Source organism: Mixophyes fleayi, chromosome 4 (assembly GCF_038048845.1).
Source record: "Mixophyes fleayi isolate aMixFle1 chromosome 4, aMixFle1.hap1, whole genome shotgun sequence".
Taxonomy (NCBI): Eukaryota; Metazoa; Chordata; class Amphibia; order Anura; family Limnodynastidae; genus Mixophyes; species Mixophyes fleayi.
Genome location: NC_134405.1, coordinates 42,098,968 through 42,171,056, shown reverse-complemented (window position 1 = coordinate 42,171,056; position 72,089 = coordinate 42,098,968). Strand labels below are relative to the sequence as shown.

At 42.1% G+C, this 72,089-nt stretch overlaps 1 protein-coding gene across 1 annotated transcript; it reads left to right on the top strand.

The window, feature by feature from the left end:
• Positions 1 to 26,025: 26,025 nt before the first annotated feature.
• On the top strand, positions 26,026 to 61,596 carry LOC142149757 (beta-1,3-galactosyltransferase 2-like). Its single transcript, XM_075205059.1, has 2 exons — positions 26,026 to 26,089; positions 59,767 to 61,596. The coding sequence occupies exon 2, from the start codon at positions 59,796 to 59,798 to the stop codon at positions 60,780 to 60,782; it is 987 nt and encodes a 328-aa protein (XP_075061160.1). The 5' UTR covers positions 26,026 to 26,089; positions 59,767 to 59,795; the 3' UTR covers positions 60,783 to 61,596.
• The last annotated feature ends 10,493 nt before the right edge of the window (positions 61,597 to 72,089 follow it).

Below are 72,089 nucleotides of genomic sequence, written 5' to 3'. Positions count from 1 at the left end.
GAATAGTTAACTGCCGATAAAAAAAAAATTGCCAACATGCCATTCTACACATGCAGTGGCAAAGAAAGAATGAGGCCTTTGCCTTTCTCTATTAGTGCGAGATCTAAAAATGTTGCAGAGCCTTCTTCTTGTAAGGTCACTGGTGACCAAGCAAGACCAAGTAATTCGGAGTCCAAAAGTGGTGCACAACTACTGTTACGTGTGAAAGCCGAGCTGCAAGAAAACAGTAAGGCATTAGAGGAAAATGTATGCTCAGAACCAGAAATGACACCAATCCCTGAGGAGAGTCCATCCACCAGTGGTATGTGTAATCGTGACCATTTTGATAGTGTACCCATAAAGAAAGGCCCATTCGGGCATTTCTGCTGATGTGTGCCTGAACAGCCCAAGTGTAGCCGGTGATACACCAAGTGAGGATGAAACTTTGGAATTAGAAGAGGATGAGGGGGAGATTTGTGTAGCCGATGAGGGCGCTAATGAGAATATTGATGAGGATGAAGTTGTTTGTGTAAGGCCAGCACCAGTGGCAGCAGTGTGGCAGCAGTTCTGGCATGTGAGGTTCTGGCACCAAATTGCACTTTCCAAACAGGAGCAGGGATGACGCAGGTGGCAGACCACAACAATTTGACATCTGGGGGTAAATGTATCATACCCCGGTTTTTTCATTTTGCGGGAGATCGGTGTCTTCACAGCTAAATTTTAAAGGGGCGACGGCTTGTAAAGGCATATTTGCCTTTACAAGCCATCGCCCCTTTAAATTTTAGCTGTGAAGACGCCGATCTACCGCAAGATGAAAAAACCGGGGTATGATACATTTACCCCCTGGGCTGGTTTGAAAGATTTTACCAAAAAATGTGTGACCATGCCCATAACTCCAAGCAATCCTACTATTAACATGCAAAGGATGGTGGAGGATTATTTTCAAGAGTTAATTCAAGCGTTCTCTGAAAACCTACCTCTTCAGACAAGCTTATAATATTCCTCAGCCACCCTCTTAACCTCGCTACCTTAAGCCTGTTACATAATTTCACACAAGACAACTACCCCCTGACCAACATTGTTGTGTGACGGGATCATTTAGCTTATGAGTCACTTTTACCTTTGCAGTCTGGCTGGGCCAAAATGCAAAATGTAGACTTAACCTCATGTGTCAATCTCCCATTGTCCCATAGATTGTAAGCTTGCGAGCAGGGTCTTCTCACCTCTTTGTCTGTTTTACCCAGTTTGTTTATTATGTTTGTCCCCAATTGTAAAGCGCTACGGAATATGTTGGCGCTATATAAACAAATGATGATGATTATGATGAATGTCAGACAGTCCCTTTCCATACTGGGTCATTTCTATTTAACGTACATTCTTTGCAGGCTGCTGTTCTGTCAATTTCACTATAAGTGTAGGGTGTAATGTAAACCCAAACAGACAATCTGCTTTGTGCATTTCTATTTTATTGTACAGTCTTTGCAGGCTGCTTCTTTCTCTATTTAACTATAAATGTAGGGTGTAAAATACAGACACCCAATTGCCTGTTTTGCTATGAATGTCAATAGCTCTTTTTAGAATATTGACTGCCACCCTGGATTGGTGTGTGTAGCTGTAGAATTAAGGAGGACCTAGCAGGGATTAAACTGAATTTTTCCTAATTTGCACTAATAAGGTTTGGGTGTGATATACACTCAAAGATGAGTGCTCATTTGCTAAGAATCATTGATTAAGAGGAAGACAAACAGGCTTGTCTGTAGAATTTGCAGGCAAATTCTACTGCGTTATATAGGTAACACCCAAAGAGAAGAGCTCCATTGCTCCATTGTTAATTGTAATTACTGAAATAGAAATAATAGGGCTGGCAATATTTGTCTAAATCTGCAGTTACATATTATTGTACCATAGCTCACTCAGAAACAGGAGAGGTGGCAGGGTTCAGTGCTAATCTTCCTCAAACAATACTAATTCATCCCCGCTGGAATCCACCATCAAAGAAGTCTGTGTACTATGATGTAATTGCTGATAAAGGCCTTCCAAATGGAATTAGTAGTTCATTTTATGGCATAGCTGTAACAATTTTTGGACAATTCTTTTAGAGCAGAGCAAATATCAAAATGTTGTGCCGACTCATCTGCATCACCACTGGGTGTCTTGGGAAAGCAAAGTTTTTTCCAACAAGCAGTTGCCAGAGAAACTGAAGGAGTAGACGCCATTACAAGATGTTGATAGCTCATGGATCCTGGTGAAGCGAATTAAGTATTTAATCTACAATTACAATATAGTTAGCAGATTTACTTTGTTTTATTTCATCCATTAAATTTCTGTAGCTCCTTCTCAAAAACTATAATTAAGGCAATCACTTGACTCAAGCTAACCGTGTCTGCACTCTCTTCACAGGTGACTACTTCACTGGACTAAAGTACATTCTTCTCAAATGCTAGTCTTCTTGCAGCTGCTGCATTCTCCTACATGCTGTTGCAGAATCCCAAAAATGACCTTAAATTTTTCGGGACACAAACAGCATCTCCTGCATGTCATTGTCATTTTTTAAAAGTTTTGTAACACCAAGTTGATTGTGTGAGCAAAACAGGAAATGTGATGGAATTCCCCCACACTGTAATGCTCTAACAATATTGGTGTCGTTATCAGAAATCACATATCCTCAGGAGAGTCCAAGCAGGATTAGCCATGTTGCAATGACATCCCTTAGTTTTTGTAACAGATTGTCAGCTATATGCCTCTTACTGAAGCCACTGATACACAGAGTAGCCTACTTCTGAAAAATGTTACGTACTTGGGTACATGCTGCTGCTGCTGTTCCTGCTGGTGAAGGTGAATCACCAACCCAGTGGTCTGTCACAGTCATGTAATCTTTAGTTTGCCCAGTTCCGCTTGTCCACATATCTGTGATTAAGTGTACAGTGGGTAGATTGGCATTTTGTTTCCCAATAACTCAATTTTTATGAACCTTCTGGTAGAGGTGAAGAATAGCTTTTCTAGTAAAATGGTGTTGAGATGGAATTTGGAAACGGGGGCAGAAGACCTCAAGTAACTGTCTAAAACTAGCTGCATTACTAGTGGACATTGGACTCAGATCTAATACTAGCATAGTCCCCATGGCGTCTGTGATCCACTTTGCGACTGGGTGACAGCTTTCATACTTGCTTCCTCTTGCAAACAATTATTTAACAGTCAATTGTTGCTTCTGGGGATATTGATGATGAAGGTGTTGGGGGTGTGGATTGCAGGTGCTGGATCTAGATGAGAGAAGGGAGATAGCTGATGCTGGACTGCTTGTTGTTATTTTTTTAACATAAGTTTCTGATTTTCCCAACAGCTTTCCATGAACTCACTTCAAATGCCGTAACATGGATGAGTTTCCTAGATGGTTAACCTCTGCTGAGTGTGGCTTTAAAAACACTACAAATGGCTAGACAACTGTTGTCAGGATTTGTGTAAAAATAATTCCACACTTAAGAGGTGGATTATTGGTCTTATACCCAGGCATGACAATGGCCTTTTTCTTATCACTGGCAAGAACTGCTGCAATCTTTGTTTGAAAGTGTATGAAAATAATATTGTGACCTATGAGGTGGTCAAAATTGAATGGAAATGACTGGAAATTAGTGTTAGTGAGGTTAATAATAATGTAGGTACAAAATAATACCTTAATTATGTTATTTTAGCCCAAAAAATGGAATAACCAAAACCAAAACACAAAGGTAATCCAGATCCAAAACCAAAACCAAAACACGGGGGTCAGTGAGCATCTCTAGTTTAGACCCTTCACTATATGGTACACATTCTTTCCGAATTTTGGCAGCTAGCGCTGCAGCAGCCAGAGGCGTCTCTGGTTTGGAGATTCACGCCCTTGGTAGGTGGAAGTTGGGGACTTACAAGAAATATATTAGACCTGATACTTATGTACTCTGTTTCATCTCCTTTTTCCTGCTCTCTTCTTCTCATTTCATTTTGTGGCGGTGGACACAGGGCTCTACTGCTAGCCGCTTTTAGCGGGGGCGTGAAGAGATTTTTTCCTGTATATCCCACGGTTCAAAGCCTGATTAGTGGTATGCCTTCGGGGTTCTTTGGGTTTTTTACCTTCACCTGTGTTGCCGTCTCTCTCTCTTTCCCTTCCTATGGTTCTTATGTTGTTACACTTATCTACTTGTATGTCTTATTACGTATGTATGTGGTAGTACTTGATTTATTCTGTGTCAGCCTCAGTACATAGCATAGGTGGGTTGTTCTGGCGTTAGGGCCCTAGGCATTGCTAATGCATACACTACAGTGAGACGCAAAGACTAATAGAGCCTGTTTTGTTCAATTTAATTCAATTTTGTGGGGTAGACGTGTGTGATTTCTACACTAAGTGGGATTTTCTCAAAAAGTGGACGAAAATGCACAGTTAGACAACACAGTTGGACTGTCACGGGCACTAGGAGTCTTTACCCAGGGATCACCAGGTGGTAAGCTTACCAGAGCAATGTAGATGATAATAGTGTACTCTGGTAGCAGGGTGATCACGGAACAGGCAATAGTAGATGATGAGATGCTCAGGAAAGTCTATGACTAGCAGCACTGGTAATATGGAGATAATAATACACGAGGAACTGTATGGACAAGGGCAAGTGGAGGTAGTCAGTGGTCTGCGTTAGCAAGTTGTACCACTGCTATAGTGAGGAGGAATGTCCAACAGAAACGAGGAGGTGATGAGAGTCAGCGGTCTGCGGATAGCAAGTGGTACCGCTGTCTGAGTGAAGGAATGGAGTCCAAGTGGAGGTATCCGGGAAGTCAGTGGTCTGCGGTAGCAAGTTGTACCACTGCTATGTGAGAGGAATGGAACAGGTGATACCGGAACAGGAATCAGTGGTCTGCCTTCAGCAAGTTGTACCACTGAAAATATATGTGAGGAGGTGTACGGGGAGAGACTGCAACACAGGATGTACACAGGCACATTAAACACGATCCACAGTAATATGCACAATATATATAAATGACTGAACAGGTCTGCAATTATAGGAAGTCTCTTGAAGTAATCCAGCACAAGATAACACAGTCAATGATGGCAATAGACTCAGCGGATAGCAGACTCCAGAGGAGAACCAACACAGTCCAGCAAGATATGCAATACACCAGCATAGTCAATGAGAAGTATGCATACCGTGGTTCAGAAGGCAGTCAGATAGGAATGTAGTGATACCTGGGCGGCAGGAGGCCGACAGGATGAGAAGTCCCTGGATGCAAGAGGCAGGGGTCTAGTAGGTGCAGCGCACAGGTAAGTAGACCAACAGGGACACGAATCCACAGGAATCAGTAACACATGGAACTGGACTCATGGAGGACCCAGGAGAATGGAGATGATCTAGCAGAGGAGTAGCTGATGAGATACGAATCCAATGCTGACAGGAGGGTAGAGACCAGCGGGAAACAGGAAGGCGTGGAGAGCGGATCAGCAGTAGATGGACGATAGGACTGGCAGTGGCAGCAGGACTCTGCGGACCCACGGGAGAGATGAGATGAGGCTGACGAGCACAGGAGCAGCGGATAGGAATCAGCTAGCAGTCACGATGATGAACACAGGCGAGTAGCCAGCTGGAGGCTGTAGTGCACGGAGGCAGCGGATAGGAATCAGCTCACGGTCACGATGATGAACACAGGCGAGTTGCCAGCTGGAGGCTGTAGTGCACGGAGGCAGCGGATAGGAATCAGCTCTCAGTCACGATGATGAACACAGGCGAGTTGCCAGCTGGAGGCTGTAGTGCACGGAAGCAGCGGATAGGAATCAGCTCACAGTCACGATGATGAACACAGGCGAGTTGCAAGCTGGAGACTGCAGTGCACGGAGGCCGCGGCTAGGAATCAGCTCACAGACTTGATGATGAACAGGTGAGTGGATAAGGAGAGAAGGCTGTAGTGCACGGAGGCAGCGGATAGGAATCAGCAAACAGTCACAATGAAATATAATAGCGTTGAAGTGGTATAGGAGACTGTAGTGCACGGAGGCAGCGGATAGGAATCAGCAAACAGTCACAATGGAATATAATAGCGTTGAAGTGGTATAGAAGACTGTAGTGCACGGAGGCAGCGGATAGGAATCAGCAAACAGTCACAATGAAATATAATAGCGTTGAAGTGGTATAGAAGACTGTAGTGCACGGAGGCAGCGGATAGGAATCAGCTCACAGTCACGATGATACAGTTGATGGTAGAAGTGGCATGGGAACCACAGTAGTAGAAGTGGTTTGGAAACCACAGAGGTAGAAGTGGTTTGGAAACCACAGGAATCAGCAGCGCTGAATACACGAGGAAACACAGGAACACCTTCAGAGGCTCAAGGGGAATGAGACTCCAAGATCAGGCCACGTGGTGTTGACCACAGGTGCTTAATATAGGGAGTGTTGCCTGATCTGCCAATTGAGTTAAAGGGACATACACTGAAGTATAGGAAAGGGCTGCGCATGCGCAGACCCTCAGGATGGAGGACGGCCACGGTTCCTAAATGTCCGGGAAGAGGCACTCACGGTCCGGTGAGTGACAGTACCCCCCCTTTTAAAGGTGGGCACAGAACGCCTGGAACCGGGCTTGTCCGGATTTTTGGAATAAAACTTCTTCAAAAGGGCAGGAGCATTAAGATCTTCAGCTTTGATCCAAGAGCGCTCCTCAGGACCAAAGCCCTTCCAATGAACGAGGAAACGGAGTACTCCTCGCGAAATTTTTGCGTCTAGTACCTCAGTAATTTCAAAATCCTCCTCCTGATGAACTTGAACTGGCTGCGGAGCTGAGGGAGGTTTAGAAAAACGGTTGATAATAAGAGGCTTGAGTAAGGACACATGGAAGGCATTAGAAATCCGAAGATTCTTAGGAAGAAGAAGTTTCACACATACAGGATTGATTACTTGAATGATCCTATATGGACCAATAAAACGAGGGGCGAATTTCATAGATGGGACCTTCAAACGAATGTTTTTAGTAGATAACCAGACACGATCTCCAATTTTTAGTGGTGGAATAGCCCGCCTCTTCTTATCTGCGAAAGATTTATATTTGATAGATGTTTTCTTCAAACAGGTTTTGACCTGAGACCAGATATTTTTAAAGGTCTGACAGGCCGTTTCCACCGCTGGAACTTGGGTGGGCGGGAGGGCAGGAAATTCCGGAAAAGACGGATGGTGACCGTAGACCACAAAAAATGGAGTTTTGGATGATGACTCATGGTACATGTTGTTATGGGCGAATTCGGCCCAAGGAAGCAACTCTACCCAGTTGTCTTGATTGGCTGAAGAGAACATCCTTATAAAAGTCTCAAGATCTTGATTGACACGCTCAGTCTGTCCGTTGGATTGCGGATGGTAAGAAGATGAGAGTGCTAATCGTATGCCCAAGGTTTTACAAAGGGCTCGCCAGAATCTGGAAACGAATTGTACTCCTCTATCTGACACAATCTCAGACGGACATCCATGGATGCGGAAGATCTCTTTAATGAAATGTTCAGCCAGGATAGACGAGGAAGGCAAACCAGACAGAGGGACGAAATGAGCCATCTTCGAAAATCTGTCCACCACCACCCAAATAGTGTTATGATTCTTACTAGGTGGTAAGTCAGTAACGAAATCCATACTAATATGGGTCCACGGCTTGGACGGAATGGGTAGTGGTCGCAGCAACCCTGCTGGAGTTCTGCGGGAAGATTTGAATTGGGAACATAATTCACAGGAAGCAATGAACTCTTTGACGTCTCTCCTCATTGAAGGCCACCAGTAACTTCGAGAGAGCATCTCAAAGGTCTTGTGTTCGCCGGCGTGTCCAGAAAAACGAGAGGCATGGAACCACGAAAGGATTTTCCTCCTTAGAGTAGGAGGCACGAGAGTCTTCCCAAATGGTAGCGTTTTGGTGGATGAAGCAGCCAGTGAGATACATTTGGGGTCTAGAATGGTATGGTTGGAAACCTCTTCTATATCAGAGGACGTCACAAAAGCTCTAGATAAAGCGTCAGCTTTTTTGTTCTTGGCAGCTGGTTTGAAGGTTATTATTAATTCGAAACGGGAAAAGAAAAGAGACCATCTTGCTTGGCGAGGGTTCAAGCATTGGGCAGACTGAACATATGACAAGTTCTTATGATCCGTGAAGATCGTCACCGGATGGCGAGCTCCTTCCAATAGGTATCTCCACTCCTCTAATGCAGCTTTGATAGCCAGTAACTCCTTGTCCCCGATAGTATAATTCTTCTCTGCGGGCAGAAGACCCCGAGAATAGAAGGCACAAGGATGGAATTTTTGCTGTTCAGAGCGTTGGGAGAGAATAGCTCCCAAGCCCACATTAGAGGCATCTACTTCTAGAAAGAAGGGGAGTGTCACATCAGGCTGTCGAAGGATCGGAGCCGAAGAGAAGGACTCTTTGAGTGTTTGAAAGGCTTGAAGAGCCTCAGGCGACCATTGCTTAGGATTAGCCCCTTTTCGAGTCAGGGCCACAATAGGAGATGCAATGGAAGAAAAGTCTTGAATGAAGCGTCTATAGTAATTGGCAAAACCTAAAAAACGCTGAATAGCACGAAGAGTAGTTGGCTGGGGCCAATGTAGTACAGCATTCACCTTGTCTGGATCCATCTTCAGGCCAACTCCGGAAACTATATACCCCAAGAATGGAATCTGGGGCAATTCGAATGAACATTTTTCTAATTTACAGAACAATGAATTCTTCCGTAGCCTGGAGAGGACTTCTGCCACATGTTGGTGGTGAGAAGGCAGGTCCTGGGAAAAGATCAATATGTCGTCCAGGTAGACGACGACACATACATATAATAAGTCCCGAAAGATCTCATTGATGAAGCCTTGAAAAACAGCGGGGGCATTACACAGCCCGAAAGGCATTACCAAATATTCGTAATGCCCGTCTCTGGTGTTAAACGCTGTCTTCCATTCGTCACCGGAACGGATTCTGATTAAATTGTAGGCACCACGAAGATCCAACTTAGTAAAAATACGGGCTCCCTTGATGCGATCGAATAGCTCAGTGATCAGCGGAATGGGATACCGATTCTTGATAGTAATGGCATTGAGTCCACGAAAATCTATGCAAGGGCGTAATGATCCATCCTTCTTTTTGACGAAGAAGAACCCAGCTCCAGCGGGAGAGGTGGAAGGTCGAATAAACCCACGCTGGAGGTTCTCCTGTATATACACAGATGTAGCTTGAGTCTCAGGTAACGAGAGTGGATAGACCCGGCCCCTGGGGGGAGTCTTGCCAGGTAGAAGGTCGATCGGACAATCCCAAGAACGATGAGGAGGAAGGCGTTCAGACTGAGCTTTATCAAACACATCGGTAAATGAAGCATATTGAGGAGGGAGTCCCGGTGAGGTAGATGAGATGGAAGATTGCTGTACTTTGAGAGGAATAACTTGGGAAAGGCAACGATGGTGACATTCAGGCCCCCAAGACGTGACTTGAGGGGTGCGCCAGTCAATCTGGGGAGAGTGACACTGAAGCCATGGAAGGCCTAAGACAATCGGACTTGTCGTAACAGGAAGGATTAAAAACGATATTACTTCATGATGCAGGGCACCAATCTGAAGTGTTACTGGAGACGTACTCTGAGTGATGAGACCGTTGATGAGACGTGATCCATCTATAGCCGTCACAGTAATGGGTGTTTTTAAGGTAATCACTGGTAGAGACCATTGATTTACTAATGATTTGGAAATAAAATTTCCTGCTGCTCCGGAATCAATTAATGCCTGTGACTCAAAGGTTTTGGTAGCAGAGGAAATCGTAACCTCAAAAGCGCAGACTTTAGATTTCATGGACGATGGAGAGGACTCCAGGGACCCTAACTTCACCTCTCCAGAACTAGTTAGGGCCTGGCATTTCCCGATCTCTTAGGGCAGGAGCTGAGAATATGAGTGGAATCAGCACAATAGATACAGAGTCTATTCTTTACTCTTCGTTTTCTCTCCTCGGAAGATAATTTGGAACGTCCTATCTCCATGGGAATCACAGAGGGTGAAACTGGACGAAATTGAGGGTTAGAACGAAGAGGTGCTTTAGCAGAAGTTGTTTTCTCAGCCTCCCTTTCACGAAATCTCATATCAACACGATGGCAAAGAGAGATCAAATCTTCAAGTGACGAAGGAAGCTCTTGAGTAGTCAGTGCATCTTTAATTTTATCGGAGAGCCCCTGCCAGAAGGCGGCAACTAGGGCTTCAGTGTTCCACTGAAGTTCAGAGGCTAAGATCCTAAATTGAATGACGTACTGGCCTACTGTATGAGGTCCTTGTCGTAGGCGGAGGATGCTGGAAGCAGCGGAGGTCACACGACCTGGTTCATCGAACACACTTCGAAATGTAGAAATGAATTTGGCACTATCTTGCAATATAGGATCATTTCTCTCCCACAGAGGGGAGGCCCAAGCCAGGGCTTGTCCTGAAAACAAAGAGATAAGATAGGCCACTCTGGAACGATGGGTAGAAAAATTTTGAGGTTGGAGCTCAAAATGGACTGAACATTGGTTAAGGAAACCCCTACAAGTTTTGGGGTCTCCATCGTACTTTGACGGAGTAGGCAGGTGAAGCGTGGAAGCTGTAGACAACTGGGATGGCACTGGGGAAACGGAGGAAAGCACAGAAGCCTCAGGAGTAGCTGTCACAGTCTGTCCAGATGTTCCTTGGGAGGTTAATGACTGATAACACTGAAGTAACAGCTGTTGGCGGGCATCCTGTTGCTCCACACGGCTGACCAGATGCTGCAGCATCTCTTTGGCGGTAGGTTCCGTATCTGGGTCTGTCATGGCCTGATCTTACTGTCACGGGCACTAGGAGTCTTTACCCAGGGATCACCAGGTGGTAAGCTTACCAGAGCAATGTAGATGATAATAGTGTACTCTGGTAGCAGGGTGATCACGGAACAGGCAATAGTAGATGATGAGATGCTCAGGAAAGTCTATGACTAGCAGCACTGGTAATATGGAGATAATAATACACGAGGAACTGTATGGACAAGGGCAAGTGGAGGTAGTCAGTGGTCTGCGTTAGCAAGTTGTACCACTGCTATAGTGAGGAGGAATGTCCAACAGAAACGAGGAGGTGATGAGAGTCAGCGGTCTGCGGATAGCAAGTGGTACCGCTGTCTGAGTGAAGGAATGGAGTCCAAGTGGAGGTATCCGGGAAGTCAGTGGTCTGCGGTAGCAAGTTGTACCACTGCTATGTGAGAGGAATGGAACAGGTGATACCGGAACAGGAATCAGTGGTCTGCCTTCAGCAAGTTGTACCACTGAAAATATATGTGAGGAGGTGTACGGGGAGAGACTGCAACACAGGATGTACACGGGCACATTAAACACGATCCACAGTAATATGCACAATATATATAAATGACTGAACAGGTCTGCAATTATAGGAAGTCTCTTGAAGTAATCCAGCACAAGATAACACAGTCAATGATGGCAATAGACTCAGCGGATAGCAGACTCCAGAGGAGAACCAACACAGTCCAGCAAGATATGCAATACACCAGCATAGTCAATGAGAAGTATGCATACCGTGGTTCAGAAGGCAGTCAGATAGGAATGTAGTGATACCTGGGCGGCAGGAGGCCGACAGGATGAGAAGTCCCTGGATGCAAGAGGCAGGGGTCTAGTAGGTGCAGCGCACAGGTAAGTAGACCAACAGGGACACGAATCCACAGGAATCAGTAACACATGGAACTGGACTCATGGAGGACCCAGGAGAATGGAGATGATCTAGCAGAGGAGTAGCTGATGAGATACGAATCCAATGCTGACAGGAGGGTAGAGACCAGCGGGAAACAGGAAGGCGTGGAGAGCGGATCAGCAGTAGATGGACGATAGGACTGGCAGTGGCAGCAGGACTCTGCGGACCCACGGGAGAGATGAGATGAGGCTGACGAGCACAGGAGCAGCGGATAGGAATCAGCTAGCAGTCACGATGATGAACACAGGCGAGTAGCCAGCTGGAGGCTGTAGTGCACGGAGGCAGCGGATAGGAATCAGCTCACGGTCACGATGATGAACACAGGCGAGTTGCCAGCTGGAGGCTGTAGTGCACGGAGGCAGCGGATAGGAATCAGCTCTCAGTCACGATGATGAACACAGGCGAGTTGCCAGCTGGAGGCTGTAGTGCACGGAAGCAGCGGATAGGAATCAGCTCACAGTCACGATGATGAACACAGGCGAGTTGCAAGCTGGAGACTGCAGTGCACGGAGGCCGCGGCTAGGAATCAGCTCACAGACTTGATGATGAACAGGTGAGTGGATAAGGAGAGAAGGCTGTAGTGCACGGAGGCAGCGGATAGGAATCAGCAAACAGTCACAATGAAATATAATAGCGTTGAAGTGGTATAGGAGACTGTAGTGCACGGAGGCAGCGGATAGGAATCAGCAAACAGTCACAATGGAATATAATAGCGTTGAAGTGGTATAGAAGACTGTAGTGCACGGAGGCAGCGGATAGGAATCAGCAAACAGTCACAATGAAATATAATAGCGTTGAAGTGGTATAGAAGACTGTAGTGCACGGAGGCAGCGGATAGGAATCAGCTCACAGTCACGATGATACAGTTGATGGTAGAAGTGGCATGGGAACCACAGTAGTAGAAGTGGTTTGGAAACCACAGAGGTAGAAGTGGTTTGGAAACCACAGGAATCAGCAGCGCTGAATACACGAGGAAACACAGGAACACCTTCAGAGGCTCAAGGGGAATGAGACTCCAAGATCAGGCCACGTGGTGTTGACCACAGGTGCTTAATATAGGGAGTGTTGCCTGATCTGCCAATTGAGTTAAAGGGACATACACTGAAGTATAGGAAAGGGCTGCGCATGCGCAGACCCTCAGGATGGAGGACGACCACGGTTCCTAAATGTCCGGGAAGAGGCACTCACGGTCCGGTGAGTGACAGTACCCCCCCTTTTAAAGGTGGGCACAGAACGCCTGGAACCGGGCTTGTCCGGATTTTTGGAATAAAACTTCTTCAAAAGGGCAGGAGCATTAAGATCTTCAGCTTTGATCCAAGAGCGCTCCTCAGGACCAAAGCCCTTCCAATGAACGAGGAAACGGAGTACTCCTCGCGAAATTTTTGCGTCTAGTACCTCAGTAATTTCAAAATCCTCCTCCTGATGAACTTGAACTGGCTGCGGAGCTGAGGGAGGTTTAGAAAAACGGTTGATAATAAGAGGCTTGAGTAAGGACACATGGAAGGCATTAGAAATCCGAAGATTCTTAGGAAGAAGAAGTTTCACACATACAGGATTGATTACTTGAATGATCCTATATGGACCAATAAAACGAGGGGCGAATTTCATAGATGGGACCTTCAAACGAATGTTTTTAGCAGATAACCAGACACGATCTCCAATTTTTAGTGGTGGAATAGCCCGCCTCTTCTTATCTGCGAAAGATTTATATTTGATAGATGTTTTCTTCAAACAGGTTTTGACCTGAGACCAGATATTTTTAAAGGTCTGACAGGCCGTTTCCACCGCTGGAACTTGGGTGGGCGGGAGGGCAGGAAATTCCGGAAAAGACGGATGGTGACCGTAGACCACAAAAAATGGAGTTTTGGATGATGACTCATGGTACATGTTGTTATGGGCGAATTCGGCCCAAGGAAGCAACTCTACCCAGTTGTCTTGATTGGCTGAAGAGAACATCCTTATAAAAGTCTCAAGATCTTGATTGACACGCTCAGTCTGTCCGTTGGATTGCGGATGGTAAGAAGATGAGAGTGCTAATCGTATGCCCAAGGTTTTACAAAGGGCTCGCCAGAATCTGGAAACGAATTGTACTCCTCTATCTGACACAATCTCAGACGGACATCCATGGATGCGGAAGATCTCTTTAATGAAATGTTCAGCCAGGATAGACGAGGAAGGCAAACCAGACAGAGGGACGAAATGAGCCATCTTCGAAAATCTGTCCACCACCACCCAAATAGTGTTATGATTCTTACTAGGTGGTAAGTCAGTAACGAAATCCATACTAATATGGGTCCACGGCTTGGACGGAATGGGTAGTGGTCGCAGCAACCCTGCTGGAGTTCTGCGGGAAGATTTGAATTGGGAACATAATTCACAGGAAGCAATGAACTCTTTGACGTCTCTCCTCATTGAAGGCCACCAGTAACTTCGAGAGAGCATCTCAAAGGTCTTGTGTTCGCCGGCGTGTCCAGAAAAACGAGAGGCATGGAACCACGAAAGGATTTTCCTCCTTAGAGTAGGAGGCACGAGAGTCTTCCCAAATGGTAGCGTTTTGGTGGATGAAGCAGCCAGTGAGATACATTTGGGGTCTAGAATGGTATGGTTGGAAACCTCTTCTATATCAGAGGACGTCACAAAAGCTCTAGATAAAGCGTCAGCTTTTTTGTTCTTGGCAGCTGGTTTGAAGGTTATTATTAATTCGAAACGGGAAAAGAAAAGAGACCATCTTGCTTGGCGAGGGTTCAAGCATTGGGCAGACTGAACATATGACAAGTTCTTATGATCCGTGAAGATCGTCACCGGATGGCGAGCTCCTTCCAATAGGTATCTCCACTCCTCTAATGCAGCTTTGATAGCCAGTAACTCCTTGTCCCCGATAGTATAATTCTTCTCTGCGGGCAGAAGACCCCGAGAATAGAAGGCACAAGGATGGAATTTTTGCTGTTCAGAGCGTTGGGAGAGAATAGCTCCCAAGCCCACATTAGAGGCATCTACTTCTAGAAAGAAGGGGAGTGTCACATCAGGCTGTCGAAGGATCGGAGCCGAAGAGAAGGACTCTTTGAGTGTTTGAAAGGCTTGAAGAGCCTCAGGCGACCATTGCTTAGGATTAGCCCCTTTTCGAGTCAGGGCCACAATAGGAGATGCAATGGAAGAAAAGTCTTGAATGAAGCGTCTATAGTAATTGGCAAAACCTAAAAAACGCTGAATAGCACGAAGAGTAGTTGGCTGGGGCCAATGTAGTACAGCATTCACCTTGTCTGGATCCATCTTCAGGCCAACTCCGGAAACTATATACCCCAAGAATGGAATCTGGGGCAATTCGAATGAACATTTTTCTAATTTACAGAACAATGAATTCTTCCGTAGCCTGGAGAGGACTTCTGCCACATGTTGGTGGTGAGAAGGCAGGTCCTGGGAAAAGATCAATATGTCGTCCAGGTAGACGACGACACATACATATAATAAGTCCCGAAAGATCTCATTGATGAAGCCTTGAAAAACAGCGGGGGCATTACACAGCCCGAAAGGCATTACCAAATATTCGTAATGCCCGTCTCTGGTGTTAAACGCTGTCTTCCATTCGTCACCGGAACGGATTCTGATTAAATTGTAGGCACCACGAAGATCCAACTTAGTAAAAATACGGGCTCCCTTGATGCGATCGAATAGCTCAGTGATCAGCGGAATGGGATACCGATTCTTGATAGTAATGGCATTGAGTCCACGAAAATCTATGCAAGGGCGTAATGATCCATCCTTCTTTTTGACGAAGAAGAACCCAGCTCCAGCGGGAGAGGTGGAAGGTCGAATAAACCCACGCTGGAGGTTCTCCTGTATATACACAGATGTAGCTTGAGTCTCAGGTAACGAGAGTGGATAGACCCGGCCCCTGGGGGGAGTCTTGCCAGGTAGAAGGTCGATCGGACAATCCCAAGAACGATGAGGAGGAAGGCGTTCAGACTGAGCTTTATCAAACACATCGGTAAATGAAGCATATTGAGGAGGGAGTCCCGGTGAGGTAGATGAGATGGAAGATTGCTGTACTTTGAGAGGAATAACTTGGGAAAGGCAACGATGGTGACATTCAGGCCCCCAAGACGTGACTTGAGGGGTGCGCCAGTCAATCTGGGGAGAGTGACACTGAAGCCATGGAAGGCCTAAGACAATCGGACTTGTCGTAACAGGAAGGATTAAAAACGATATTACTTCATGATGCAGGGCACCAATCTGAAGTGTTACTGGAGACGTACTCTGAGTGATGAGACCGTTGATGAGACGTGATCCATCTATAGCCGTCACAGTAATGGGTGTTTTTAAGGTAATCACTGGTAGAGACCATTGATTTACTAATGATTTGGAAATAAAATTTCCTGCTGCTCCGGAATCAATTAATGCCTGTGACTCAAAGGTTTTGGTAGCAGAGGAAATCGTAACCTCAAAAGCGCAGACTTTAGATTTCATGGACGATGGAGAGGACTCCAGGGACCCTAACTTCACCTCTCCAGAACTAGTTAGGGCCTGGCATTTCCCGATCTCTTAGGGCAGGAGCTGAGAATATGAGTGGAATCAGCACAATAGATACAGAGTCTATTCTTTACTCTTCGTTTTCTCTCCTCGGAAGATAATTTGGAACGTCCTATCTCCATGGGAATCACAGAGGGTGAAACTGGACGAAATTGAGGGTTAGAACGAAGAGGTGCTTTAGCAGAAGTTGTTTTCTCAGCCTCCCTTTCACGAAATCTCATATCAACACGATGGCAAAGAGAGATCAAATCTTCAAGTGACGAAGGAAGCTCTTGAGTAGTCAGTGCATCTTTAATTTTATCGGAGAGCCCCTGCCAGAAGGCGGCAACTAGGGCTTCAGTGTTCCACTGAAGTTCAGAGGCTAAGATCCTAAATTGAATGACGTACTGGCCTACTGTATGAGGTCCTTGTCGTAGGCGGAGGATGCTGGAAGCAGCGGAGGTCACACGACCTGGTTCATCGAACACACTTCGAAATGTAGAAATGAATTTGGCACTATCTTGCAATATAGGATCATTTCTCTCCCACAGAGGGGAGGCCCAAGCCAGGGCTTGTCCTGAAAACAAAGAGATAAGATAGGCCACTCTGGAACGATGGGTAGAAAAATTTTGAGGTTGGAGCTCAAAATGGACTGAACATTGGTTAAGGAAACCCCTACAAGTTTTGGGGTCTCCATCGTACTTTGACGGAGTAGGCAGGTGAAGCGTGGAAGCTGTAGACAACTGGGATGGCACTGGGGAAACGGAGGAAAGCACAGAAGCCTCAGGAGTAGCTGTCACAGTCTGTCCAGATGTTCCTTGGGAGGTTAATGACTGATAACACTGAAGTAACAGCTGTTGGCGGGCATCCTGTTGCTCCACACGGCTGACCAGATGCTGCAGCATCTCTTTGGCGGTAGGTTCCGTATCTGGGTCTGTCATGGCCTGATCTTACTGTCACGGGCACTAGGAGTCTTTACCCAGGGATCACCAGGTGGTAAGCTTACCAGAGCAATGTAGATGATAATAGTGTACTCTGGTAGCAGGGTGATCACGGAACAGGCAATAGTAGATGATGAGATGCTCAGGAAAGTCTATGACTAGCAGCACTGGTAATATGGAGATAATAATACACGAGGAACTGTATGGACAAGGGCAAGTGGAGGTAGTCAGTGGTCTGCGTTAGCAAGTTGTACCACTGCTATAGTGAGGAGGAATGTCCAACAGAAACGAGGAGGTGATGAGAGTCAGCGGTCTGCGGATAGCAAGTGGTACCGCTGTCTGAGTGAAGGAATGGAGTCCAAGTGGAGGTATCCGGGAAGTCAGTGGTCTGCGGTAGCAAGTTGTACCACTGCTATGTGAGAGGAATGGAACAGGTGATACCGGAACAGGAATCAGTGGTCTGCCTTCAGCAAGTTGTACCACTGAAAATATATGTGAGGAGGTGTACGGGGAGAGACTGCAACACAGGATGTACACGGGCACATTAAACACGATCCACAGTAATATGCACAATATATATAAATGACTGAACAGGTCTGCAATTATAGGAAGTCTCTTGAAGTAATCCAGCACAAGATAACACAGTCAATGATGGCAATAGACTCAGCGGATAGCAGACTCCAGAGGAGAACCAACACAGTCCAGCAAGATATGCAATACACCAGCATAGTCAATGAGAAGTATGCATACCGTGGTTCAGAAGGCAGTCAGATAGGAATGTAGTGATACCTGGGCGGCAGGAGGCCGACAGGATGAGAAGTCCCTGGATGCAAGAGGCAGGGGTCTAGTAGGTGCAGCGCACAGGTAAGTAGACCAACAGGGACACGAATCCACAGGAATCAGTAACACATGGAACTGGACTCATGGAGGACCCAGGAGAATGGAGATGATCTAGCAGAGGAGTAGCTGATGAGATACGAATCCAATGCTGACAGGAGGGTAGAGACCAGCGGGAAACAGGAAGGCGTGGAGAGCGGATCAGCAGTAGATGGACGATAGGACTGGCAGCGGCAGCAGGACTCTGCGGACCCACGGGAGAGATGAGATGAGGCTGACGAGCACAGGAGCAGCGGATAGGAATCAGCTAGCAGTCACGATGAGGAACACAGGCGAGTAGCCAGCTGGAGGCTGTAGTGCACGGAGGCAGCGGATAGGAATCAGCTCACGGTCACGATGATGAACACAGGCGAGTTGCCAGTTGGAGGCTGTAGTGCACGGAGGCAGCGGATAGGAATCAGCTCTCAGTCACGATGATGAACACAGGCGAGTTGCCAGCTGGAGGCTGTAGTGCACGGAAGCAGCGGATAGGAATCAGCTCACAGTCACGATGATGAACACAGGCGAGTTGCAAGCTGGAGACTGCAGTGCACGGAGGCCGCGGCTAGGAATCAGCTCACAGACTTGATGATGAACAGGTGAGTGGATAAGGAGAGAAGGCTGTAGTGCACGGAGGCAGCGGATAGGAATCAGCAAACAGTCACAATGAAATATAATAGCGTTGAAGTGGTATAGGAGACTGTAGTGCACAGAGGCAGCGGATAGGAATCAGCAAACAGTCACAATGGAATATAATAGCGTTGAAGTGGTATAGAAGACTGTAGTGCACGGAGGCAGCGGATAGGAATCAGCAAACAGTCACAATGAAATATAATAGCGTTGAAGTGGTATAGAAGACTGTAGTGCACGGAGGCAGCGGATAGGAATCAGCTCACAGTCACGATGATACAGTTGATGGTAGAAGTGGCATGGGAACCACAGTAGTAGAAGTGGTTTGGAAACCACAGAGGTAGAAGTGGTTTGGAAACCACAGGAATCAGCAGCGCTGAATACACGAGGAAACACAGGAACACCTTCAGAGGCTCATGGGGAATGAGACTCCAAGATCAGGCCACGTGGTGTTGACCACAGGTGCTTAATATAGGGAGTGTTGCCTGATCTGCCAATTGAGTTAAAGGGACATACACTGAAGTATAGGAAAGGGCTGCGCATGCGCAGACCCTCAGGATGGAGGACGGCCACGGTTCCTAAATGTCCGGGAAGAGGCACTCACGGTCCGGTGAGTGACATGGACAAACATTGGACTACATTTGACTTGATTTTACTTCCAGCAATAAGCTACATCTGCCACAGCCTATTTCTGCATTACTTGTCTATCTATATGGAACACTGCAAAGAGGTAATTCTTTAAAATCCCCTAACTTTTTGGCTTTATTTCCTTTTATCATAATGTTTAACAAATTGCTTTTCTTGGTCTCTTTTAATGGCATGATCTTTAGAACTGTGTCATCTTTCACCCCAGGGGCAAATGCAGGATTCGAGGAGGGGGATTTCCACGTCACGATACAAGGGGGCGTGTCCAGTATGTGTAGGGGCGTGGCTACAAACACACACCGTGTCAAACACACAGATATGTAAACTGTCCCATACACAGACAAGCACAGACACACAGGATCAAACACACAAACATGTAAGCTGTCACATACACACACATACATAAACACACAGATATGTAAGCTGTCACATACACACACATACATAAACAAACAGATATGTAAGCTGTCACATACACACACATACATACATAAACACACAGGATTAAACACACAGATATGTAAGCTGTTATATATACATACACACACATTCTTACCTTCTTCTGCTGCTGCCTCCTGCATAACACCCATGCTGGCCGTGTGGGAGGAAGGGGCGGGGCCAAACTGCCGGCAGAGAGCTGTGCTCACACAGCAGGGGACTGACTGGGAGATGATTACAAGCAGTAGTGATTGGTCCCGGGAGAGGGGCCAGCCACTGTAAGCATATGGCACCCCAGGTAGGACAGGGGTTTTTGGGGACTAGGAAACCCCCCCTGGGTGCGCCCCTGCACCCCTCCTCCAACACAAACATTTGTTCATATTGCACCTGCATTACTCCACTCACCTCTAGTCAACACCCATGAACTGCTGTCCTATTTATTATCTCTAACAAGTACAACCTCCACCTGTCGCCAGAAAATAAAAGGTCACACATCTTGCAATCCCCTTGCCTATCTTTCTCTCACTCTGCTTCTATTAGCTGGTGATATATCACCTAATCCAGGTCCCCCACATTCCTCACACACACATACATCAGAGCACTACTGTTCTATAGCAAACCTCAAACACATTACCTGTTTTCCCTCTCTTCCAAAGTCCTTTAAATGTGCCCTTTGGAATGCACGCTCTGTTTGTAACAAACTTACCTTCATTCATGATCTCTTCCTCTCAAAAAACCTCAACCTTGTGGCAATAACAGAAACATGACTCATGCAATCAGACACTGCCTCACCTGCAGCACTTTCACATGGTGGCCTCCATCTCACCCACACCTCCAGACCTGAAGGCAGACAAGGAGGTGGGGTTGGACTACTTCTCTCCCCACAGTGCATCTTTACAGTTCTACCAAATCTCCCATCACTCACGTTCACATCTTTTGAAGTACATGCTATTCATCTATCATCTATCGTCCCCCTGGAGCACACCAACAATTTATTGAGGATTTTTCTGCATGGCTCCCTCATTCTTATCTTCAGACATCCCCACCATCATCATGGGTGATTTCAACATACCCATTGATAACCCACCTTCCAAAGCTGCTTCCAAACTACTCTCTCTAACCTCCTCACGTGATCTCTCCCAGTGGATTGAATCATCTACTCATAAGGATGGCCACTGCCTTGATCTTGTTTTCTCTAGACTATGCTCAGTTTCTAATTTTGTTAACACACCATTCCCCCTCTCAGATCATCACCTTATCAGCTACTCACTCACCCCCACTGCTCTAACCTCTCTACTGTCTAACTCTACTAAGCCTCCTCATATCCGCAGAAATCTGAATTCTATTAATCTTCAACAATTTTTCACCTCTCTCCAACACCTTCTCTCCCCTATCTCTACATTCTCATCCCCTGAGATGGCAGAACCTCATTTTCACCTAACCTTAGCAACGGCCCTTGATCAAGTGGCTCCAGCGACACTACATACTACACGTCGACTTCGATGTCAACCGTGGCACACTTAAGCAACATGAAATCTTCAAAAACTGTCCCGTAAAGCAGAACGTCACTGGCGTAAATCTCGCACCTCTAATGACTTCTTCACATATACTTCTGTCTACTACTCCTATCGAAATGCTCTGGACACTGCAAAACAAATATACTTCCAATCTCTTATCTATGCTCAGGCTTCTAACCCCAAACGCCTTTTCAATACATTTAAATATCTTCTCAATCCTCCCACCCCGAACCCTCCATCTACTATCAGTGCTCAGGATCTTGCTTCCTACTTCAAGGACAAGATTGACAAGATCAGACTAGAAATGGTGTCCTCTTCCTCGACAAGCAATCAGCTTAATTCCTTCCCACTACCCTCTGACACCATCTCTTCATTTGACCCCACAAATGAAGAGGAAATTTCTACGCTCTTCTTATCTTCCTACTCTACCTCATGTCCTCTTGATCCTATTCCCTCGCAAATTGGAAGATCCCTGTCTTCTGTGCTCATTTCACCTCTAACTCAAATTTCTAATCTCTCACTCTCTACTGGCATCTTTCCATCACTATACAAGCACGCAGTGATTACTCCTATTCTAAAAAAACAAAACTTCGACCAAACTCTCTCTCAAATTACCGTCCCATCTCTCAGCTCCCTTGCCCCTCCAAGCTTCTCGAGAGACTTGCCTACACTCGCCTCACACGCTTTCTTTTCGCTAACAACCTGTTGGATCCTCTTCAGTCTGGCTTTCGTTCTCAACACTCCACAGAGACTGCGTTGACCAAGGTTGTCAATGATCTGATCACTGCTAAAACTGAAAGCCATTACTCTCTCCTAATTCTCCTGGATCTCTCGGCTGCATTTGACACCGCTGACCACTCTCTTCTCATACAAAAGCTGCCATCCCTAGGTCTTCAAGACACTGTTCTATCCTACGCGTTTCGATTCAAACTGAATCTTTCTCAAGGCTTGAGAAAGATTCAGTTTGAATCGAAACGCGTTGGCTAGAGGTTTAGGAGCGGGTGTCCCTCACCATATACCCTTATTCCCAAGAGTTGCAGGCGATTCTATGGATGTTTGATGTATTGCATATTTTTCATCTTATGCGGAGATACCGGTGATACCGGGGACATTTCAGCATATAACTATGAGAGGAATGAACGAGAAATTCTTACATTAGAGAAACCAGTGCAAAGTTCACAGGACTGTGAACCAGCGAGGAATTGGAGGGAGTGACCGTTCGCTAGGTGTTCCTTCTACCGGATGTTTAGAGTGATTGGAATTGCAAGGATAATAAGTCACCGTGAATATATCGTATTGAGTTGATAATTGAACCTACAGGACGACTATCGAGAAGTATTACATGCGAATGTACTACCTACGTTTGGTAAGTACATTTCCCTAAGGGGTTTCTCGTATATATCTGGACGGAACTAAATGAACACGGTATATGTTACCTTCCTACGCAGGGACACTATTCTTAGAAGTCTTGCAAAACACTGGACTATGTGAAAGTTTATGTTATGCCTATATATAATATGCACATCTCATACGATAGGACTGTATATATATTATATTTGATTGATACTAGGCGCCAGGTGTGACGGATCTGTGGCTGTTATATATATTGTATCTGTATACTCCTTTGTGGATAGGAGTTTCCGCACACAGGCAGCCTTATATCTAAGTCTGCGCTACATTTCTATCTTTTTTTTTTTTTTTTTGATTACTTAGTACTGTTCTATCCTGGTTCTCATCCTACCTCTCTAATCGCTCTTTCACTGTTACTTTCTCTGGGGCCACCTCTGCTCCACTTCCCCTATCAGTTGGAGTACCACAAGGCTCAGTGCTAGGTCCTCTGCTGTTCTCTATCTATACCGCTTCTCTTGGAAATCTAATAAGTTCCTTTGGCTTTCAGTATCATCTCTATGCGGATGATACCCAAATCTATCTATCCTCTCCTGATCTCTCGACTGTGTTGTCCCGTGTAACTGACTGTCTTTCTGCCATATCATCTTGGATGTCCTCTCGCCAACTCAAACTTAATCTTTCTAAAACAGAGTTAATAATATTCCCACCCACCAACAAGAGCATACCTGACATTTCTATCTCTGTTGATAACATGACCATAAATCCCACCCCACAAGCTCGCTGCTTAGGTGTAATCCTTGACTCACACCTATCCTTTGTTCCCCACATTGACTCTATATCTAAATCCTGCTACATACATCTAAATAACATTTCCAGGATTTGCACATATCTCACGCAAGACACTGCACTTATCATCTCCCGCATTGACTATTGCAATTCCCTCCTTACTGGTCTTCCCAAAAACAGACTCAAACCCCTACAATCTATTCTGCACGCTGCGGCAAGACTGATTTTCCTTGCAAATCGTTATTCCTCTGTTGAATCACTCTGTAATTCTCTACACTGGCTGCCTGTTTTGTACCGAATCCAATATAAAATACTCTTACTAACCTACAAGGCCATCAACAAAGCTGCACCAACATACATCTCCTCTCTTGTCTCAAAATATCTCCCAACTCAGCAACACCGTTCTACACAAGATCTGCGTCTCTCATCCACCCTCATTACATCCTCCCATTCCCGGTTACAGGACTTTTTTCGGGCTGCACTCTATGGAATTCTCTCCCTGACACAGTAAGACTCTCCTCTGGTCTACAAACTTTCAAGCGTTCTCTGAAAACCTACCTCTTCAGACAAGCTTATAATATTCCTCAGCCACCCTCTTAACCTCGCTACCTTTAGCCTGTTACACAATTTCACACAAGACAACTACCCCCTTGACTAACATTGTTGTATGACGGTATCATTTAGCTTATGAGTCACTTTTACCTTTGCAGTCTGGCTGGGCCAAAATGCAAATTGTAGACTTAACCTCATGTGTGAATCTCCCATTGTCCCATAGATTGTAAGCTTGCGAGCAGGGCCTTCTCACCTCTTTGTCTGTTTTACCTAGTTTGTTTATTAGTTTATTATGTTTGTCCCCAATTGTAAAGCGCTACGGAATATGTTGGTGCTATATAAATAAATGATGATGATGATGATGATGAATTTATTTGCCATGTGACACGGCCTCTCATATGTTTTTACTTTTAGGTATACACAACAAGGAGACCCAAGTATGGGAAGTGGGACATTTCTACATTTTTTGGGCAAGCAAACACAAACTATCTCATAACCTGTCTTACTTTTTACATCCTGTGCACGTTCGGTGGCTAGGAAGAAGGGGTTTGAAATGGCCTTCCCTTTAACCAATGCTGACACGGGTGATAGAGGCTCATTGCGCCCTGGATATATTGGTCACAGACCTAGGTGGCATTGATGTATGGGTTGGCAAATCGCTGGATTTGATTATTCGGATAAGAACGGAATTGAGCAGTATTGGGCAAAGGTGGCTGTCAGTGAAATTATGTTGGTCCAATGTTGTTCCCCGTTTGGCTTGGAAGACCAGTATTCCCACGTCCGCTATGGTTTCACTCATGCGAAAATTTAACCAGTCAGCGGGCAAAGCTACGAGGTCATTAGGAGGAATAGTCATAGGTCACCCTTTGCTGAAATTAAAGTAGACGCGTCACACTTGTTTAGACCAGACGGTATTCATCTAACTAGGGAAGACTTAAGGTTTTTTCATTGACCAGATATTGTGGAAATTGAGAGCTATCGTTAGGTCAGTTAGTGGTGGGCCGTGAGTCTGTTAGAGGGTCACGGTGGTGAGTGGGAGAGCATCGCAGTCAGCAGTTTGATTAGCCTGTGGTGCTGTTTAGAGTTAGGTCAAGGGTCACAACCCTTTGTCGAAGTCACCAGACTCTTGGTCAGCCTGTGTGGAAGATCCCTTAGCAGTATGTATGTGGGGAACGCCAGTGTTGAGTCCAGAGGGGGACATAGTCAATCCTCATGACAAGTTAGCACCGGCCATTAGATAAGTTATATCCTGGATTGGTGGTATAATGGTCTAACCTTTCCACCTTTATTGGTTATTGCAAAAGATTAGCTGATTGCTCTGCTCTTGCTGCCACATATTACTCTATTTGTTTAAATAAAACTGTGTCTTCTTCCAAAACTTATATGTTGCCAGTGTCTTGTATTTTTTCAATTGTTTGCATAAGTGATTTTGAACCCAGAAGGTTGCAGAGTGTTCACAGAAGGTTACCAACTAATCTGAGTGGCTAAAGAGCTAAACTCTACACATGGCGCAGGTGGTGGATGGGTTACATCTACATGGCTATGAATTTCTGTTATGTCGGTCTGTATGTATTTTTTCCCATGTCTGTCTGTCTAAATTTGCTAAATCTAAACAGTATCTATCCTTGTGTAAACCATGTGCAAACATGTACATGTGTGCAGGGCCATCTTAACAACATTATGGGCCCCCGGGCAAAGCAGTGCACCGGGACCCCTACACATATATATATATATATATATATATATATATATATATATATATATATATATATATATAGATAGATATAGATGTATAGAGATACAGATATAGATATATAGAGATAGATAAATGTACTTGCTCAGTGACCCTTGAAGGTTTTTTTTGCAGGTTTTTTCTTTTGCAGGATTATTTATTCTAATTAAGAGGCCTGCCTATGGGGCCCCCTTGCCTGTGGGCCCCCGGGCACCTGCCCATTGTGCCCAATGAAAAAGATGGCCCTGCTTGTGTGTGATGTATAGATTAAGCAACACCTGTGACCAACCTTTAGAACACTCCCAGCTGCTTGCTGTGACTCAGCAAAAGAAGGCTGCTCTCTCCTCCTCACAGTCAGGAGTACGCTGCTGATGTAGGGAGAAGAACACACAACCATTCATCAACTCTGAAACGTTATTACTGCAAGTGGTGAGGTGTTTTCTATTGTATTTTCTAGTTGTCATTCAAAATATACTTACTCTCAACTTTCTCTTCATTGCCCCCATTATCCTCTCATTGTGTCTCTCACACACATCTTTCTCTCACCCTCTCTCTGTCGCTCCCTTATTCTCATATATTTCTTTCCCATTGTTGCCTCTCCCTCTCTACCAATTTTCTTGCCTCTCTGTCTAAACTTTCTCTGTTGAGCTCTCAATCTCTCTCCCTCTCTCTCTGTCCATTGCATCTATCTGTATATCTCTCATCCTTCTCTTTGTTTTGCTCCCCCCCCTCTGTCTCACAACTTTCTTTATCTCTCTTTAATAATTCTCCCTCCCTCTCCTTTATTTCCTTCTACCTGTCTCTGTCTGTTTCTTTCTCTGGCTCATTCCTTTTGTTCATATATTTTTTTTATTTTACATTTTATGTTCCTTGCTGAAACTTTTGTAGCTCTAATTTTTTTAACTTTGCTGCTTGGCATTGATGAAACTCTGAAATAAGCAGCATAAATTTTAAAACCTCCGGTTGTTCATAAACTATTTCGCGAACCAGTTGAAAGCTCTTTTGTGATAATGAAGTCCGGTAAAAAGTGGCATAAAAATGGCATAGTTCTAAAATGAAGTGCGCTATCACAGACGGATCAAAAACCTAAATGCACTCTCCGAGGAAAGTAATTGTTACCCCGTAATTTAATTCATGACTGTCAGCGAAATCGGAGTTTCTCACCATTATAAATTGACATGAAAAAATCTTTTTCATTGAATTTCATGTACTTTCCCAGCATATATACTTCACTGTGTTATAAACTGGCATAAAAAAAAGTAAAAACATAATTTTGGGAGGAAAAATATTTGTAACCAAAAACCTGATTTACTTTCCTAAAAAAATATGGCTGTACTATATTTCTATATATCTTTTAGTAAATCTTTTATTTTAAGGGATGTTAACATTTAGTGTAATTTGTATTTATAATTAAACACAACATTATTGTATAATTTTGAACCAAAGACACAACGGTCAATTTGTTGTTGTAAGCTGCAGATATAAACACTGGCTTTTCTCACTCCAGGGGTAAATGTATCAAGCTGAGAGTATTCCAGCGGGTTTGAAAAGTGGAGATGTTGCCTATAGCAACCAATCAGATTTTAGCTGTCATTTTGTAGAATACACTAAATAAATGATAGCTAGAATCTGATTGGTTTCTGAAACTCTCAGCTTGGTACATTTACCCCCAGGACTTGTGATTTTTCCTATCTTTGCAAAACTATAGGTACCCTGTATAAACTGATTATCACTCATTAGCTGTATCTTTTGCCTAATGCTCGGCACAAAAAAAGGAATATCCTGTCTCTCAGCCAGAGTGGTGAGTGAAACAATCATTGTTCATTGTTCACTTTAACCCTACATGTAAGTTAACTGGCCATCATGACAGGTTACATGATTGAATGGAGCACAATAAAAAAAAAAAAATCATAAAGTTCATAAAGTGAGACTGACATGTTTATGTACGTTTCTTGTAGAATCACATGATATATTTATGTTTCATCCAGAGTTATTGTGTTGCTCAGTATTTCCATTTGTATGTCTCTTGTCCTCTTCATAGGGGTGTTATATATCCCACTTGAGGCACATGTTCTGTTCAACACCAGGTGAATGGAATGGAGCTTAGATAACGTGGCAGTGCATGGGAACTGTCTCTGTAAAGTGCTTCATTATTGTATGGTAATTATCTATCCCTTGCTGCACTAGTATCAAAGCTGAATGTCAGAAAGCATTGTTTTTCTTTTCTTTTTTAATACATGTTGTGCTGCCATTTCACTCTTTGTTTGTTATAGACTTTTATTGCTATCTTTTTCTATGGGAGTTTATTTCGGGCTGATTGAAGACACTGATCACATATGCTTGTTAACCATATATAATCATTGTACAATGGCTGCAAGCCAGTGTGGCTGCTTAGCTAGTGTGTCTAGTTGTAAGTTTGTTAGTTACAAGTGTATCAAGATTTAGATAATTCAGAGTTATACCAGAGTTAAACAGGAGGAAAAAAGAGAATAGCATTATACCCAAAACCACAGCTACACACTGAGAACATTCAGCATTCACCTGAAACTCGATATTTTACTTCTGATGTTTCCATCTCTTTTTGACTACAAGCTTCACACCTCAAAAAGTCTGTTTTGAACTCTGATCTTATTTCATTCTCAACTAAAGAAAATTGTATGTTATCTGTCAGTGTTTCTCGGCAGAGTCAGTGTTGCTCAGTCACTTCCTCCCCCTGCAACAGCTTTTTCAGTCTTCTATCTAGTCATTGTATTTTTAAGGCTACTCAAGGCTTTGCCTATCATCACAAGAGTTGAAATTGGTCTTGGACTGGACTTTGGCCCACTCTCCTATTTCATGACTCTGTAAAAACTCAATTACTACATCTCCTCTAACTTATTACTCTCTATTTAACACTTCCACCCGCTCCCCCATATGGCTCCCCACCCATTACTTCAAAGTACATGACCAAGCCGTACTCCTCTATCCGCTGCTGCTCCCCCCCCCCTCCAACACATATCACCTTGTCCACCCCTAACTGCCAATCCCACCAACCCTATTCCCATCCTTTCTGTCACACATCTTCCCCTGTCCTGTGCACTCTGGAGTGCAAATAAGCTCACTCCCATTCATGATCCCATGCTCTCCCATTTGGTCTTCTAGCCTTTACAGAAACATGGATATCTTACACTTATACTGCTTCCCCTGATGCACTCTCCCATGGAAGGTCTCAAAAAGGTGGTGTAGGTGTTCTACTGTCCTCCTTTGAAGTCCACTCCATCCGCCTCTTCTCCCCTCTCCACCTTTGTGTTGCTGTGATCTATCATGCCCCTGGCCCTTCCTCACAATTTCTTGATAACTTTGCCACCTGGCTTCCCCATTTTCTGTTTTGATCTTTCTACAATTATTATCAGTGATTTTAACGTCCCTACAGACTCTCCTATTACTATTGCTGCCTCTAAACTTCTAGCTCTCACTTCCTCCTATGGCTTCTCCCAATGGACAACTTCTGCAACCCACCATGATTGTCACTCCCTGGACCTAGTGTTCTCTCAACTCTGTGACATTTCCAACTTCTCCGACTCTGTCTTCCACCTCTGTGGCCACAATCTCCTTTCCTTTACCCATTCTTTACCCCATGCCCCCCTCTCCCAACCAAAGTCTCTCTCATGCAGTATCCCATCAACAGCATTGAACCCATCATCATTGCGTCCTCTCTCAAACCACTCCTCACGACTTTATCTTCTGTAACGTGCCCCAACGCCTATTTCTCTCTAACTCAGCACTCTCTGTTGCCCATGATACTGCAGCCCCAGCCACCTCACATCATCTCTGCCAATTAAAACCCCAACCCTGGTACTCCCCTCTCACTCATCTCTTCCAAAAGTGCTCCTGCTCCTCTGAACACCAATGGAGGGAATCTCACTCCATTGCTGACTTCATCCATTTTAAAATCATCCTTTCCTCCTGTTATTCAGTCCTCTCTTTTGCCAAACAAATCTATTCACATGCCTCACCTCCCTGTCCAATAAATCCCAACGCCTCTTTACTACCGTTATTTCTCTTTAGTGTCCTCCCCCTTGTCCATCACCGATATCGACTTTTCCACTCGTCCTCTCTATCACTCATTCTGCTACCCTTGACTCCTACCCTCCTGTAACTGTGCCTGACATCTTCACTTTTCTCTCCTCCTCCTCCTCCTCTGCAACCAGACCTCCTGAACCTGTCCCTTCCAAGTTCCTCCGCTCCTTCTCTGCTAATCTCTGCCTTCACCTTGCTCACCTCTTTAAAATCTCTCTCTCCAATGGTATCTTCCGCAAAAATTCATCTCTTCCTCGCTCAGGAAGCAACCACAATCCCAGTCCATTCACTCATCATTTCTCATTTCAACTTTCCGTCGGCAGCACGGTGGCTAAGTGGTTAGCACTACTGCCTCACAGCACTGAGGTCATGAGTTCAATTCCTGACCATGGCCTTATCTGTGTGGAGTTTGTATGTTCTCCCCGTGTTTGCGTGGGTTTTCTTCGGGTGTTCCGGTTTCCTCCTACAATTCAAAAACATACTGGTAGGTTAATTGGCTGCTAACAAATTGACCGTAGTCTGTGTCTGTCTGTGTGTTTGTGTGTGGTAGGGAATTTAGACTATAAGCCCCAATGGGGCAGACACTGATGTGAGTGAGTTCTCCGTACAGCGCTGAGGAATTAGTGGCGCCAGCCGTCTCTCTCTTTTCTGACATACAATCCATACAGAATGCTGAGAATAGGCTCATCTTCCTCTTCTATCGCTACTACTCTGTGTAAATGCCTTCATTGGCTCCCTATCCATTTCAGAATTCAGTTAAAGCTCCTTACTCTCACTTACAAAGCCCTTACATCTCTGTCCTTGTCTCAACGTACATACCTACCTGGCCTCTCCGCTCTGCCTCTGACCTCCGCATCAATTCACCTCTCATTACCTCCTGCCATGCTCACCTCCAAGACTTCTGCTGTGCTGCCCCCATTTTTAGGAACTCCCTACCCCGCTTCACTCGACTCTCCCCCACCCTTCAGTCCTTCAAACGCTTACTCAAAAATCATCTTTTCAAGCTCGCCTATCCTACCATCTCCTAACTAACTTATCCATCACATCCACCTTCTTGCCTGACATCTCCATTTTCTCCCAGTTGCTCCTACTCTCTCTCAATACCCCTCCCTATAGAATGTAAGCTATTGTCCCAAGTCTGTATACTGTCTGACTCCCTCGTACATCCTGTTATGTCTTCTGTTGCACTCTGTGTGAGTCCCCATGGCATTACTCACACTCATCTATGCTACTTTTGTGTATTACAAGTAGGGGTGTGCACCCGGCACTTTTAGTGTTTTGGGTTCTGATTAGCTTGAGGTTTTGGGTTCTGATTTGTTTTGCCAAAACACCTGACGAAAGGTTTTGGTTCTGATTTCGGGTTTTGGGTTCTGATTTATTTTTTAAAAAGCGCTAAAATCCTGTTTTTGGGTTGTTTTCCACTCCTACGCTATTATTAACCTCCAATAACATTCAATAACAATCATTTCCACTAATTTCCAGTCTATTCTGAATACCTCACACCTCACAATATTGTTTTTAGTCCAAAACGTTGCACAGAGGTAGCTTTCTGGACTGCGTAGTGGAGTGGGCCCGGTACCCAATTTGGTACCGGGGCCACAATGCCTCCGCCTTCAAATGGTCTCAATTCCACTGCACAGCGGCCTGCTCCTACATCCTCTGCAGCATATACAGCGTGTAGTTCGAGCGCGTCAATACCTCTTGTTTTTGACGATGACAGGTCATTTTCATTAATTTTGGATTTGGCCCCAACACTGAATGTAGTTTAATATCTGATACGCATCTATCTGGACTGCGTAGTGGAGTGGCCCCGGTACCCAATTTGGTACTGGGGCCACAATACCTCCTCTAACTGGTCTAAATTCCGCTGCCCAGATAAAAACAAAGAACATAGTATTAGAAATGGCAGTTCCTCTTTTTTGGAACTATATAAAAACAAAGAACATAGTAATAGAAATGGCAGTTCCTCTTTTTTGGAACTATAAAAACAAACAACATAGTAATAGAAATGGCAGTTCCTATTTTTTGGAACTACAGAAATAATGAATGTAGTAATAGAAATGGCAGTTCCTCTTTTTGGGAACTACACAAACAATGACCGTAGTAATAGAGCTGGCAGTTCCTATTTTTTGGAACTACAGAAATAATGAATGTAGTAATAGAAATGGCAGTTCCTCTTTTTGGGAACTACAGAAACAATGAATGTAGTAATAGAACTGGCAGTTCCTATTTTTTGGAACTTCACAAACAATGACCGTAGTAATAGAACTGGCAGTTCCTATTTTTTGGAACTACAGAAAGAATGACCGTAGTAATAGAACTGGCAGTTCCTATTTTTTGGAACTAAAGAAAGAATGACCGTAGTAATAAAAATGGCAGTTCCTCTTTTTGGGAACTACAGAAATAATGAATGTAGTAATAGAAATGGCAGTTCCTCTTTTTGGGAACTACAGAAACAATGAATGTAGTAATAGAACTGTCAGTTCCTATTTTTTGGAACTTCACAAACAATGACCGTAGTAATAGAACTGGCAGTTCCTATTTTTTGGAACTACAGAAAGAATGTCCGTAGTAATAGAACTGGCAGTTCCTATTTTTTGGAACTAAAGAAAGAATGACCGTAGTAATAAAAATGGCAGTTCCTCTTTTTGGGAACTACAGAAACAATGAATGTAGTAATAGAACTGGCAGTTCCTATTTTTTGGAACTACAGAAATAATGAACGTAGTAATAGAAATGGCAGGTCCTCTTTTTTTGGACTGCAAGAATATATTGCTCTATAATATTTTTTATACTTTTTCAATTATTTTTTATATTTTTTGAATCCTTTTTTTTTTAATATTTTATAGAGATTTTTTTTTTTTTTTTTTTTTTAAAAGATTTTTGGCTGATTAACAAATTGCTATGGACTTATCAGAAACAAATACAGGACAAAAGCACCACTGGACTCAGCAGCACAGACACTGGCCAAAGCACCACTGGAATCAGCAGGACAGAGCACTGAAAAAAGTACTAATGCACTCAGCAGGACAAAGCACCACTTTAGTAAAGTTATCAGCAGGACAGAGCACATCAACCTCCCTCTTCACTAACCACAGGGAGAATGAAGATGGCGGCCGCGAGCGGGGCATTTATGAGATCCGAGTCTCGCGAGATCCGACGCGAGACTTGGATGTCATAGCCTCGGTTTGGCTTCATTTGGCGCCCGGAAGTTCCCGAACAGGGCTTGGATCCGCACTGTTCGGGTGGGCTCGGATTAGCGAAATCCGAGCCCGCTCATCTCTAATTACAAGATGATAAGGCTTTCATTTACAGTTAACACTATTTGCGAATAAATTAGTGGATCATATCCGCTTCTTGCATAACAGTGCCATCTTGTGGGAATAAGACTTTACCACTCCAGGGGGAAGGTTTACTTAGCAGTGGATTTGTATGCTTTATGCCCTGTCAGAACAGAAAGAAGAATAAGATATGTATTTATTAGGAAGTCAACATTGCTTTGTGTGCATGTGAATGCTGGCACTTGTAGTTCACAAGTGTGTGCAACAACTGGTGCCCCCATCTTGAAATCAATTTCTATGGCTTCCATTATAAATAAAATAGTTTTTCCTTGTAATCAAACAATACATTTATATTGACCCCATTATAAAATGATTAATTTATATTGGCTCCTTATTGAAATAATAAACGGTTATTGGCTGCTTAATAAATATGTGCATGATTCATTAAGGATCTTAACTTAAGAAACTTGTTATTTAAGTCTCCTGGACAAAACCATGTTACAATGCAAGGGGTGCAAATTAGTATTCTGTTTTGCACATAAGTTAAATACTGACTGTTGTTTCATGTAGCGCACAAATATCAACTTTACATTTCAGTGTACAAATAAACTATCAAGTATTTACGTGCTACATGAAAAAAAAAGTCAGTATTTAACTTATGTGCAAAACAGAATATTAATTTGCACCCCTTGCATTGTAACATGGTTTTGTCCAGGAGACTTAAATAACAAGTTTCTTAAGTTAAAATCCTTAATGAATCAGGCCCTACATTATTATTGCCCCCATAATTATTGTCACTAACAACTTTCTTATAAATACTTGAGCAATCTCGCCTATCTGGAATATGTCTGAAAAGCTGCCTTTTTTCTGATCAATTAGGGTGGTGTTTTACAGTCATGGCCAAAAGTTTTGACAATGACACAAGTATTGGATTTCACAAAGTTTGCTGCTTCAGTGTTTTTGGACCTTTTTGTCAGATGTTGCTATGGCATACTGAAGTCAATATTTGCAGTGTTGACCCTTCTTTTTGAAGACCTCTGCAATTGGCCCTGGCATGCTGACAATTAACTTCTGGGCCACATACTGACTGATTTCCGCCCATTCCTGCCTAATCAATGCTTGGAGTTTGTCAGAATTTGTGGGTTTTTGTTTGTCCACCCGCCTCTTGAGGATTGACCACAAGTTCTCAATGGGATTAAGGTCTGGGGAGTTTCCTGGCCATGGGCTCAAAATTTCGAAGTTTGGATCCCAGAGCCGCTTAGTTATGACTTTTGCCTTATGGCAAGGTGCTCCATCATGCTGGAAAAGGTGTTATCGCCACCAAACTGTTCTTGGAGGGTTGGGAGAAGCTGCTCTTGGAGGATGTTTCTTTTTAAAAAAAAAAGCATCCTAAATAAAAACTTTTCAGAATACAGTGTAAAACTGCATAGCTCTTTCATCAAATACATTTCTAAGTCCTCCACTTTTATAAATCACCCCATTTATAAGATACACTGCTGCACTAAAATGTTAGACTATACATTACATGGCACTACTAGTGTCTATTGACCTAACAGCTTCCCATTGTGTGTGGTACAACATGTACATGGAGATTAGGTTCAGTCACGTACTTAAATGACTGGATCGTGGGAGAATATCTTATATTCTGTGCACAAGTCACACAGAAAAGTGGGAGACTTGACACAAAATTTGTGTGTAAAAATACCTGAGGCTTTAAGAGACTTTACAATTCTGTACATTGTTCAGTTATGAAAAGCAAGGATTGTGTAGGTGTGAGGTATTGTTAAATATTAAGTTACATATTTGCAATAGCTGACTTGATTTCTTACACAATAGCAAATCCTACTTTGAAGATCCATTACAAGTAGAATACATGTATTTAAATTAAAAAATTGTAACATTTGAAATAGATGTGTGAACATTTGTGCTGTGTGCTTAAGGGAGACTCTGCATATTTGTTAATATCTTCTTCTCCAGCTAACAATACAATAAATTGTAGATTACTGTTATTATTTCTTTACTGCCTAAATATACTGTATTTTTAAGTTGTTTCTCATCTAACTACGCGTGAGCTGGAGAATTCAGATGATATGGTTCAAGTGAGTCGGTCCCAGACTAAAGGACAAATAGACCTGGAGTTGAGAATAATGAAGGGCCTGTTGTGAGCAGCACAGTTTGGGGGCTTGGGTTGTTGATATAGTCATTTGCATACATTGTCGACAAACAGAAATTGGGGGGATCTATGTGACACATGTTTATAAGCATTTTTTAATTCAGTGGTTACTTATTAACCGTGCCCGTTAACCACTGCCCTAAGCTTTAAATAGTAGAATTATAAAAGGGGGACATAACCCCTCATCCACATTGTGGTTTTAATTGAGTGATGATACTTATAAAAATATACCTTATAAAACTACATCTGAGGTTTAGATGTACTAATAATAGATCCTTTATTCACTCGCTTGACGAAGATATCACAATACAATCACAATACAGCCTTAATTTGCCGCCTTTGTGTTCTGAGTTTCAGTGCTGTCATTAAACTCTGAGACATGCAAAAATCAATTCTGCATGCCTTGATACATACATTAAATAAGTGCATATATAAATGGTTAAACGGCTGATTAACCAATAAGTCATGGCAAAAGTCATACCTTCAGCTGCTAAGGAAATTTGTGCTATTTTGAGATAATCTTGAAAACAATTTCTATATATAAATAGCAAACCCTTGATTCACAAGACGAGTGTAGTTGAGTAAAAATTTTGTGCAAATTGAACAGGAAGTTTCGAAGTTCCGAAAATAACATTCCAGGTTCCGCTCTGTTTATGTAAATTTGCGTTTTGCGTAATTTTATTCAGTGGACAGAGCTGGGACAACAATGGTCAATCTATAGTCAATCTATAGTGGAGTTAGGACTTGGAACATTTATGGCCAAGTTCCAGTTTTAAAATTTTACTATTCTCTAGTTGTCCGTTAAAATGTCTTACAATGGATGGCAATCCTGTTATCAAACTACATTTAAACTGGAATTAAAATTGAGCAGCAACATAAAACATAATTCGATACGGCAAACTCTCCTCCTCAATCACGCTGTTTCGAATTTAGGTTCTCTAAAATTGGCACAAGCACCTTTCTCCAGCATGCTATCTACAGGGAATATGACGCAATAGCCAAAACTACAGTTTTAGGAGCGTTTTGTTTTCCCATATCCTGTGGTTTTAAATATGTGGCATTTAGGAGCATAAAGTCTCTAAAATACTAGTAAAAAAAAATGCTTGTTTGGTCAATCAATTCTGTGATCAATTGAAAGGTCATCGGAATATAATATACTGAAATACTTTATAAAACACACTGGGGTGGAGATGCTGCCCATAGCAACCAATCAGATTTTAGCTCTCAGTTGTTTAACATATTCTAGAAAATGATAGTTAGTCAGATTGGTTGCTACGGGCAACACTGATTCTTTTCCATTTTAGAAGGTTTGATAAATCTACCCCAGTACTACCACTACAATATGCATGTCATATATAGGACTGAAACAGGGACATTTCCATGTTCAACCTATAAAAGTAGAGGAGCAAGGATTTAACCCTATAGTGACTGGAGGTGTTTTGGAGCAATGGCTAAATAAGGAATAGCATTATTTATTTTTAATTCTCACTGTTTGAGTTATATATTATTTTTTTTCTGCTACCGGAGAGGTTTTTGTTGCATTTTTATGATAGGTATACTACATGAAAAAACAGTCAGTATTTAACTTATGTGCAAAACAGAATACTAATTTGCACCCCTTGCATTGTAACATGGTTTTGTCCAGGAGACTGAAATAAGAAGTTTCTTAAGTTAAGATCCTTAATGAATCAGGCCCACTATTTATAGGTAGAAACAGGAATAAAACATGATTCAGCCCATTTTAGAACACCTATAACAAATTATAGGTACACAAATATATGCAGGTTATCCGATGTCTGGAACAGATATAAAGTCAATAAGGTTATATAATGTAGTCTACATTATTTTATAGAAGTCATAGTTTGTTGCGTATAACTAAGTTATTGCTGATGACTACATAAAACAAACAGAAACCAGCACTTCCTCAAAACCAAACCCAGAAACAAGGTTACACGGTGTAGATTATTGTACATAGCTCATAATGTATTGTTTGCAACTAACCTATTGCTTATGAAAATAAAAAAGCAAAAACATCCCATAAACCAGCCCCAAGAAAGAAGATTACACAATGTTGTTTTGATTATTTTAAGGAATACTAATTGTTTATAAATTAAACTCATTGTTTATGGCCCTCAAAACAGCACTCCCTCAAAACCAGCCCCAGAAACCACACAACAAAGACAACAGTCAGTCATTAAAATAGGCAGAGTATTAGTAGACAAAAGAGGATTAGTGTAACATGACAGCTACTGTTATATCCAGCTCATTCTTGATCTTCTAATGTTGAGATGTAGGGCAACTCCCATGACCTTGGTGTATCCTCAGTAACTCTACAAATAGGTCACTGTCAAAAGTACTAATGATGAATTGACTGGATACAGGTTCACGTTGAAAGATGTATTAAACCATCATAAACTGCGCTACCCAAGCTTTCACTGCCTGGGTCTATTGATGGTGGTGTAACGCCAGTGGGGAATGGATAGACTCTACCTTGTCCACGTTTAATCCACCTACCATTCTTACAGACCGTTCTGCACGGTTCCCCACACCACTTTGGTTTAGGGAAGAAGCCAGGCAGATTACTGAAGGGCAGGGATGCAGGATGACACTTCACTCTACCCCTATCACTCTACAGCGCTGCGGAAACCTTGTGGCGCCTTACAAATAAACGATAATAATAATACCTCTAACCCTATCACAGACACTTCCATTTGGTCTGGGATTGGGCATGAAACTATGGAAATTCGGGACAGGGAAGTATCCCACCTGAATACCTCACTCACCAATGTACAGATGAGGATCCCTACCAAGAGAAAGAGACGAAATGAAATGATGATACTCACCGGATGATTGCAGAGGCTCTTGATGGTCATTTGCACTTCCAAGGCATCTAGAAACAGGGGCAACACAAAACAACAGCCCACACATAATGCTGTCTACCAGGCTAATATGTACCTCCCACACTAGTGCTAATTACAATAACACAAGGAACTCCCTGGTCCTAACGACCAAACTATGTCACCCGATGCCGCACTACTATAAACTCCTAGCACTAGGTTTCGTGTACTGCCCTATCTCAAACCCAACAGTTCACAGACACAAATCACAAAATGCAGACAGGGAATAATGGATACCAAAAGCCTACCTTTAATGGAGGCCTGACTTTTGAATCCTGGAAAGGGAAATACTGACACCAAACACATAATACAGTACAATGCAATACCGTAAAGTACAGTGAAAGGTACACCACACAATGGCCTCATAAATACACTACAGTGGGAACAGATCGTGCACGGTCTCAAATAGCAAGGTACCTCCTAACTACTGCCGGTCCTAAATGCTAATCTAAACTCACAGGCCTAGTGCCTGAATTCAATGGGGCCAAAGGCTAATCCTGACATTTACTTGTACCACAGGCTAATCCTGTCTATTAACTGTTGTCACAGGCTAAGCCTGAATATACATAAATGTGCCCAAATTGAAAATACCATTCCTTAACAGTCCTAATTATAAAGGGCCTTATACCCTCTGCTGCCACACAGGCCTTGTGCCCGAAAAATGCCCAGAACCTTGTGCCCAAGTGAGAGAAAGGACAGAGTTCAGGTGTGGGCTGGAAGAGGGCTGCCCAGAGGGCCAGAGGAGCTTTTGCTGGCAGCAGGGGGCTACCGTTATAGCTCTTTTGTCATCCCCCTGGTGTTTCTTTCCAGCATATCCGTCTCTTCCAGACCCTCCATCCGGCGGCACCTCTTCTCCTGTTCAGCACTTCTCTCTCACCAGGACCTGTAAAAGAAAAGGAGAAGAACTTATCTGCATCCCATCATCAATCAGGTGAGTTTCCTTCTCTCTTCACACTCTTCTTGGACTACAGAAGTAGAGGATCCTTTTATTTGATTCTGCCCATTTTAGAACATCGACAACAATGTACCCCTAAAATTATAAGTATTCAAATATATGTAGGTTTTCCAATGTCTGGAGCAGTTATAACGTCAAGAAACAAGGTTCTACTATGTAGTCTGCATTATTTTATAGAACTCGTATTTTGTTGCGTATAACTAAGTTATTGCTGATGACTACAAAAAACAACCAAAAACAAGCACTCCCTCATAACCAAACCCAGAAACATGGTCACACAGTGTAGATTACATTATCTTACAGAACTATTACTTATCGTTTATAAATAAGCTATTGCGTATGGCCCCAAAAAAATCACTCCCTCAAAACCTGCCCAACAAAACACACAACAGTCAGGCATTAAAACGGGCAGAGTGTTTGTAGACAAGAGGATTAGTGTAACTTGACGGCTGCTGTTATATCCAGCTTATTCTGGATCTTCTAATGTTGAGATGTAGGGCAACTCCCATGCCCTTGGGGTATCCTCAGTAACTCCTACAAGGTCACTGTCAAGAGCACTGATAAGCAATTGACGGGATACAGGTTAGAGTTGAAAGATGTATTAAACCATCAGGTTGCCTGGTGGAATTTAAATGGTTTCTGACCACCTTACTGCACTCTATTAATAGTGGCACATTACATCCCGGGACTGTGTAACATCTAGACGCCGAACACATCAGAAAAGCTCTGATAGGAGCTTACTTGCTTGACTAATAATGAACATATATGGTGAACAATAGTACACTATTGTTTATAAGAAAGATTGAGACTAGAGATGCTGAATACATCTGAAAGCGCTGGTAGGGGTACATTTACCTAGCTAATAGTTGATTTTTCTGCTGATTAACAGAAGGATTGAGATTTTATTTGGCATTTTTATATGCAATAAAGCTGCAACCTTGATCTTGTGCTATTTTTTCCCGATGCATTTATCCTTGGAAAAAATGGGAACATATGAATGCAATGAGAACTTCAATATATCTGCTGCCAACACAATTTGAAGGCAATCTACTTTAACATATGAAAGTAAGCAGAGTTCGTAAGGGGTCTTTTCCACACCAGAAAGAAGAAATCTATTTTCTCTACTTCACATGGTGGCTATGATAAAACCATTAACTAATAATACTAATGGGTATAGAGATATCCTGTGTGGCCACTATCAAACATTGAATACTACACTGTATTACTTTTTTTTATCTCTTGTTTATTCCAAATACTTGACAACTATGTGGGCAGCACGGTGGCTGAGTGGTTAGCGCTTCCACCTCACAGCACTGGGGTCATGAGTTCAATTCCCGACCATGGCCTTATCTGTGAGGAGTTTGTATGTTCTCCCCATGTTTGCGTGGGTTTCCTCCGGGTGCTCCAGTTTCCTCCCACACTCCAAAAACATACTGGTAGGTTAATTGGCTGCTATTAAATTGCCCTTAGTCTCTCTCTCTCTGTCTGTCTTTCTGTGTGTGTATGTTAGGGAATTTAGACTGTAAGCTCCAATGGGGCAGGGACTGATGTGAATGAGTTCTCTGTACAGTGCTGTGGAATTAGTGGCGCTATATAAATAAATGTTGATGATGATGAACTATGTATTTCTGAAGAGAAAAGAATCGTGGAAGGATAAAAAGGAAAGAGAGAGTGCAAAGGACTTAATGGGCATAAGGACTTGTGCAGAATATTTTTCTTTAAGATGTTTTAACATGACCTTGATGTCCAACAATAATCTGATTGGATTATTATTGTACATGTTGGTAAATTATGAAGGAAGTTCAACGTTGATGGCGTGTGTGAGAGTGTGTGTGTGTGTCTATTTCTGACCTCACTCAAAAAGCCAAATGTTGTCAGTATGACTTCCTACATGTGTGGCCTACCTGGACAATGAGCTTATCCCTCTAGACTGCTGAATTGAGCATGTATGGCTGACATTAAGGTCAACCGGAGCTACAAACATTTCCAACATATTGCAATTTGAGAGGAGCCAAACTGTGGTCAATGATTTTTAATATTGGGCCAGTAGTTCTATTTTTGAAAAATTAAGTCACAATCTTTATTAATGCTACAAACAAAATAGCCAATTTTAGGGAATAACAAGTCATATAATGTAAAGTTTTTAACTTTATTACTAGATTTGATGTTTTCATAGAATCATTTTGTTAAAAAATAACTTCTTTCAAGAGCTGATTGTTCCAAATCCTATTAATTTTCCCGAGACGGCATACACATCCTTTTAAATGTCCTGTATCTTGATTAATGGCATACACAGTGGTTAACCAGTGTGAAAGGTGTTATTAGAATCCCTTTAAAGTTTCAAGGTGAAGTAAAAGAGTTTGTTCATGTTAGTGAACTTATTTAGTAGCTTTCCCTTTTTGCCGTCATAATACTTCTCAGCTCAGAAAATGTGCACCCCTATTTGTAATGTCTACAAATTTGTTTCATATTTCAGTTATTCCTATGTCTAAGAACAGTTTCCCCCCCTACCCTTCCCTGCAACAAGATTTATGCTAATTCATGTACTAATTCTATAATGGTCTAAATATATTGATTCATGTGATATGAATTAGTGAATTATAGTGCTTTATTTTTGTCTTTAATAACTGTAGATAGTTTTTTGTAATATAAAGTTATTTTTTACTTTATCCAAGATAATTACTGTTACCATTGCTGGTTCAAGGCGTTGACCAGTTTTGTACAATTGAGGGGGGGTATCATTCCCTTCTAAATCTTCTCCATACAAGACATTAATTACCTACAACACGGCTCTGCTGTAGGTCTCCCCCGACTCCTTTACCAACATTTTCCTCTGATGGCCACAGAGACAAGGAAAATGTGGAAGAAAGAGTGGAAAGATGTCATTCTTAATTCTATATTTACCTCAGTACATAGACATCTAATTATAGAAGTTCTTTGTTGTTTATGAGGCACAAGTTTTTATGACAAAGCTGTTGGGGAAGTAGATTGTTGAGCAAAAATTGGTTTTGGCTCCTCCTGCGATTGTGGTTCAAGACAAAGGAACCCTACCTATCACAATGAAATCTCCTTTGTTAAGTTTTGTAGCTAGAATTAGTGAATCAGTTTGTCCCAAATGCAGGTGACTACTAGAGATGAGCGGGCTCGGATTCCGCTAATCTGAGCCCACCCGAACAGTGCGGATCCGAACGGGATCCGAGCACTGTTCGGATATTTCCGGCGGGCAAAAAATTGAAAACGAGGCTCTGTCGTCCAAGTCTCGCGTCGAATCTCGCGAGGGGTGGGAGGGAGGGCCCAGAACAATTCCATCTTGTACCTCTTTTTTTGGCATTATGTGCTCAAGCTACCTCGGTGCAACCTTTTGGCCTAAAAACAATATTGTGAGGTGTTCAGAATAGACTGGAAATTAGTGGAAATGATTGTTATTGAATGTTATTGAGGTTAATAATAACGTAGGAGTGAAAAAAAAACCACAAAACTGTTTTTTAGCACTTTTTATGCTTTTTTAAAAATAAATCAGAACCAAAACCTTTCGTCGGATGTTTTGTCAAAACAAATCAGAACCCAAAACCTCAAGCTAATCAGAACCCAAAACCCAAAACCCAAAACACTAAAAGTGGCCGGTGCACACCCTTAGTGACTACACATATAAATACAAACATAACTAGATATATAAAAGAATACTTGGTCATACTTGTCATGGGAAATATGAAATAGCTCCATAAATAACACCCGTGCTGTTAAATTATGTTATATACTTATTTTGATCAATTATATATGAAAAAATCTTTTTTGGAGGAATTAGATGATATAAAGGATGGAGCTGTTTCAAAATCCGGGCTCAAAACAATTGCCTCCAAATTGTATCACTTAGAAGGAAGCTATTTTTATCACAAATTAATGAAGCAGGATTTTCAGTATTAGAATTGAGAATAATTAGAAGAATGTATTGCATTAGGAATGAAAAAAATCCTCAAGGAACTAAAGGATAAGCAGAATGTTGTATACTATAGGCAGATGACTTACTAAATTTTTAAGAATATAATGAAGAGCCAAATACAGATGAGAAATCCTGCAAAATATTATGTTAGAACCTTATACAGGGATACTTGAATGAAAGGTGTTATAATCCATCATCATCATCACCATTTATTTATAAAGCGCCACTAATTCCGCAGCGCTGTATTCTATTCATTCACATCAGTCCCTTCCCCATTTGAGCTTACAGTCTAAATTCCATAACATGCACATACAGACAGACAGAGAGAGAGAGACTAGGGTCAATTTTGATAGCAGCCAATTAACCTACTAGGTAGTTGATGTTTTTTGGAGTGTTTGAGGAAACTGGAGCACCCGGAAGAAACCCACGCAAACATGGGGAGAGCATGCAAGCTCCACACAAATAAGGCCATGGTTGGGATCTGAACTCATGACCTCAGTGCTATGAGGCAGAAGTGCTAACCACTTAGCCACCATGCTGCCCAATTCAAGATGAGTATCAATACATCCCTGTTTGAAATCCAGGTATCACCATTTCTAATACCTCTGGAAATTGCATGAATGTCTTAAATAACCTACAGAAAGGCGCATTATTGCCCATGTCTTACATCGCATGCCTCAAGCGTCAGAATATGTTGAAATATTTCTTTAAAAATACGTTGTAATGCTGAAATCATACCTTGAGTATATAATAGCTGTATTAAAATGCTTAGACAACTTTATTTGTAATTAGAAATTGTCATGGGTTACTATAGATGTACAATCTTTCTATTACAGAGTTGACCACGAAAAGAGAATAAAAGTTTGTGCTTAATTTTTTGCAGAAGACCTGGAACTATTGAAGGCTCACAAAAATGTTATCACCCTAGATTTGACACTGAAACCTAATCATTTTAAGTTTCTGAATAAATTTTATTTTCAATGGTGTGGAACCGTTATGGGAGTCATTTTTAAAACCAGCTATGCAAACTTTTCTACAGGGATTTGAGAACAGACTTTTAGGTATTGTAATAATCAATTTTCCAAGAAGATGAAACTCTAACATACATAGACAACATTATCCTTGCAATATGTTTTAGTAACATGAAATTTCATAGCTATTATAGGATGTAAGTATTCTAATCTCATGCTTGCAGAATAGTGAGTTCCTGGACTTAGCTTTGGAAAAGGCCAACTGCCCTAATGGTAAGATCATAATAAAAAAATGTAGTAAAAATGTAAACGCTAATATCAACATTTTGCAAGTTACCGTAAAAAAGCAATGTAAGACAAATATTCAATTTTCGCTCTTCACATATATTAGGAGCAATTCTAGTAATCCGGATATATTGAAAGGACAATTACAGATATATGATAATATATTTTGGGATAGAGGGTACCCAGAGCAAGTCATGCACAAGTAAAATGAGAGCAACCAATGAGAATTGTCTTTTTTAGTTTAACACTAAAAAGAGTAACATTACAAAAAATCCTTAACAGTCAATGGAATATTTTATTAATGAATTTCATTTTAAGCCCAAGATTATTTTTTAAGAAAACAAAAATATCGAATGATATGCTAGCAGCTATACTTATTTGTCTTGTAAAATCAGAAGGTGGATTAGGTATCAATCAACCCATTAGGTTTTGACAAATACCTCCCTGCACCGAGGCCCACAGAGGCGGAGCTAGAGAGCTTTGGGCCTCGGTGTAGGGAGGAGGGAACTGGGGTCACAAATCCTCTGCATCTACCATGCAGCGGGCCCCATTATCTTTATGGGCCCCAGTGTACTACACATGCTGCACCAGTGGTAGCTCCACCACTGATAATCAGTATAAATATAGCAGCAAGAACAACAGATCCTTCAGGGTTTCCTCCTTTTAAACCACTTTAAATTAATTACAAAACCACATAAGTGTTTTTACTTTTGGAATGCACTTGTCACCTTTAATATGTGGGGAAAATAAACATCCTTAAAAACTAGAATATCTTCAGTTTCATAAGGCTAACCTCAGCCATCTCACTCTAAGAGGTATATTTACTAAACTTCAGGTTTGAAAATGTGGAGATGTTGCCTATAGCAACCAATCAGAACATAGCTTTCATTTATTTTGTACATTCTACAAAATGGCAGCTAGAATCTGATTGGTTGCTATAGGCAACATCTCCACTTTTTCAAACCCACAGTTTAGTAAATATACCCCTAACAGGGTAATGCCAAGTTTGATTTGTAGCCTGCAGAGGTGATTTGCATGGAAAACTGGTGAGATGTTTCAGATGTATGAACTAGAAACTCTCCCTTTGCAGGGTTTATATGAAAACGATGAGATTTCTCCTTTTATTGAGTGATTGTTCCTTTTATTTATTTAATGTTTGATTATATATTTATATTCATTATTTTTTTACATATACAGCTTGGTATAATTCTTTTTACATTTTTTAAGTAATACATTTATACTTTTATGTATTTGTTTGTATTTTATATTTATATGTGTTCATAAGAAATTGATTGTTTTTTTTTTTTCAATATACTGATATGACCTTAAAATCTTATAATTACTGTGCCTACTTTTTTTGCACACACTTTACATTTAGTATCACAAATACATTTTTAGTACATTTTAACCATCCCGTTGACAATTGATTCGACAGCTCTTTGAATTTTCTGTTCTCCAAAGTTTCTTGAACATCATGGTTGGACTGGTGAAGAATGCAGGAAGGCTGGGTATTTACTCAGCATTTTCCATATTACAGATATTTTCCTTTACTTTGCATTACTCAATGTATTTTAATTAATATTTTCCTCCACCTGTGCTTCTTGCCTAAGAATATCCCTGACAGGGAAAGTTCAGTGTGTCTCGCAGACGTATTAATGATTTCTTTGGAATTTGTTTACTTGTCTGTGTGGTTTAAACACAAGTTCATTCAGCAATTCTTTGCTCTATGTGAACCATCCTATTCTCTTTCTGCAGATATTTCTTGCACCTGGAAAAAGCACAGCAGGTGCCTTGGAAGGCTGTCGTCTGTGTATAAGGGGAAGTGAGTTCATTAACATGATGCAAGAGAGGTTTGATTTAATAAATTCTAGCATCAATGACAGAGCCATAACAGACAAGCTTAGCAACTGAGCAGGTGAGAATCAGAGAACTCTCTAGACTAGTGATGGGCAATAAGTGGCCCAAGGGCTAAACATGCAGCCCTCCATGCATTCACCTGTGGCCCCCAGCTCCTTCCCTCTTTATTGCCAGATTTGTTTGTTATAACTTGTAACACTTGTTTATAATGCCTACTGATGTGTTATTACAGATATGTGTCTCTTTCTTTGATTAAATGTATTGTTTTATTACTGAGATTAAAGGTATCGTGCAGCTCTTTTAAAGGTCAAAGTGTTGTCCATGCAGTGTATCAGGTTGCCCATTACAAGACTCAATGGATTTTTGTTTATCACAATGACTGTCATGATATTTTTATAGAACATGGTTATAAAGAAAAGTCTTCTTTGTTACATATAACAATTCCAGGGAATAGGGGAGTATGAATAGCATGCAGTGTGTGTGTGTGTGTGTGTGTGTGTGTGTGTGTGTGTGCTTATGTGTGGTAGGGAATATACAGTCATGGCCAAGAGTTTTGAGAATGACACAAGTATTGGTTTTCACAAAGTTTGCTGCTTCACTGTTTTTAGACCTTTTTGTCAGATGTTGCTATGGTATATTGTAGTAAAATTACAAGCATTTTTTAAGTGTCAAAGGCTTTAATTGACAATTGCATTAAGTTTATGTCATGAGTCAATATTTGCAGTGTTGACCCTTCTTTTTGAAGACCTCTGCAATTCGCCCTGACATGCTGTCAATCAACTTTTGGGCCACATTTTGACTAATGGCCGCCCCAATCTTGCCTAATCAATGCTTGGAGTTTGTCAGAATTTGTTGGTTTTTGTTTGTTCACCCGCCTCTTGAGGCTTGACCACAAATTCTCAATGGGATTAAGGTCTGGGGAGTTTCCTGGCCATAGACCCAAATTTTTGATGTTTTGATCCCCGAGCTACTCGGTGTCACGAGCTGCGGCTCCACTGCTGGCTCACTTCTGTCTGCCTCGGGCGTCACGGCAGTCACCATGACGACCGAGTGCCATTGAACCAATTGCACAGTCCGTTAGTCTGGGGATGGTAGGGGGCCGTACGGAGTTGCCGCACTTCGCACTCTGCCTAGAGACATTGGACTAGTTCACTAATGAACTGTGTTCCTTGATCAGTTAGGCTCTCACTAGGAAACCCTACTCTATTATATACTCCTTCTAGCGCATCCGCTAAATTTTCCGCAGTCATGGAGGACAGAGCTACAGCCTCTGGATAACGGGTAGCGTAGTAAACCACAGTGAGGATGTACCTGATCCCTGATCTACTGGGCACAGGCAGGGGACCTACTATCTCCACAGCCACTCACTGAAAAGGATCCCCTACTATTGTCAAGGACCTGAGGGGAGCACGAGAACTGGGGCGTGAAAGACAGTGACACACATCACAGGACTTACAATAGGACCGGACATCATCTGACATTCCTGGCCAGAAAAAATTCTGTGTCAGGCACTTCAGTGTTAGGTCACTTCCCTCTTGTCCCGCCATAAGGATTTCGTGGGAAATTGACTTAAGTTGAGCACGAAAGCCCCACGGTACCACCAGTTAAACTTGTTCCCGGACTGGTCTATGCCCATCTACCTTCCTTGCTATACGTTACAACAACCCTTTATGCCAGGTCACACTACCCACCTCCATCCCTGGAAGGCTGCCGCCAGCCTGGTGCCTCATGCATTCCAGTGAGGGATCAGAGAGCTGAGCTGCCCTGAACTCTTCCCTGTGGCCCTCACTATCGTCTAAGTCAGGATACGCTGCAGGGGGTCTAGGTTGGGGTTACTAGGGTCAGTCAAAGTGAGATCAGTCAAAGGGGGTTAATGTGGTCAGCTATACTTACCGCTGGAGCTGGTTTACTGCTAGGAACAGGAGCATAACAAGCCACCACCACAAGATCAGGTTGGCAAGAGACAACATCCTCTGTGTTGCCAGGGGACATAATCTTTCCAGAAGCAAAGGGCTTGCAGTTACCTGCAGAAATAGCAGATGGAGTCTTTTCCTCTGGGCTGGCTGAAGCTGTGGTTGCAGGTACTGACTGTTGTCTAGCAGTCGTGGTCTTTTCCTCTGGACTGAGTTGTGCAGTTGTAGTTTCTGAAGACTGTAGTTTGACAGCTTGGCCAGGGTAATAGAGTTGAGAAATGCGGTCACAATTCCACCCCCAACATCGTTGCTCAAGATCACATCAGTTGGGAGGCCATCCCTAACGGCAACATCTCGCAACTCTTGGCCATCTTCCCAGATATACCCTTGCTACAGGCACTTCCTTTTCCAGTCCATCTGTCACGATAACTTGGCAGATGCCCATAAGTCTCTCAGTCCTTCTCCCTGCAGGGGTCCCACTTGGACCGGCTGCAGGTTCCTCCACATGTTTTTGGGGGGTCTTTTGGACACACAGGTGACTCTTCCTTCCAAGTCTCCTTCAGACATGCCTCTCTCCGTTGGGCTGGCAGGGGTGGAAACAGTCTCTAATGGCTCACCTTCGCCGGTTAAGCAAGTCAGCTGGGCCCCAAGACTTGAATTAGAGGCACGAGTCTGGGGTGCTGGGTCTGTGGGACAGTCCATCCTGAGATGACCGGTTTTCCCACAGCTGTAGCACTTCTTCTTCAGCCTGGGCTCCAATGGTCGCTGATAACTCCTAGAAGCAGGGCGGGGCAGTGGGCGGCGAGTGGTACCCGATGGGTTAGTTATTCGCTTTTGGGAGTGAGTAGAAGAGGGGTGTCTCCCTGATTATACATTCCTTTGGGGTTGGCTGTTAACCTGGTGCTTCTGCCAGTGTGGCTTGACAGTCACATACTGACTCGCCAACTGGGCTGCTTTTTCCAGGGTTGCTGGGCTACGGTCCATTAACCACTCTTTCAACTGTGGTGTGCACAGGTGGGGAAACTGCTCTCTGCAAATTAAGTCCAGTAATTCTTCACAGGTCTTGGCATCAGATCCATTAATCCATCTTATTGCCAACTGTGGCAACTGGTTGAGCAAATTCCTCGTACCTGATATGGGTGCTTTTAGCTAAGTTTTGAAACCTCTGCAGGTAGGTCTCTGAGGTAATAATATAGCGCTTAAGGAGGGCCCATATACTACGTCGTAGTCTGCACAGTCCTCTGGGGCTACTCTGCGATAAGCTTCCACTGCACGACCTTGCAGCGTGGAAACCAGATACTTTACCCACTCTTGTTTCAGTAAGTCATGGAGGCTACAAGACATTTCGAACACCTGCAAATGTCCATCAATATCTCCAACATTGTCATTAAATTTGGCAAAGTGGAAAGAGCCCAATCTCGGTGCAGCAGATGACTGTTCATGGAGGCGTTGACCACCGATTGCCCCATAACTTGATAATAAGCAACTGCTCCGCCTCAGTTGTTTTGTTTCCAAGTGACCCCAGCTGCTGCATTAATACAAAAAAGTTACTCTCATCATGCTGTTGAACTTGCACCACTGGTTCACTCTGTGGGAGGGGACTAATGCTGAGAACAGGTGCTGTGTCCTGTGATGTCACTGCAGATGCCTCTAGGGCTGGCGTTCCCGTCTCCTCCTGATCACTGTCAGGTTCCTCATTTGCTGTCTCGTGCTGCTCATGCGAGGCCTTCAGCGCCTGTCTTAATTCACTCGCTTTCGCTGTATAAGGAATGTTTATCTTCTTTGCTTGGCACAGTATCTCTCGAGGTCCGCCTTGGACATTGCACTGTAATTAGACATTACACTGCAATGTCCAAGGCTGCAGTTATTGCTCTCCTGAATAACTTGGTTCTTCTGACTGGTGCACGAAAGCCGCCTGGGGTTATGCCACTATTGCCACCAGAAATCTGTGACAGGATGGAATGCCTATGCACCTTGTTTGGTGCTGCTGGGAACCAGCTGGGCTTACTGTGCCACCGTTCCCATTCTTTATCCCAAATGTGCCCTCTAACCGCAGTAGGAGGGGACTAAGCTGCTGCCACCACTGGACTCCTTAATGGCATCCTGAACCTCTTTTCATCTGGGTAACTGTCGCTGCTAGTGTGCCCCATTGCTGGTACACCTGGGCTGGTACCCCTGACCACTTTCTATAGATCAGGGTTGCTGTGAATGGATCCCTCCTGGCCTATCACACATGCCAGAGCTGCCGGGTAGCGGGCAAAGTGGTGTTAATGGAAGCTGGATCCAAACCTCAGAACAGCCGGGAACGGATTAGAGTTGGGTCTACTCTGTAGGTCACAGGGATTTCAGCATGGAAGAAGTTGTCAAGCAGGTCTTTGAAGCAAGTGATGTTTATTTAGCTCCAGTAGTCCTAACAAGGACAGTTCACGCTTGTTGAAGGTACCAGTAATCAAGAGGTCAGAAGAAACAGGAATACCTTTTAATACAAAACAGTGCCTTTAACCAATCTGGGCTGATTCATGCAGCCTGCACGTGAATCAGCTCAGAGAGGTTAACACCATGTTACACAAAGGTTAGTGGCAGGGGGGGTGTACACGAGCTGCCAGAGAGAGGGGCGCTCATCCCAATCTCCTCCCCTGCTGCCTGTCTGTTTAGGGCAAGAGATTTATCTTTTAAATCTCCTGTCCAAAGTTACTTCCACGGACTCTGCTCCCGATTCTGACTCTCCCTCCTGACCAAAAATAGTACCAGAGAGGGAGAGACCAGGTCCAGGGGCAGCAGTCCCTGCCTGTCGCTAGCTGAAGCTCTTTGAGCTCTGGATTGGGACTTAGCTTCCTGGGACTCCAAGGAGGCACTGAACCTCCTGGATGTATTTCATTCCAGGAGGCTAGTGTGGAAGTCCCTCTAGTAGCCACTGAAGCTGGCTGCCGGGGGGTGAAGGGGATCCAGGGTTGCTCCTGCAGCCCCTTATAAACCACCAGGGACAGGTTAAGTATTTTTCTTTATACATATACATTTAAATTGCACATGTTTATATTTCATGCACATAGTTATACTCCCGGCGCCTAGCGCCGGGTGTTAACCCATTCAGCGCTGCGCACAGGTTCTTTACTGGCGCTGCAGCGCCTACACACAGACATTTCCCATTCAATTATTTAAACAGACTCCGCTATACATTTGTTTGCTTTAACCCCTGTAATGCTACAGCGCTGGGTATTCCTTCCCAGCGCTGCAGCACACATTTTAAAATACATATTTATTTCCCTAAAAAACATTAGCACACTGGCTTGAACACCTCCGGCGCCGGGTATTAACCCTCCCAGCACTCGGGAGACCCGGCCACATTTTTTCTATAAAATAATGCATTTCAGCAACACAATATAAAAATATCACACCTATAATCTTAAGAACATAATCACAATATAATCGTAAGAACATTTTGCTTTAATTATATAGCAATGATAATGTGTCACAGTGATAACTAAGTAGCAAAGAAAAATAATAAATGCCCACAAACATCCAAACAAGCTGTAATAATATTTTAAAATCGATTATTGAATAATAACTAGTCTTAAACAGCAAACATTCTCAAATAGCAGCAGAACACAAAATATTCTTCACACAAAGGTCTATAAATGGTAGCAGAACTGATTATTAATCTTACAACAGTTTATTATGGAGGTTCTTAATAGTCATTAATTCAATCTAATCTTTCCAGTAAATAAAAACAATTGTATAAGGAAGTGCTGATCCTGCTTCATTGCAGTACATAATTATTTTGGTTATTTTGGTAAAAGGGATGTATAAAAAAAATAATAGATGGTAGATACACCAACCTTGTAATCATAGCCGACTTAGCTTTCTATAGGAGTGAAAAGGCATCAGCAGCTATTTGTATAGCGCCACTAATTCCGAAGTGATGGACAGAGAACTCACTCACATGAGTCCCAGCCCTATTGGAGCATACAGTCTAAATTCCCTAATACACCGCCCCCAGGGCCGTTCTGGGACAAAAAATCAGCTCTGGCATTTAAAGCACACAGGCCCACCTTTGTTCCAGATAATAATAATAATAATAATAATAATAATCATAATAATTACAGTACTTTTTGCAAACTATCGTAATCAGAGAATCTATGAAAACCTGCTGCTGTCAAATAGAAATATGCTTAAGGAACAGCCCCCTTACGTCTTCTGTGGCTCTCCAGTTTACGTGGAACAACAAGTCTCAGCATGCCACACAATAGGCTTTCTGGTATACTGAGACGTCTAGCTCCACTGGAGAGCTACAGGATGTTGGTTTATCTCACTATAGTCCTCTGTGGATCAACTGGTTGCTGTCTGTTACCTGCCCTGTGCTGGCCTTCTCCCGGTATCATTGCTGCAAATAAAATAGCACTCATTAAATAATGAGCCCCCACCTACGCGCCACCATTAAATTAATAGCCTACCTCCCACATTATATTAACGCCCCCCCTTTCCTCACACATCCCTCACTCCTGAGTGCATGTCCTCCAATGATATTAAGCCACTGTAGGGACCCGAAATCATATATTATGCCAAACAGTAGTGCCCCCATATCATACATTATGCCATACAGTAGTGCCCCCAAATCATATTTTGCCACAATATTGTCCCCAAATTGTATATTATGCCACAATAGTGTCCCCAGTTCACATTATGCCACAACATAGTGCCCCCAGCTCACATTATGCCACAACATAGTGCCCCCAGTTCACATAATGCTACAACATAGTGCCCCCAGTTCACATTATGCCACAACATAGTGCCCCCAGTTCACATTATGCCACAACATAGTGCCCCAAGTTCACATTATGCCACAACATAGTGCCCCCAGTTCACATTATGCCACAACATAGTGCCCCCAGTTCACATTATGCCACACCGAAGTGCCCCCAGTTCATATTATGGCCCACCGTAGTGCACCCAATTCATATGCCACAAAAGTGCCCTCAAATCAAATTATACCACACAGTAGTGCCCCCCAAATAATATACCATACAGTAATGTCCCCCAAATCATATACATACAGTAATGTCCCCCAAATCATATACCACACAGCAGTGCCCCCTAAATCGTATGCCACACAGTAATGTCCCCCAAATCATATACCACACAGCAGTGCCCCCTAAATCATATGCCACACAGTAATGTCCCCCAAATCATATACCACACTGCAGTGCCCCCTAAATCATATGCCACACAGGTCAGAGCGCAACTGAAAGGAAAAAAAAAATCAAAATTACATTGCACAGGACACAATATCTTAACATACCTGATTAGGTGATCTGTTCTCCTATAGGACGCGCCGGTGGTCGCAGCTGTCAGCTCATCATTCAGGCAGTCTTGCGCACCCACCGGGACCCCTTCTCAAAGAATGGATGAAGAACCAGGAAAGGGAGGCGTGACGGCACGTGCGGGACATGGTTCCTGGGGAGGACCCAGCCACCCAGAAGCCTGTCAATCTCGGAGCCGGCCACTAATAGGCTAGGGCCGGCCCCGTTAGCACGCAGAGGGTGCACAGACTGCCATGCCCATAGCCGGCATGGTAATATAGTATTACAATAAGTGACAGCCAATTCGCCAGTGTAGGGACCGGCCCATCTAGCCATCGGCCCTTCTGGCATTTGCCAAAAGTGCCAGATGGCCAGTCCGGCCCTGACCGCCCCCCTCTCTCCCCTCCCCCCACACATACTTTTTTTTATTGCATCGTGAGGACCCATGTCCGGACTATGGGACTATGCCGTATAGGGACATCCCTTTCCCAATGCCCTGTTGACAGAACAATCATAGGGGTATGTGTAGGAGTGGATTGTCACCAGAGTTACCACATGAGATTTGCACTTTGACTTTGCATAAAGTAATGACACGGGCTGCAAGATGTGGAAAGTGTCATGTATTTTGATTGTCTGAGGACATCCACATTTCCGAATACATAAATGAATAAATAATAACAATGGTAAGGAAAGTTTTGTGTATCGTGGCCGTCTGAGGACATCCGCATGCCCGCTTACACCGACACTTAGCCACGGAGACTACAGCCCTGTTCAACCACTTTGCATCATTCAACAAGTTAATTTTTTTAATCATTGACTCCATTTTGTCAGTTACTTTGAATAAAGTGATTGAGCTGTTTTGAAGTACCAAGTTGAGTTTGTTTATTTCTAGAAAAATATGTTATTAATATGTAAGACTTTGAAGCCAATCACTGTCATGAAACTTTGGAGCAAGACGGAAAATGATGATCTTCAAATAATACCTGGACTTCACGTCTAAGTTCAAGCAGACGTGTGAGTACTTTACCAGGAGAGAGCCACGTTACTTCCGTAAGCAAAAATAATGTGCTGTGAAGGCTGTTCATTTCTTCACACAGCGCTTTATGCAATCTGGAGTTTAGTGGTTGTGACGTTGACAACCTCGTCATGAACGTCTTTCAGTTCAGTAGGAAGAGGCTTGGATGCAAAACTTTGTCTATGAATGCAGCAGTGACTCTATGGTACATGGGGAGCCACTTCTTTAACTTGGCCACGTAGGCCTATAAAATAACCTGACATAGTCTTGCCTCCGTCAGTGCATACACCACAAAAATTCTACCAACTAATGCCCTTTTCAATGAAATAACCATTGATTACATTAAAAATATCTTCGCCCGTGATACTCTTTATCAATGGGTAACCTCAATTTTGTTTTCTCTAATGTACCTCGCGATGACGAGCAAAATTGCTAAATTAGCAACATCTACACCAGTGTTTCTCAACTCCAGTCCTTGGGACCCCCTAGCAGTACATGTTTTCCATATCTCCTTGCTGGAGGACAGGTGTATTCATTACTGACTGACACAGTGTAGCAGGTGGTATAATTATTTCACTGGTCACCTGGCAATCCTGCACTGTTAGTGGGTCCTGAGGACTGAAACACTGATCTACACTTTCATCAACCTGGATGAAAAATAATTTACTTTTTTAAAATTCTATCTACTACTGTAGCGTCAACATCGTCAGACATAGCCTGAATTCTACGAGACATTGTATCGTTTGAAAAAAGAGATAGTATTGATTTTACTGACAGGCTCTTCCCTAAACATACAAAAAACGGCATCCTTAATACAAGGGGAAATTAAATCTTCAGCTATGGTGTGGGTTTTGCCACAATTAGCTATGCGATAAGCAATCCGGTAGGAAGCCCTCAACTGCATTCTCATTGTCTATCTTTGCTGATGTCATGTATGAAGTTAGATTTAAGCTCTGAAAGTAAAGCATTTCTTTGTTTTTTAATATCAGATGTTTAGTTTCTAAATGTTGCATGAGTAGAGAGGGCTTCATGCAACCGTTGGCTAATACTTCCACACACACAACATACAAAGGCCTAGGACAGTCATCGTCCCCTACAAATGAAAACCCATATTTAATATAGTCTTCATAGTGTTTTCTTTTCTTCAGTGTAGTATCTAAGACGCGCCTTTTTACTATCTCCCGGTGTGGGTGTACTCGGAGCTGCGGACATGTGTTGAGAAGTACTTGGCGACGGGTTACATTCCACATCAAGTTTAGCTATTTTTATCGTTCTTGTGTTCAACCACTGTTCCATAACTGACACGCTGTAATGCAGACTGACTCGCGTTTCTGACAGGGGTACTTCCAGCTATGATAAATTACTTGCGCTGGTCGTAGGGATGGAGGCTGGATCCACGTCGCCCGCTGGGCTGTGTAAGCCATACTCCCCTGCAGAGACGTTTTGCAGGGTTGCCAACTCTGAAATGAAAAACAAGCAACTGCTAAGTGAAAAACAAGCCTAAACCAATCCTAAAAAGCTAAAAAAAAACACAAAGTTTATTGTTCATTATTAAATAAATGCATATACAATATCTACAATCTGTCTGCAATGTCTCTATAATGATATTTCTCAGCACACATTGGCTTTTAAAGTTTACTAGATTTTTAATAAATACTTGTTTTATGGTGGCTGCATGCCTGACGTTCCCATTCTTTGTCTCTTCCTTTACACTTTCCTTTACCTATGCCCTTGCAGAATCTTCTCCCGTGTCTCTCTCACATAGGCCCCTGTACCATCTTCTCCTCTGTCCCTCTCACATGTTTCCCTGCACCATCTTCTCCTCTGCCCCTATCACATGTCTCCCTGCACCATCTTCTCCTCTGCCCCTATCACATGTCTCCCTGCACCATCTTCTCCTCTGTCCCTCTCACATGTCTCCCTGCACCATCTTCTCCTCTGTCCCTCTCACATGTCTCCCTGCACCATCTTCTCCTCTGTCCCTCTTACATGTCTCCCTGCACCATCTTCTCCTCTGTCCCTCTCACATGTCTCCCTGCACCATCTTCTCCTCTGCCCCTCTCACATGTCTCCCTGCACCATCTTCTCCTCTGTCCCTCTCACATGTCTCCCTGCACCATCTTCTCCTCTGTCCCTCTCACATGTTTCCCTGCACCATCTTCTCCTCTGTCCCTCTCACATGTTTCCCTGCACCATCTTCTCCTCTGCCCCTCTCACATGTCTCCCTGCACCATCTTCTCCTCTGCCCCTCTCACATGTCTCCCTGCACCATCTTCTCCTCTGTCCCTCTCACACCCATGTCAATCCACCCGCCTCCCGCGCGCGGTTCATGGCATATATATGAATTATAGATCTGTGAGGAACAGAGATTCCGAGCAAGATATACAGCAATTTGAATAAAGCACCTTTTATCTACCTACCTGTTGAAGCTTGAAAAAGGATCTGCTGGTATAATATATCCTGAAAGGCAGTATGGTCCTACCTCCAATTAATGACAGTCACTCCTGATGTAATCCTGACGTGTTTGGACTGGTATCACAAGGCTTGACAGGGATGTTACTTGAAGTGAACGGCTATGTGATGGACTCAATTAGCCCAGCCAATGTCCATTTAATGTCAGGGAAATCGTCAGGTCTCACACATTCGGGCACACAGGATAATGGAACACTGCCCGGTGGCCACCGTTGTTTGATACAAATCAACCAAAACAGGATATATAGCTTGGGTAGAATAAGACCGGTTTTGAAGACTCCTTCTCACTACTAACAGTTGACGCTCAGCCGAAATTTATGAAAGATACAGTCCATTTTTTCCATGTTCATTGTTTCACCCAATCAGAGACACAATAGCAGAGGGCGGGACTTCTCGAATTCTCGCGAGCTAAAGTGTCCTCTCTCCAATCCGCCATTTCTAATTTTTTTTGCTGTACCCCTGAATTGCCCTAGACATACCCACGGGGTACGCGCACCACCAGTTGGGAACAACTGTGGTAGATCATCCTCTCTAGGATTGATAGTCATAGATTCTAGACAATTAAACATTCAACTGTAATGCAAGTATGCGATTATGAAAAAACAACAACCTATACAGTAGTGATATTATTGTCAACAAAGTTCGTTAAAGAACATTTGTCTCTTTGAAGTGGTCTTATTCTCCTCTTGGAATATGTGTAATCTTTAATCTTCTCTATCGCAATTTCACATGTGGAAAAAAATCTAAAACAAAAAACACCATCATAGTGTAATCTGATTAACCCTATAGGGAGAGGCAACCATAAACTAACTCTCTTCTCCACTAAGTAATGAAATGCAAACAACTAGATGTTTAATTAAACCCAATCAATTATATATACTCTTTACCTGGATAACATATTTATAAAGCTTCTATAATATCCAACAGTTACTTTATATTACACATTAATCATAGCAATCATGTTCAGATGCCAATTAATAAAAATAACATATTCTTTATTGCCAAACAATCTTTGAATAAAAGCATTTCAATATGACAAAGATTTGGCAATGGCTTTTAAAGGCAAGTTTTGCCTTTAAAACCATTGCCGCTTTAAATTCCCCTGCAAAGTTGACGATATTCGGCAACTTGCAAAATGTGCAGTTTCATACATTTACAATTGGACTTCTCCATTGCAGTATCCAATTCCTATACAGGTGTGTGCTTACCCCTGTCTCTGATGTAATATAAGCATGTAGAAAATATCAACACTCTTCAGCGTGTGATGTCCTAGATGTCGGCTTGGTGTTTTGTAAAGCGACAATCAGCTCCCACAGCTTGTCGGGTTGGAAAGTGCACAATAGGTCCTGGATTTTTATGGCTTCCTGACAGTCCAATGGGAATTGTAAACCACAGACAGTCCGTGGGATCACAGTTCCAAGTCTCATGTTAGTCCCTGGGCGTCAGTCGTTTTCAATGCTCCTGTTCACATAATAGTGGGCTCTGGGTACAAGGTGCTAGCGCCTTTCACCACCTCGATTGGTACCTCTTTTCTCCTGAGGGTAGTTAGGGACTGAGACTCTGCCCCTCTTGCTCTTGCACCCCCTCCTGGTTGTGACTCCATGATGTCTAGTAATAAGGGGTACTCACATTTAAGGCCATTTGTAGGGCTTAATAGTGAACTCCTCCCAGCATTAATCCTTTGGAGTATTTTATGGCTATTCAGAGCTCTGTTCCAGGGGCACTTTTGGTTTGCACTGATCGACCACTATAGAACAAAGTCCTTATACCTGCAATGGTATACAGACTCTGCAATGATATTGGGACTTTAGAGTTCTAATCCCCTCACCCTATCTCCGCACTCTGTGTCTCCTGTCAGTCTCCCCCTCCCCTCTAAATTGTAAGCTCCCTTGAGCAGGGCCCTCTTATCCTCATGTCCTCTTCTGACTGTATGCCTTTGCCTTCGGCTCCCCACCCTCTTTTCATCTCGACACTTCACTCTTGTCCCTGTCTCTCCTGTTCTCCCTTGCCTTTTCTACTCCATCACTGTCCTGATCCTGTTTGTGACCACACTGCTGGAGACAGGATCAGCCTCCTTTAGTTCACTCCCCACCTACCTCCATCTCTTTCCCACTTTCTCCTTGTTCTGAACTTCGCTTTTACCTCTTTGCCCTGTGCATCTGTTTTTGGCCGAATTTGTGTTTATTGCACTTTGTCATTGTATTGCATTGTATGCCTTTTTCTATGTATGGTGCTACGGAACCTTTGTGGTGCCTCATAAATAAAAGATAATAATAAAAGATAATAATGGTAAGATTTGCTGCCTGCTGGAGCTAAGTAAAAGGGAGCTCTGTGGAATCTCTGAAAGTAGTGTCCACAGGAGAGCTATAGCTTTTTCATGGTAATTTTCACATATAACATACATACTTGCCATATGGTGCTTTAAGAATAAACATAAGAAGTGTGAGGTAGTCCAAGGTGGGCATAACTCTCATCACCATGCATTCCTATGTGCCAGACACAGCTGAGCAAATAGCATTGTTGAGGTTATGGCCTCTACTTTAAACATAACCATAGTCTACAGCACAGGGGCAAAACTAGCAATTTATGAAACTTTAAAAAGTCTACAGTGGAATATTTGCCCCATTCTGCACTAGGGCCTGGAATTATGCAAGTTTCTTTGGTGGATTTTGTCCTTTAAGAGTTACACATTGATACTCTTCTACTGTAGGAAACAATACAATCTATTCTAAAACTACCTCTTTTGGTGTAGCAAAGCAATGACATAGCAATGACATAGTGACTTGTGTCCCTAGTTAAAAGAAGGTTGAGCATAACTGGTTGAAGGTAAGGGAGGGTTGGGAATATTGTTCAGATGATTCCAAAAGTATATGGAACTTTTAGGGAATCTGAGGGGACCAGTTGGACTTACACAAAAAATATTTCCTTTGTTATTTAATTTGCTTTTGACTGCACATTTTAATGCATATAATTTTCTCTTTTTTTCTAAAGGATTCTTGGCGATACTTGTAGAAGACAATATGGGGGCCCGGATCTTGAAATATATATTTATGGTGCTTATTGTTATGTTTACTTCTGGATATTTATCCTATAGAAGTACTACTGAAGACCTCTTAATATTCCAGGCAAAAAAGATACCTGTAAATAACTTGACCTATCCAGTCTTCCAACACCCTCTGGCACCACCATACCCATTTCCATACAAGTTCCTCATTAACCAACCGGAGAAGTGCAAGGACAGAAACCCATTCCTAATTATACTGGTTATTAGTGAGATCCAGGATATAGAATCTAGGATTGCCATTCGGGAAACATGGGGTAAAGAAAGTAATTATGATGTTGATGTGCTACGAATTTTTCTGGTTGGGCTTTCTAAACTTGCCACTGACCGAGCTCAGTGGATGCTTGAGGAGGAGAGTGAAGCTTTTGGTGACATTGTACAACAAGACTTCTTGGACACTTATTATAACTTGACCCTAAAATCCCTAATGGGCATGGAATGGGTGGTCAAATTCTGCCCAACTGCCAGCTACATTATGAAAATAGACAATGACATGTTTCTCAATGTCGATTATCTGGTCCATCAGCTTCTTCGTCCAGAGTTACCAGTCCGTACAAATTTTTTTACAGGGTACATAGTAGCCAATACTAAACCTTTGAGGAGTAAAGCCTACAAGTGGTATGTACCTAAGGAAGTCTATCCCAACGACACCTACCCACCCTACTGCTCTGGTCCTGGATATGTCTTTTCAGTGGACATGGCAAAAAAAATCTATGATGTGTCTCAAGTTATTAGGGTGATACCCATGGAAGATTCTTTTATGGGAATTTGCCTGCATGAGCTCAAGATTCCACCCACTAATCCAACTTGGGGCATATTTAATGGCCACAGGATTGATTACGACCGATGCAAATTTAAAAAGCTCATAACAGTTCACCATTATGAAAAGAAAGAGCTGCGGATTGTTTGGGCAGACTTTTGGACTAATAGATCATTGGCATGTTAATTTTAGGAATGGCACCTACATCATTACTGTATGTGCCTAGGTGACTAGAAAAAGTAGCTTTTTAAAGACAGTTTTGGTAGTATTACAATGGATTGGAGCTAGAATGTATGGGGGAAAAATGGTAAAAAAAAGGAATTATAGCACCTTATTTGATCAACAGACTTCTTTCTACAATTGATAGGGACATGGGACAGCATACGTTGAAAAAGCTATGCATACTTTATATGGTATATTTTATATAGTCATTTTAAAATTTATATTATTTATATGGAGATACTGTTTTGACGAAGCATTCTTATGGAATGATTTTATGAAGCGGTGATAAATTATCTATATTAATGTTAATATAGTAAAGTATAAATGTTATAAGTTATTCTTTGAAGAAAACACAAGGGGCTAGATTTACTAAGCTGCGGGTTTGCAAAAGTGGGGATGTTGCCAATAGCAACCAATCAGATTCTAACTATCATTTTGTAGAAGGTACTTAATAAATGAAAGCTAGAATCTGATTGGTTGATATAGGCAACATCCCCACTTTTTCAAACCCGCAGCTTAGTAAATCTGGCCCAAAGAGTAAAACTGAATTGCACCATTTTTATTATTTTATTTTTCCTCATTTACGTTTTCTCAAATTCATTAGATAAACTCTGTCATGGATTTATAAGTGTTTTGCCCTCAAAAACACAACAAAAAACAAAACCTCCAATGAATATTTTTAGTGTATGTTAGAGGCAGAATATAATAATATATATATAAATATGTAACACAATGCACATCTTTTTCTTTTTTTTTTTTTTTTTGCTGTTTTCTACTACACAAGCAAATATTTAACAACAGTACAATGGCACCTTAATTATGTAATATTGTTTTTGGTTAACTTAAATTCTATGCCAATGTTGTGAAAATTACTTTAGTTCTTGTAGTTAATTGATCATGCCCATTTTGCCTCATTAGCATAAATTTAAACCTTAAGGTCGTAAAACAATGAATGATGTCCGACTACGGAAACTTATTTAATTCATGTTTACTCCATGTTTTCTCATAGTATAATGACCCCCCTTCCCCTATAAAAAAAATAAATGTTAGGCAGATTTTATGAATCTCCTAGTAAATGTTTCAGTTCCAGTCTTTTTTTATAAAAAATAAATAAGCAAGTAAACTGGGAATTTTGTCAATGCATTGTACTTCCTCTTTGTATATTTATATTGATTAATGTGCATAAATTATTACGGGGGCAGCCATATTGTTAAGCTATAAGGGAGGGATTTGAAATAAGATACTCATACACATGGCGATTATATGGGCAATTTGGTTGTTGTAGACCAAACTGTATTCACTTTCTGTACTGCCTCTCTAATTATTTACACCTTGCTCAGAACGCTCCTACTACCTCACTCACACTTATATCCTTCGGTCCAGCTGCCATCTTTACCAATGTCTCTTGTATTCTAATCAGGGGTGTTACTACCGACCGTGCTGCTTGAGGTGTTAACTAAACTGACACCCTTCTAGACCATACTCAACTGTTTCCAGTGGAAAATAATGGGCTCGGGTTACAATAGATTAAGGACACTTGACCACTAAAGCTGTCAAACAAGTGTATTGTTTATTTTGTGAAAAATACAGTATAAAAAGTAAATATAATACAAAAAAGAAAGTGAAATTAGTACAAAGAGTAAATAAAAAATGTTACTAATTTGCTGAAAATAGATTCTCTCAGTAAATATGTTTAATCACAGTTTATTTTAGTACCCGGTCTTTCTCTATGCCTCTGATGGCGTTATCTTGAAAGCTAGGATGAACAAACTGGTAAAAAAACAAATAGAGCATTTGGCAACCTTGTGGTGATCCAAGTTGAGGCGAGGGTTATGTCGCTGTTACTTTAGCTTTTATTGACCACGTATAAACATGATTTTCGGACTTTCAATTGGTACTTCTTATCAGTATTACTACTGATAAGAAGTTTGAGCATGTGCAGTATGCCAAAGACAACTCCATAACAAAATATGTGCAGAAGTTTCTGGAAAGGCCTTGATTATAAAAGTATTGCAAAATCACTGGTTACATAAATGAATTCAGGCTTTTAATTTAATTTAACAATAGAGATAAGAAGAATACATTCTCTGCGCCTGCGTTTTAAGCCCTGAGACAATGCCCTCTTAAGATATGTTGGCATTGAGCAGACTCTGCCTTGTTTACTAAAGCATTTAAGTTAATATGCACATAAAAGTATAAATGTCAAAATGGACTTTTAGCAGTCTTTTTGTGTGACCGGATACACCAACTCTTCATAAACATGTGTATATCAGGTGTCTGTACTTTTTTTTTTTTTAAAAAAAAGCAAATATTGAAATTATTAAGCATCAATAGATCTACCAACAATACCAATAGAGAATACAAACATACCAAAAAGTCAGAGTAGACCTATCAAGAGCTACAGAAATGTAGTGAAAGGGCTCCATATTTGGGCCCTTTCTGCAGTGATCATTTGCAACAAGCACATAATGTGCACCACAAATCTTTTTGGATTTGCACTACTGCTCTTATGCGGGGCATGCAGAGCTCATCAATGAGCACACCTGATTTCTGGTCTTTCAGGAAAAACTCCACAAACCAGATGTACACCTTGGTATACAGGTAGATGGACAGTCTGAAGATGTGCTCTGTGCAACAGCATACCATTAATGACCTCCCTTATGTCCCCCTGTACATCCCTGATGTATTTGTCACTATGAACCTGTTTAATTTATATCTGCAGCACCATTCACAAACACTTTGGTGACTGACACATTTGGCATTTGAAGTGGAGAGACAGGAATGGCTGTGCCTACCATGAGGTTAAGTAAGTGCTTTTCCTCTCGTACAATTGGAGAGACTTAATTGCTGCCTCTCAGTGCAGTTAATGACCCCCAGTGTCTGAATTATGTGTCCTGGAACTTCAGTAACAGCCTGCCCCCCCCCCCCCAAGTCAATTTTTTTGTTACATATGAAAGACCTAGAGTACAAGAAACATTTACAAATATATGGGTTAACGTTTCATAATAATAGACAAATTTCAATGTGGAAAGTTTTTGTATATGGAGACCAGACGTCTGTCACAGCATTTTCTGCCTCCCAAAATATGATCATAAAAAATTGGGACAAAACAAACCCAATCCTGATCAACATTATCTCCATCCCTGGTCTCCTTACACATGTCCCTGATTGGCAATTACAATTACAACTTTATTTTAACATCTCCGCACCCATGACCAAATATGCTATCCCCTTTGGGGTCTGAAAATCAGAATTGGGCTGCCAAATGAGTTTATGGTGAGCTATGGTATTGTGCTCTCGTCAAGTGCTTAAGTCCATGCAATACAGATATTTAGGAGGTATAACGAAAGTTTATTATGGTTAAAGTAGCATTAGAATGCAGTCTAGCATCCAGGAGGAAATAGATAGATGAGACATCTTCATATGGCTTGAATAAGAAGACTGAAAACAGATCTATTTTTACCAACAGATGATTGGACAGCACAGTGGCTTAGTGGTTAGCACTTCTGCTTCATAGCACTGGGGTCTTGAGTTCGATTCCTATCTATGGCCTTATCTGTGTGGAGTTTGTATGTTCTCCCCATGTTTACGTAGGGTTCCTCCTAGACGCAATTGCCATCGGATCCTACTAGCGTTAACAATCTTGTTACCATACCGCTTGTCACACAATGTACTAATACAAATGGGGGGTTATATTATTTTGATTACATTGGAGTAACTCATACATATCTGCAACAGTTACTAAAAGAGTGAATAAAAGAAATCCACATTGAATTATAATCACTACTTCCTCTGAGCAATCATTCAAAACTGATAAGTGACAAGGCAAGTAATACATTCGATTTACCTCTATGCAAAGCTGTCTTAACGCATGGGAACACTGGACTGTTGCCTGGGGGGGCCCCGTGCATACAGGTCCCATAGGTTTGCCAACTTTTCAGTATATTTTTCCAGGAGATGTATTCAGAACCTTCAAACCGTCTTTATTAAATTTATTAGGTAGACTACTCACCTCAGTATCAACTGTTGTCTGTACATGCGATCTAGCTGATGTAAATACATATCTTGTGTCAGGCGCCGTCCCGCGATCTCTCCGGGACGGCCGCCTGTGATTCCCCCAGCCTAGCAACCAGACGCGTCACTTCTGCTTCCGGCCACCCGGAGATTGATAGCGCGTCCCGTTGCCTAGCAAAGGGATGCGATGCACTGATGATCTGGCGCTGTCATGACAGCGTTGCAGCGCTGCTTCTCATTGGCCCCCTGCTTCCTGGCCCTCCTACCAGTGCCAGAGTATCAGGTCTTCCTGCCTCCAGCGTTTTCCAGTGTATTACCAGTTTCCTGCATTGTTCCTGACCTTACTTGTTTTGCCCGTGACCTTTCTGACCCTGACCGTTTGACCACTTCTATTGGATCTCCCCTTGTACTGCGTTTCCTGAACGATACCAACCCGGCTTGTCTCACCTTTCTTCTGGATATCCTCGTGTACTTATTCCTACCAGAACGTTACCGACCCGGCCTGTCTGACACCTCTTGTATCTCGCTATTCGACTCATGGGAGGACAGTGACCTGCGTGTCCCTGCAGCGGAGTCCATACCTCCTTGCGGGGGTTCCTGGTGAATACCAGGGGCACGTTAGACTCCGCACCTTCCTCTGAGTGGCGCCAACAATAGCAGGTACGCAATATAGTTATGACATCTTGACCTTGATGAAAACAGCACACACATTTTTTTGAAGCTGTAAAGCTATAAGAATTAATCCAATATTTTTTAAAAGTCCATGCTATCTGCTTCCCCAAGTTTGCTTAATTTTATCGGTAATTTACATTTTTATTTCTGATTGGTTGTGTAGGTAGGGCCCCAGTGCACTGCCTTGCCCGTGGGCCCATAATGCTGTTAAGATGGCTATCGATCTATCTATATATATTCTATATGGATTTTTACTTTTTGAATTTTCACTTATCACTAAGCAGTATAAAAGATTTTAATATTTTGTTGTTTTCTTAATTTCATAGAATTAGTAATAAAAGTTTATATTTTAACCTGAAGAGATTAATTAGATTCAATAACTTTTCTGGCTGTCCATGCACTACTTTAGATAAAATCTTTTTTCTTTTTTCTGACAGTTTTGTAGTAGCACCTCTTTATGTGCATTATTAAAAAAAATACAGATTTAACTTCTCATAAGAAAGAGAGAAACAACTAAATTTATATTATCTGATGCGGTATGTTCTTTTTCTCTGTTTTCCTTTGCATATTGCACAACTACTAAGAAATGTGTAAGCCAATTTAATGGATGTTTGTAGGACAATATTGTTTGAACATTTAATGCCTATAATATAAAATACATTACATTCTCTCTAGGTGTTTAAATTGTCCTGTGGGTAAATTTATCAAGCTGAGAGTTTTCCAGCGGGTTTTAAAAGTGGAGATGTTGCCTATAGCAACCAATCAGATTCTAGCTATCATTTTGTAGAAAGTACTAAATAAATGACAGCTAGAATCTGATTGGTTTTTCAAACCTGCCGGAAAACTCTCAGCTTGATATATTTACCCCCTGGAGTGTGTAGATATTACTGGAGTCGATAGCAATTTATTTTCCTAGTAAACCAAAAGATTCTGTTGTGTATGAACATGATACATCAGGTTACTAAGCTGTAATTAACATTCTACAGATTGTTTAACATTAAGTAAAAAATGTTTAGTTTTGGTATTGTTTTTAAAGCCTGGTGTGTTGAATGCAGGTGCATTGTAGGTAGAGAAATAGATGACATTATTTTTTGATGCACAAACAGATAATTTTTTTCCAGTGACTTTTGAATTGCTGGTGAACGAAATGACAAGAATTCTGGTGACTGCCTGGCAGGAGACTAATGAGTATAGGTGCCTAATAACCACACTGGCAGTATGAGAGATTTAATCCGATGCCTGAAAGACTGTTGTCAATCTTACAACAGTCAAAAGGAAAACTGTACACTTATGGGGGTAAATGTATCAAGCTGAGAGTTTTCCGGTGGGTTTGAAAAACCAATCAGATTCTAGCTATCATTTATTTAGTCATTCTACAAAATGATAGCTAGAATCTGATTGGTTGCTATAGGCAACATCTCCACTTTTCAAACCCGCCGGAAAACTCTCAGCTTGATACATTTACCCCATAATGTATGTCTGTGACCAGAGAGCGGATCTGAGCAGCAACAAATAAATATTACGCTGGCATTGAAACATCCCTCATTGGGAAAAATTCCAGTGATGTTTCCCTAGGATTTCTTAAGAGCCATGTATTTGATATTTGGTGTTGGAATATTGCAAACTTGTTATGTTTTTCCTTAAAGAGCAAAATCATCTCTAGGGTACTGTTAGTACACCAAAAATGTGGCTAGCTAGCATTTGATGGACTTGCCAGTCAGCTGAAGGTTGACATTCCCAGATATAGCTACCATCAGATTAAACAACAGAGGGTTCCACAATAATCGGCATCTGTCATTGATTAAACCCTCTTGTTTTCAATCCTTCAGACATTGTTAGGGTCTCTTATCTTCAGACTGGGGATGGCCAAAACCCTCATGTGGTCCTAAAGAGATGGAGCAGAACATGAGTTCCTTACCAAAACCTCAGAGATAAGATGCCACCAATAGAGGGTATAGAGGTGACTATCCACCACCACTTCCCTCCATGTACCTAGTATCCACAACATGGGAATTGAAGGGGGATAAAAAAAACAGTTACCAAAAGTCCTGGAGAGGGTGTGCTAGATAGGAGTAGCTTTGGGTTACGGTCCCCGCTACAGTGTCATGGTGGAGATCAGAACACAAGTAAAGACTAATGCGAATCATGAAGTGCTAACTTCAGTCCCTGAAACTCTTTGGTTCTCTACAACAATATGTGCATGTAATTGGGAAGGGTGGCACTTTAACCAGACCACTGCCACACTTGCAGTAAGAGTGACAAGATTCTTATTGACAGAATGTTCCCCCAGGGATTGGCTCAAAAGTGTATATATATATTTTGTTTTATTGTATTCCTCGTTTGTTATTATAATTGTATAATGTGATGCTGTACCTTCTTTTGTAAAAAGTTAGGCATAACTCAGGATGTGAGGTGGTTTTGGGCAGCCTGCGATGTTTGCCAGAAGGCCCCCCATATCCTTAAAAAACTGCTGCACTATCTATATGGTCGAGGGTTTTCAGTAGTCTCATATCTCAATTAAATTGGCTGGCTACATCAAATTTCTAGGGACAATAGGCGCTTGTTTAAATTTGATTTAAACAAAATCACGTAAAAGGGAAAGACTGAGGGCTATAATTGCTAAGCTGCGGGTTTGAAAAAGTGTAAATGTTACCTATAGCAATAATCAGATGCTATCTGTCATCTTGTAGAATGCACTAAATAAATGATAGCTAGAATCAGATCTTCACTTTTTCAAATCCGCAGTTTAGTAAATATACCCCTGGGAGTGATTGGCTGCAAAACAGATTTAAGAAAGGGGAGTACTGTGGTGAGAGTGGGGTAGCGGCATTATAGTAAAGAAAGAATATTAGAATATAGATCTGTGCACATAACAACATTTCAAGAGAAGAGTATTATTCAGTAAGGTACACTCATATTTAAGAGTTTACGGCTCATACAAAATAGCATTACTGGTCCCTTGTGCAGTCAGAATTTGAATACATGTAGTGCATTTATTCTCGTGTTTCACATAGTAAATGCATTCGGTTGAGGTATACACACAAGTATGATAAGCTCTGATATGGAATGACCTTGCATATTATCTACTTTCTTAAAAGTTAATAACTATGTGGCCATATCTGAAACAAGAGTAGTTGGAGGAACTTCTAGAAGTAATATAGTTTCGAGAGTGTGTCTGAAACATGAGTACCTTTTAAATTTTAACAAGTTTGGTAAAGAATCAATAAAACTTTGCCATAGTTCAAATAAGTCCCTGGCTAATTTCTCTATATGCAGGAAATATTCAATGCTATACATTTTAAAGGCTAAAAAGAGTTTATTTTTAAAAACAGCTAGGGTTGGCTACTGAGAAAATTATTAGGAATCATTTTCTGCTCCGTCTTGTCATTTGTGAAGATGGGGTGGTTATGCCTAAGAGTGCCCATTCGGGTGAGAGAGGAACATTGTTTAGCAGATTCACGAAGCATCATGGGCATGGCATTTTGAACAAGTCATTGAGTCTGTTATGTCTTTGCTGTTGAGACAAATAAGCTCTAACATAATAAATTATTATACTGTATAGCATTTCAGGTATTAGGTTTTTTAATATATATTGTTACTCAGCTCTTAAATGTGACCAAGCGGGTTCTTTATGTCCCTTTAATTCCTTAATAAGACCTCATGTATGGAGCCCACCCTTCTCTTTCTCCATACATAACACCATGAACCCTTACCATGTTTAGTTAGCGCAAGGAAATACCCTGTGGGAAGCTTCACACATCTACACATTCTCCCTGGTGCTTTAACGTACACAATGCTGGAAGCCTGGGACACATACCTCTGCCATTTAGCCTCCTTCCAGTGACTATATACATATATATATATATATATATGTATATACATACATACATATATGTATATATTGTAGTATTTCCATGGAACGTGAGTGATTAGTTTTAGAACAGTGTATTTGTTCCGACTACCGGTCCGATTACCTGCTGACAACTCCCTCCTAATCTGAGCCTGGCAACCACATGACTTGTAATCTGGCTGGAAAGTGGATACTCACGTGATCCTACTTCTCGGCTCAGTCACGTGACTCCTTTGCCAAACGTTCTCCGGACAGTTGTGTGTACTAATTGAGATGAAACACGTTGAAATAGCAATAACATTAACATAATAACATAATAAGTTAGAGACTGGAATTTCCTACAGACTTTCCTAACTCCTTTGGATAGTATGTCATAAATCCGACCAGCAACAGTTCTTGACTCCAGCAGGAGTAACTTGAACTGAATACTACATCCGGCCATATCCTAACCACCTGGTCAGGCTTACAGATAAGCTATTAAACTATTATATTTGTGAGTATAAAATGTATATTTTTTTTTTTATTAAAATTTGTACTTCATAAATGACTACACCATATGGCCTCTCCATCTCTTGTTCTGGAGGTTAGCAGAGAAGATCGCGTGTATCACAGCAACAGGAAACAACACAGATTAACAAATAAATTATTTATATTAAGTATGCACATGTACTGTTGGTGTGCTAAAACTAAGCACGCACATTGCATAGAAAAACTATACTATCTTTGGTATTTTTTCTTGTCTTTCCCTCCTACAAACAGAGTGAACTTACTTGTCATTTCCCAAGGAAATTGGGACTCTCATACAGATGTGTCTTATTACTAACATGCTTTATGACTAGGAATGTATCTTCATATATTTCTATTACTTGCTATGGGACAATTGATTATGAGAACTAACAGCGCTCTATAAAAGTAACACCTAAGCCCGTCCTGCACATTGCATGGACAAAGAGTCATTTGTAGTTGAAACACATTGGAGCCTAGGCAGTGGTGTGTAGACCTGGTAAGGAGGTCATGGATACTTTATTGTTAGGGTGGGCGAGACACAAACATCCTGGGATACATTTGTGGCTGAGCCTTAGTATTCAACAGCTTATCTATCATCTGGTACATGCATCCACTTTATTATTGGTTACAGGAATTGTTTTAAGGTTTTCTGACCTGTAGTTTAAATGTGAGTGCCGGATGGGCAGTTTTCCACTGGGAGCCCTTACAATAGTCCCGGAGGAATTGGAGGAGAAATAAAGACAACCGCTACTGCTCTGGGCCCCGAAAGCAGAAGTCTCTCTTCCACCACGTGGTCCACATGGTTTACATGCCTGTTCTAGGTGGTAGCTTCATTTGTCCATAATGAAGTGTATTTAATCTAGGGATGTGCACCGGCGACTTTTGAGGTCTCGTGTTTTGTGTTTTGGATCCGGATTTTCGTTATTTTTGAGGTTCGGATTTGTCTCGCAAAACACTTGACGAAAGGTCTCGGTTCGGATTTAAGGTATTGGATTCGGATTTTTTTTGAAAAAAACATAAAAAGTTTAAAAATCAAGTTTTTGGGCTTATTTTCACTCCTAGGCTATTATTAACCTCAATAACATTCAATAACAAGCATTTCCACTAATTTACAGTGTATTCTGAACACCTCACAATATAGTTATTAGTCCAAAACGTTGCAAAAAGGTATCTTTCTGGACTGCGTAGAGGAGTGGGTCACCACAATATATATTAAAAACCCTGAACTTTTATGATTCGCACCAATAATTGTACCTGGACTGCGTAGAGGAGTGGGTCACCACAATATCTTAAAAACCCTGAACTTTTATGATTCGCACCAATAATTGTACCTGGACTGCGTAGAGGAGTGGGTCACCACAATATCTTAAAAACCCTGAACTTTTATGATTCGCACCAATAATTGTACCTGGACTGCGTAGAGGAGTGGGTCACCACAATATATTAAAAACCCTGAACTTTTATGATTCGCACCAATAATTGTACCTGGACTGCGTAGAGGAGTGGGTCACCACAATATCTTAAAAACCCTGAACTTTTATGATTCGCACCAATAATTGTACCTGGACTGCGTAGAGGAGTGGGTCACCACAATATCTTAAAAACCCTGAACTTTTATGATTCGCACCAATAATTGTACCTGGACTGCGTAGAGGAGTGGGTCACCACAATATCTTAAAAACCCTGAACTTTTATGATTCGCACCAATAATTGTACCTGGACTGCGTAGAGGAGTGGGTCACCACAATATATTAAAAACCCTGAACTTTTATGAATCGCACCAATAAATGTACCTGGACTGCGTAGAGGAGTGGGTCACCACAATATATATAATAAGAAAACCATCAACTTGTTTGATTCGCACCAATAAATGTACCTGGACTGCGTAGAGGAGTGGGTCACCACAATATATTAAAAACCCTGAACTTTTATGAATCGCACCAATAAATGTACCTGGACTGCGTAGAGGAGTGGGTCACCACAATATATATAATAAGAAAACCATCAACTTGTTTGATTCGCACCAATAAATGTACCTGGACTGCGTAGAGGAGTGGGTCACCACAATATATTAAAAACCCTGAACTTTTATGAATCGCACCAATAAATGTACCTGGACTGCGTAGAGGAGTGGGTTACCACAAGATATATTAAAAACCCTGAACTTTTATGATTCGCACCAATAAATGTACCTGGACTGCGTAGAGGAGTGGGTCACCACAATATAT

What these genes read in the sequence shown, in the direction of transcription:
- LOC142149757 (XM_075205059.1), top strand. Translation starts at nt 59,796, where the DNA reads ATGGGGGCCCGGATCTTGAAATATATATTTATGGTGCTTATTGTTATG.